Genomic DNA, 72,089 nt, shown 5'->3' on the forward strand with positions numbered 1-72,089 from the left:
AAAATGCTGAGATAAAAAGAAGAAGGGGCGCACCAGCCATGTGCATTATCTTTTGTAAAAATATTTATTGTATAAAATGATAAAAGAAGTTACTCACAAGCGATTCTGGAACAAGGTGCAATGTGAAAGAAACACCGACTAGCAGCAACGGTTCTATGATGAGCGAAAACCTTCCAAAATACTTGGAGGAACATACAAGCATCACTACCAGCTTATGCGTTACGAAGGGTGTTTCTTTCACATTGCACCTTTTTCCAGAGTCGCTTGTGAGTAACTTCTTTTATCATATTATACAATAAATATTTTTACAAAAGATAATGCACATGGCTGGTGCACCCTTTCTTCTCATTGTTTACTAGGATTCCCCATCCTTGAGGGCAGCAAGTCCTGTGTCGTTGTATTTTCTGTCTAGTCATCCACTTGTGCGCAGGAGCCATTTCTTCTTCTGTTGAGTACAAAATGCTCCCCTAAAGCAATACTCTTCCTCACTTTACCCTTTCAGCAAAAATCCTAACTCCTTTCCCTTAAAAAAATCCATCACTATTCTGCACTCTCACCCCTCCCAGCACAAATCCTTTCTCCCTCAATTCCCCCTCTTAACACAATCCCCCCACAACCACTCCAAATCCCCCTTGTTCTGCCGACATTGTTTGACCTTGCTGCCATCTAGTGGTCAGAGTTAGTTATTATTTTACCAGAGCTTGACAGGAAGTAATATTCTCCTCAGAGTTAAAGGCAGTAACCTTTAACCTGGAACTGTATTTCCTTCATTTCATGACTGCTCCTGGATCTAACAGACTGCATGCAGAAGAGCTCTTGATATTCCTGGACTAATGATGGAATTGTCTGTGAGTACTCTCACTGATAGAGTGAGGCTACTGTATAATGTTTAATGTACTGACACATATGTTTTGTTTATGCTTATGTTGTAGTTTTACAAAGTTATTCGGAAAAAAGAATACATACAGATCTGATGTCTCACGTTTCTTGACTTCTGAATTATTGTTAAGCTGTCTGACTAGTCTTATACAACAGTTCAATAATGCGAAGCAGAACGGTAAAAAGACAACCACGTGGCGGTCTGGAATAAACTGAGACGCCATTACTGCAGCATGAGTCTAAGATCAGGAACAAAGTACCAGGCTGATGACATGCTACCGCCGACACAGCAAGGCAGGGAGAACATTCCCAGTGCCCAGCAAGACGATGCACAATCGCATGTGTACAGATCTTCATGGGCTAGCAAGATGTCCTCAGCAGTTAAAGCTCGTGCCAAGGCAGAAGCTGCCCGCATCCAGCTACAGTACGCAGAAAAAGAAGCCATGATGATGCAGGAGTTAGCAGCAGAGAAAGCTGCCATAGCACAAGAAGAAGCAGAATTAGAATCAAAATTGCTCATCCTGCAGCAACAGACTGCTACTGCAGCTGCTGAAGCAGAGGCCGCTGCCTACATGGGAACAAGTCGGTCAGGAAGTGAAAAATCATATAAAGGCTCAGAGGTTCCAGGAAAACCTCTATTCTCTGCAGATCGTACAAGTGAGTACATCCAGAACCTTACTGATGCGCATGCAAAGGAACAGTCTCTTAAACCTGAAGCAAAGGAATTCAGGCCAAGATGAACAAGCCCCCTGATCAGGCCCAATCAACCACATGAGGTCAGCGGCTGCCAGCAAATCAAGAACGAAGCACCAGAAACCCCTAAGAACAAAAAACAAGTGTTCCCATCACCTCAACCTATAGATTACATATGCGAACAACAATGTGCAGTGGATGTCACCAAATATCTCATCCGCAAAGAAATGGTTAGCTCAGGCTTTCTCCAATTCGATGACTGTCCTGAAAACTATTGGGCATGGAAATCTTCCTTTCTGAATGCCACTGAAGGTCTGAACTTTTCACCAGCAGAAATGCTTAATTTAATGATAAAATGGCTTGGTACCGAGTCAGCAGAGCATGCTAAGAGGATGAGAAGAGCAAACCTGTTCAACCCTGCAGCAGGACTCAACATGACCTGGAAAAGACTAGAAGAAACATATGGATCCCCAGAGGTAATAGAAGGGGCACTGTTGAAAAAACTTGAAGTCTTTCCCAAGGTGGGCTACAGAGACAACGTGCGGCTACAAGAACTAAGTGATCTTCTACTAGAGATAGAATATGCCAAAGAGTATGGCTACTTGCCAGGACTTTTATACCTAGATACAGCTAGAGGCACTAATCCCATAGTAGAGAAACTACCCTCAAATCTGCAAGACAAGTGGATGTCTGTGGGAGATAAATTCAAAGAAGATTATGGAGTCGCTTTTCCCCTTTTCTCTGTGTTTTCTAGGTTTGTCCGACAGCAAGCGAAAATCCAAAGTTATCCCAGTTTCGCCTTCACCACCAGCGGCAATCAATCACACAGACCTGAGAAACCTCACAGACCTCACGGTAGGACCTCTGTATCCACACACAAAACAGCTGTACCTTCAGAGTCACAGACTATCAAAGCACCCACAAGGTACACACCATGGAAAACCCTGATAGACATTGCCCAATACACAAAAAATCACATCCACTAAAGAAATGCAAAGGCTTTAAAAGCAAACCTATCGCAGAGCGGATGTCCTTCCTTAAACAAAACGGGCATCTGTTTCAAGTGTTGCGGATCTACTTATCACGTTGCTAAAGACTGCAAAATACCAGTAGAATGTACAGAATGTGGCAGTTAGAGACATATTGCAGCTTTGCACCCAGGCCCTGCTCCTGCCCCACTAGAGACTGTAGAACCCAGGAAAGATCAGGGCAGGGAGCAACAAGAGATCCCACTCCCCTCAATAATGTCTAATTGCACTGAAGTATGTGGACAAGGCAAGAGTGCACGTTCATGCACCAAAATCTGTTTAGTGACTGTGTATCCCACTGGCAAGAGAGAAAGGGCAGTGAAAATGTATGCAGTGCTAGATGAACAGAGCAACAGATCCCTTGCAAAATCAGACTTCTTTGATATCTTTAATCTTAAGGCAGTTCCATACACTCTAAGGACATTTGCGGGGACAATTGAATCCACAGGGAGAAGAGCTTCTGACTTTACCATTGAATCATTCAATAAGAAAGTGCAGTTCCCACTTCCTACCCTAATAGAGTGTGGCATGATACCTGACAACAAAACTGAGATTCCCTCTCCAGAAGTAGCCCATCACCACCCTCACCTCACCTCTGCTCAATTACTCACCTTATCCCAGCTGTTGAGCCAGATGTTTCTATCCTTCTACTTCTTGGGAGAGACATCCTTCAGGTACACAAGGTACTCCAGCAAATCAATGGACCTTATAATGCTCCCTATGCACAGAGACTGGACCTGGGGTGGGTCATTGTAGGAGAAGTTTGCCTGGGGACAGTGCACCAGCCTGACAATATTAGCACTTTGAAGACGTCTGTGTTAACAAATGGATGGACATCCCTTCTCAGTCCCTGTAAAAACAGCTTCAAGGAAAGCTTTGGCAGGTCAACACAACACTGTGACACCTCTACTCTATATGGTAAAGAACAAGTAAATTCCAACATTGAGACAGACAATCTAGGGATTACAGTGTTCCAGAAAACTGAAGATGATGATAAACAGTGCCTCTCTATAGAGGATCAGACCTTCTTGCAGATTATGGATAAAGAGGCTTACCAAGATGACAATCACAGTTGGGTGCCCCCCCCCCCCTTTCGCACACCCAGACGTGTTTTGCCTAGGAACAGGGAACAAGCCATGAAGCGTTTGCATTCACTCAGCAAAACTCTGCAGAGAAAGTCCAAATTTAGCCCTAAACCGGCCCACACGACTCCTCGTTTAGAGTTGTGTGCTGCTGTACTTGCAGTCGAAATGTCTGAGCTAATCACAGATGAACTAGACACTGACTTTGATGCTGTGAAATTCTTCACTGATAGCAAGACTGTCCTAGCGTACATTTGCAGCACTACTAGGAGGTTCTATCTTTATGTCTCCAACAGAGTGAATAGAATCAGGCAATCTTCACACCCAGATCAGTGGTTCTATGTATCTACAGAGCAAAATCCTGCAGATTATGCCACTAGACCTACTCAAGCAGCATGCCTTCAGAACTCTATATGGTTCTCAGGCCCATCCTTCCTGTACCAACCACACTGTGAGCAGATAGACACTGCTAATGTTTATCCACTCATAGAGCCCGAAGCTGACCCTGAAATCAGATCGGAAATTACGAGTGTCAATACCTAAGCTTCTGAAGCCACACTTCACTCACATTGCTTTGATAGATTTTCTTGCTAGAAGATATTAGTTAAGACCCTAGCCAGACTCATCCATGTTGCTAAAACCTTCTGGAGAGAAACCAGTAGCGATCAGGTCAGTAGGTGGGGAAGTTTTCATGAACAGGTCAATCTAGTAGAACTTGCTCAGGTAAAGTCTTTTATAATTTCTTCTGTTCAAAACAAACATTTCCAGAAGGAAATTGACTGCATCAAAAAACAAAAGACATTCCCAAAACAAAGCCATCTTAGGAGGCTTAGCCCCTTTTTAGACAAGAATGGTTTGTTAAGAGTAGGTGGACATTTGTCTCTTGCCGAACTTTCAGAAGAAGAGAAACAGCCTGTCATTATACCTTATGATCACCACGTTGCGACACTGCTTGTTAGGTACTATCATGAACAAGTAGTTCACTAAGGGCAACACATCACAGAAGGTGCAATTAGATCCGCAGGTCTCTGGATTCTTGGTGGCAAACGCTTGGTATCAGCTGTTATACACAAATGTGTCATCTGTCGCAAACTGCGAGGAAGATTACAAAGTCAAAAGATGGCAGAGCTACCAGAGGACAGAGTAATTGCTCAACCACCTTTCACCAATGTGGGCGTAGATGTATTTGGTCCGTGGTCTGTTTTAACCCGTCACTCTAGAGGAGGCAGCGAGGACAGTAAACAATGGGCAGTCCTTTTCACTTGTTTGTCCACCCAAGCTGTACACATAGAGCTACTTGAAGCCATGTCAGCGTCAAGCTTTATTAATGAGGAGATTCTTCTCAATTCGTGGCCCAGCAAAACTGCTCCGTTCTGACAGAGGAACAAACTTTGTGGGAGCCTGCAAAGAACTTAACATTTTTGACAGTGAATCACAGTTGCAAGACTTTCTCCAAGACAGAGGATGTACATGGGTCTTTAATCCTCCATGAGACCCATGAGACTTTAAGCACTTTTATTGCAGAGGTTACGGCTATTATGAATGCCAGGCCTATAGTTCCTGTGTCCTCAGACCCAGATACACCTATGGTCCTTACCCCAGCAATGTTGTTGACTCAAAAGGTGAACTCTTTGTCTGCTCCATCTGGGACCATAAGTACAACACAAGTTCATGCGAAACAATGGAAACAAGTACAATGCTTGGCAGACACCTTTTGGAAAAGATGGAAGAGAGAGTATCTGTCAAATCTGCAATGCCGTAGGAAATGGACTGAGGATCGCCCAAACGTAAAAGTGGGTGATGTTGTTCTGTTGAAGGACAGCCAAGAGGGCAGGAACGAGTGGCCGTAGGACTTATTGTCAATGCTCTACCAAGCAGGGATGGCAAGGTTAGAAAGGTGGAAGTCAAAACCAGGATTTATCTCAGACCTGTAACTAACGTTATAGTTTTGATCTCAGACTAGCTAGGATTCCATTTTACTGTTTATATGTTTTTTCTGCATAGCAGTAGTTATTTAGGTAATGACATAATAAATTATGTCAGACAGGGAGTGTTCTGCCCACATTGTTTGACGTTGCTGCCATCTAGTGGTCAGAGTTAGTTATTATTTTACCAGCGCTTGACAGGAAGTAATATTCTCCTCAGAGTTAAAGGCAGTGACCTTTAACCTGGAGCTGTATTTGCTTAATTTCATGACTGCTCCTGGATTTTACAGACTGCATGCAGAAGAGCTCTTGATATTCCTGGACTAATGATGGAATTGTCTGTGAGTACTCTCACTGATATGCCCCGTACACACGGTCGGATTTTCCGATGGAAAATGTCCGATTGGAGCGTGTTGTCGGAAATTCCGACCGTGTGTGGGCTCCATCGGACATCTTCCCTCGGATTTTCCGACACACAAAGTTGGAGAGCAGGAGATAAAATTTTCCGACAACAAAATCCGATTGCGTCAATTCCGACTGTGTGTGGCCTGTTCCGACGCACAAAGTGCCACGCATGCTCAGAAGAATTCCGGCACGGAACAGCTCGTTCTGGTAAACTTAGCGCTCACAATGGATACAGCACTTTCGTCACGCTGCAATGTCAAAAATGGTTTAATACAGAGCACTCTCTTCTTCTTTATAATGTGCAAAGAATTAAGTAGTTTTGCTGCTCATATTCACACACACTTCTCACAAAGTTTATTTTTTGTTTTTTTATTGGGATTCCCTGAATATATTGTTAGTTGTCACATCTGACAGAATTTTTTTTTTTTTTTTTTTTTGGGGGGGATTTTAAGCCTTTTTTTTTTTTTTGATTTAATGTTTGTATTTTTTCCAAGGCTGATCTTTGTTCAATGTTATTTTTATTTTTACTCCAGACTATTTTTGTGTGTGTTTTGTGTGTCAAGTTACCCCAACACCATTAGAGAAATTAGCGAAGCCTGGGACCCCCACGGCAGACATCAATTCTTGAACATCAAAATTGGTGGCCTGAGGAGTCCATATGTAAGGGAGGGCAGTCTGGTCCAGAATTTGCAGAGACCTGGAAAGCAGCAGATGACATGTGTGTCCCCAGGCTGTGGTACCACAAGAGGCTGCATTTTTTGGCTGACCAGACTGAACCCAGGGTCCTTACTTTCTGGTCTTCCTTCCACACTTCATTCCGGGCTGTGGCTGTGCAGTTGGAGATGTGGCAGGAGGAGGAGTAGGACCTGGAGGAGGAGGAGGACTGGGAGGACCTGGAGGAGAAGGAGGAGGAGGAGGAGGACCTGCAGGAGGAGGAGGAGGACCATCGCAAAGGTGTGTCTGAGCTGTAATTTGGCCCCTCATACCTTTCTTAAGAGCCTCCAATATGAGCGACTCACACATGGCTTGTTGTCCCTCCTCCATCCTCTGCATTTTATAGGCAATGGTGGCAGCAATGTCCTCCTCCACGGTGTGTGGTGCTCCCAGGACCTCTGTAGCCCTCCAAAAGAGTCCTCTGCCAGCCTCCTCTAGGGCACTCCTCCTCCTGCCACTTTCTCTTTCCAGGGGGAGTGAAGGGACCTGCAGATCAGCCAGCCGGCTCGGCCACCTCCTGGCTGAGACTTCCCTGTGTATGAAAAAGGGACATGGTTTTAGTTTTTGCTTCATCAATCACAATCAGAAATAAGTACTCCAAACTAACATCTAGTTAACATCATTGATTGGACAAGCAGAAATATTTAGAGGAATGCTATACCTGGCTCAATCTGGGCTCCTCCACATGTTGCCTGGAAGGCCCAGGTTGGGCGTCAGAAGCCTCAGCCGGGGGGGAAGGAAGCGTGGAAGGAAGACTGGAGAGGGATGGCCTGGGTTCAGTCTGGCCTGCCAGAAAATGCAGCCTGTCGTAGTACCACATCCTGGGGACATAGATGTCATCTGCTGCTCCGGATCTCTGTGAATCCAGGACTTTCTTGCGCTCCCTTACATATGTGCTCCTCAGGCCACCAATTAAGATCTTCAAATAGGTGATGTCTGCCATGGGGATCACCTGCTTCACAATTTCACACAATTGCTCCAGTGCTGCCTTCCTCTTTGCTTGGTTCTTGTAATGTGGGTGGTTAATCTCCCACAGACATGGCAGCTCCCTTAACATATCAATCAATAGTGACATGAAGTCATTGTCTTTCACTAGCATATCCATGTTCACTGCAAGACACAACACAAGACAAAGCCTAATGTCAGACAAAACTCTCCTAATCTTGTTACAATATAGGCCTCAATGTAGAAGCAGTATAGGCACAAGTTTGTCTCTTACCTTCGTTCTTACGATCGGCGCGTCCAATGCTCCTTCCTCCGCTCACAGATCGTACGTAATACGCACGTGTGTTACGCTTTATATACACTGCGCATGCGTGTAACTCCGCCCGCTCCTGGCGTTCTTTCTAGTCTATTCCCCGCCCCTTTTCGTTCGGCGCAGTGGGGGAAGAGCACATGGCGGAGTCACAGCAGGTGCGTGATAATTACAGGAACGAGGAGGAGGAGGAGGAAAGCCCGGATCCGGACACGTCCCGATCCAGAAGGAGACGATTTAAGGCCACAAATATGTCCTTTGGGGAGATGTTGGAGATGGTCGACATCCTGAAGAAGGCCGACTATGACGGAAAGTATGGGCCTTACCCCAACCCCAATATCCGAAAGGCCAAGATCATGGCGAAAGTGGTCAAAAGTCTTCACAGGAATTTCGGGGTACGACGATCGAAAGATCAGCTCAGGAAGCTGTGGTCAGACCTGAAATTAAGAGAGCCAGAGCAGTACAGAAAGATCCGGAGAGTGCTGCAAAAAAGTAAGTAGTTGTGCTGTGTTCCTATTCTTTTTGTCTTTATTCCGTTCGTGCTGCTCCATATGCTTTTCTTAATTGTACAGTTTAAAAGGGCAACTTTAATGTTCATGGGCCCATTTTTCGTTCGTATCAAACATTTTTCTTTCGGCCTCTAAAACACAATGTTTAGGCCATATGCATTTTCCCACATTTTTTAGGGCCTACTTGGATGCCAAATATTTGTTTGTGTAGATGGGTTTGTTACTAGAATGAAATGCAAACTAGATTCTGTGTAAGGAGAGGACACTGAGCAGCTGTTTTCACATCTGGACACTGGAGCACTAGTGTAGGACACAAGAACACCATTTTTATTAGGGGGGCCACACAGGTGCTCCAGTGTATACTATAGGGGGGGCGTCTCCATCTGTGAAGCTTGTACTAAACAGGTAAAGTATTGAAGCTTGACAAAGGCCAATAAAAAAATACATGTTTCCTATTTCTAGTTCTGCCATCAAATAACTGTGTGCTAATTATACCATTTTTGTTTTACATAGGGGAGAAAAGACTCGGAGGACACCCCTCATCCGAGGAGACCACAGACCCCCCACCTATGGAAGAAGGTGAAATACCCCCGACCCAAGAAGAGCAGGAGGAAGAAGAAGATGGGGTGGAAATTGGCACCACAACAGGTGAGTGTCTGCGACCACAGACTCGGGTAAGAGATGGATGGTGGCAGATTTTTGATAACTGTTTTTGTTTGGTTTCTCTCTTTTTAGGTGATCGTGATGTTAGGGATCGAGATCCTTTCACATCTGAAAGTGCCCAGATCCTGATCGGTGAGATCATGGGGTGTAATATAGAATTGCAAAACATCCAGAAAAAAATTAATGATGTGATTCAAAAAAATAATAACATCATTGATGTTTTGGGGCGAATTTAAAACCCCACAAAATCACTTTTTTGATTGTGGTCCAATGTTTTAAATCTTTTTGCAATGTTTTGAAAAGCCGAATTTGGAGGATGCACACAGTGTGCCAACATGTGCTATCTGCCATCACGGGAGATCAATGGGCGCGTTTTGGGGGTGCAACCCCTTCCTCAATTATAAAGTAGCGGTGAGGAAGGGCTTGCTCCCCCAAAACACGTCCCTTGATCCCCCGTGATGGCAGATAGCACATGTTGACATTCGTAAATTGGTGTGCATCTTCCAAATTTGGCTTTTCCAGGGGTGATTTCCCCCCATCTGAACGCAATATCAAACACAGTTCCTAAATACTGATGTCTGATATTGCCTTCAGGTTTTACCTAATGTGAACTTTGTAAGTTCAAGTTTTTTGTCTTTCTTGTTGGTTTTACACAGGCCTGTTTTATCATAAATGGACATTTCTATTTTTGATAATGCCACCCCAAAAATTGTTATACAACAAACATGTTGGTTTGTTTTAAAAACCTTTGGTAAATGCCCATGTGATTGTGCAGGTATAAAAAAGTTGGTTAATCAACAATGTGTGGATTATTGTCTCAACACTACAACACTTTTGGGGTGATGTAATTGCTGTTTTCAGCGAAAATGGGGGTTATTTACTAAGGGCAAATCCTCTTTCAACTACAAGTGCAGGTTCAGTGCAGTTGCAAGTGCACTTGTAGTGAAATGTGTTTTTTCATTTAGTAAATAACAGCCAACAGTGCTTTGTATAAGGTTACACAATCACGCCATGTTCTGCACTCAACACATTTCTGTCAGGGTCAGCTAAAACAAACACAAGCAGTAAATGTCCACAAAGAATTTCTTTTTTTTTTTAATTATAAAAAGGCTTCACATATTTGCTGGCATATTGATGGCCCCCCTACCCGCAAAGAACTCCAGGTAGCGTAACCGGACATCACGGGCACTCAGGGAGGGCAAGCCAGGATGGCTGCTTTCAAGCGCCGTCAGTGTGGTTTGATGTATCATTCCGGCCTCAGGCCCAACTGAGCCATCATAGTTGGCAGAATGTTTCCTTAAAAAGTTATAGAGAATACAGCACGCCAGTATAATATGGTTCAGTTTATACTCCGCCATATGGATGGGTGTCATAAATAGGCGGAACCAGCTGGCCAGGATTCCAAATGTGTTCTCCACCACTCTTCGGGCTCTGGCCAGCCGGTAATTAAAAACCCTATGTTCCGGGGTGAGGGTTCTCATCGGGAATGGCCGCATCAGGTGGTCCCCCAGCGCAAACGCTTCATCAGCAACGAACACGAATGGGAGTCCTTCCACATTGTCCTCTGGAGCTGGCAAATCCAAGCTGCCATTCTGGAGACGCCTGTAGAACTCCGTCTGGGCGATGACTCCACCATTGGACATCCGGCCATTCTTCCCCACGTCCACATACAGGAAGTCATAATTAGCCGACACCACCGCCAACATCACTATACTATTGAACCCCTTATAGTTGAAATAGTATGACCCCGAGTTGGGTGGTGGGACAATGTGGACGTGTTTCCCATCAATTGCCCCTCCGCAGTTAGAAAAGTCCCACCGCTGGGCAAAGTGGGAGGCCCCAGTTTGCCATTCCTGTGGCGTGGAAGGAAACTGTTGAGGAAAAAAAAATAAACATTACTATTTTTGATCAGAAACATGGCAAGCAGATTAGACACAAACATTATGGGTCAACCTCCAGATAGCATTTATTAAGGGGAATTTAACAACGCCAAAGTATAAGGTACACCTATCATATTCCCCCCCCCCTTCTCATGGGCCATTTCTAACATTAGGGGGTGTGTGGAAATCTTGGACAGGTAACCCTCTTCCCTTCATTGAGAGATGAATGCCTAAATACAGGGTATTACTTGGAACAGCCCCTCCTTAGTTACACTATTGGCAGCCCACTGGACAGGTAAGAAGTGTCATAATACAAAGATATAAATACACACTGTACACATTTGAGCACATTTGGACATTCTGCTATTACCTAGCAAGATAATAATAGGATACAAAAACTTTAAACAGTACCATTTGAAAGTATACAGGCAGGCCCTTGCACTACATGCTTTGGGGAATGCATCCATAAATCTGAGCACTAAAGAGATGGGTATAGTGTGTATGGGTTTGGCAAAGTCAGCAGATAGATGATTGAGGATAGAGAATTGGGATCAGCTGACTTAGCAGTTGGGGGGAGGGAGGGTTACTAAAAATTATTCGGGGACACCACCAAAAAAAAGCTTCTGGCACTCTGCCAGAATTTAAAGCAAAAATAACATTTCAAAACATTTTAGGGGGTGTTTGGGGTAAAGCACTACTATGGAGCAGAAAAAAAATACATTGTTAAGTGACTACATGAGGTGAATATAGGCCAGGAGACACCATGCTTGGGAGGTTATTGAAGGGCAAATATGTATGAAGGGCCTAAAATAATAATTACATAAAAATCCAGAATGCATGAGAACAAAGGGGACATTCACAGCATATTCCAATCATGGTAATTAGGGAATGAGGAAAGAAATACAATATATTAGCAAACATTCAATACAATAAAATGTGATAGTAAAGGATAAAAATCTTACCTTCATATACTCCTTCTGCAGGACCTGGATGATGGCAGAACAGGTCTCTGGGATAATGATCCCCAGAGCCTGGGGGGGAGATGCCTGTCGAGAACTTCAAGTCCTGCAGGCTTCTCCCTGTCGCCAAATACCGCAGGGTAGCGACTAACCTGTGCTCCGGAGTGATGGCTTGCCTCATGCAGGTATCCTGCCTGCTAATATAAGGGGTCAGCGAAGACAACAGACGGTGAAACACAGGGTCCGTCATCCTGAGAAAGTTCCTGAAATCATCAGGATTATTCTCACGGATCTCACGGAGCAAAGGCATATGAGAGAACTGGTCACGCTGAAGCAACCAATTGTTGGTCCATGAACTCCTCCCCACCCTGTTCATGGACAGGACTTGTGTCAAGGTCAGGACCCCAACACCAAGCCCCCCGCACAGCACGAACTCTACGAGGAGTACGCATACGCAACATGGCTAGAAAACGGTCGGCTGCTCAGAACGAAGTAACAGAACGCACTGAAGAACAGCAAGGCCTGTGAAGAGCGACCTGAAAAACAGTAACGAACGAACAAGAATACAATGACTAATTAAAGTCACACGGAACTTGCTGCACGCACTGAAGAGCAGATACAAACCCACAAGCACAAACTGAACGGCAGAAAACGATCTGAAAGCCATGAGTCTGAAAAAGCGCGAATCGTCTCTCACCAAACTTTTACTAACACAAGATTAGCAAAAGGAGCCCAAAGGGTGCCGCGCTTGGTTCTGAACTGGCCTTTTCTAGTCTCGTCGTACGTGGTGTACGTGACCGCGTGGTTGGCGATTGGAAATTCCGACAACTTTGTGCGACCGTGTGTAGACAAAACAAGTTTGAGCCAACATTCGTCGGAAAAAATTCTAGGATTTTGTTGTCGGAATTTCCGAACAAAGTCCGACCGTGTGTACGGGGCAATAGAGTGAGGCTGCTGTATAATGTTTAATGTACTGACACATATGTTTTGTTTATGCTTATGTTGTAGTTTTACAAAGTTATTCAGAAAAAAGAATACATACAGATCTGATGTCTCACGTTTCTTGACTTCTGAATTATTGTTAAGCTGTCTGACTAGTGTTATACAACAGTTCAATAATGCGAAGCAGAACACCCCTTCTAGTATTAACTCTATTCCACTCCAAATATCCCCCAACATAAATCCTTCTTCCACCCAATCCCCCACAGAACAAATCCTCTTCCCCCCAACCCCCCCAGTACAAATACCCCCACCACAAATCCTTTTCCACTCCCCACATCCCCCCTCCCAGCAATGTAAATCCCCTAGTGTAAATCCCCCTCCCATGGAAATCCCTCCAGTGCAATCCCCTGCAGTGGGAGGTAAATTAGCGGAGCCAAGTGCCTTCAGCCTGGTTCTGCGGAATGCTGCAATCAGAATCAGTCTGTGGGTGTACTCATTGTTTTTTTCACTCGTTTTGCCCTGCTTGAGCCTCTGCACAGATTCTGCACCATGCCCAGGTCCTCAGGCTTGACAGCATGGGGCAGCTCCTGGTCCTTCCCCACCCTCAATACTACACCCTGGGGGAGGATGAACCTCAGCACTGGAAAAGAAGGGCAGATCCTGGCAGAGCTCCATCACATCTCCAGCATTCTTCCCTGGAGAGGAGGAGGAGGATGACGGGGAGATAGGGACACTGGGTCAGATGTGCTGCTGGGAGGAGAGCACACCTCCAGCCGGGAGAAGCCAGGATCACCTAGGGTCAATCACCATCCTCAGAAGCCGATCTGAGCCGGGAGGGCGGGGCCCAGCCCAGGGGGGGGTGAAGAGGGTGCTATTATATTTGGTCAGCTGAGTTCATCACCTGTCATAAAAAGTAAAAAGACAGACGGCCCCAGTTGCCTTCCTTCCCCCCATCACTTCAGTTGAGCCTTTTGATGATAAAAACAACCCCTACACATGACTCCAGGGCTAGTTAAAGTGTCTGTACTTCAGTCTCTGGAATTTCTTTAAAACTGACCCCAATCAAAAGTCCACAATAATGTTCATTTCAGGTAAAAATATCAATATTTCTATTACACCACCTACCTAAACATTGTCGCTTAGCAAGTACACCCCTTTATGGTGACAGGAGAGACAAATTAGTAAATCAGATTAAACTGTAGCAGGGACACTGAGGTCACAGTGGTGACAGATGGATTGTAGAAACAAGACCCCTTTGTGACTATGCCATCCCCAAGTCCCCCTAACATGACCCTGATAGGTCCAAGTCTGCCTGCAGGTCTGTGCAATTAAATTGATAACAGATTCTCTGTGTAAGGAGACCAAGATTTAATAGTGTCCTCAAATGGAATAAGTAAAAGAAAAACTATTGTGACAGAGGACAACAATTATGCTGCCTTGGTTGGGGCCCTTTTGGTGGTGCATGTCTGATGGAGTTTTCTGGTTTTCTCCTGGTCAAAATTAGTAGGCCATTAAATAAATTAAACTGTCTTGTGATTTTGCGGATTACTGAAGTCAGTTTCAGTACATTAGCAAGTTCAGTGTAAAAAAAAAAGAACAGGTGGGAGGAGAAAGGGAGATTATCCGTGTAGTTATGTGAAGGTTCTAGTGGTAAACTAACAAAGAAAATGCAAGTGCTGCGGACTTCATACTCTGCTTTCCCCTAGGTCTCTGTCCTCAATCTGGCGCAAAGTGCCCCCAGTTTTCCTGGGTGACTTTTTAAATGTCTCCCTCTCTCATCTGCCTGCCTCCCTCATCTTTGGTGGAAGCTGTAGTCACTTTCCCAACAAAGAGCAGTCCCACGAGATCTGATGGAACTACATATCCCACAATGTTTTTCTTCAATGCTCTCCTCCCCTTGGCATCTGGTCTAAGCCAATCAGGAGGGGGCAATGGATGTCAATGAGAAAGTAATGCACGTACATACTGGGACTTGCTGCCCACAGTAGTTGATGCAAACAGTTAGGCATTACTCAATTAACTTTATGCCAGCACTTGGCTACACAGGTGTACTTGGGTACACTTTATGCCACTGATAGGTGGTACTGTCGGGCACTGATGGGTGGCACTGATAGACAGCACTGATAGGCAGCACTGATGAGGAGGCACTGATGGGCACTAGTGGGCATCGCCGGGAGCGCGCACGAGTGGCATGTTCTGAAGGAACACTTTCGTTATAGTCCTCATCATTTAATTCCATAAAGTATTTTTTAATGTCTTCAGGACACCTCTTGCCTGTTTTTTCATCCTTGTAGCATTTGGGAAATAATATTTCTTCTCACAATATTTTCAAATTGCAGCTCTGCTTTCAGCAGAAATGTCACCGAGTTTCCAAACTCTAGATGTTGGTTGCACCATTTTACAGAGAAGAGGAAAAGATAAAAAACAATTTACTGATAAAATTTTTGATAAACATCATGCTGTGATGGTGGAGACCATTAATAGGAATAATTTAAAGGTTAAAAAGGTAAACTAATTTGTCAGACAAATGTACCCTCTTACCTTTCAATTAAGGCCTGAGAGGATAGAAACTATAATCTACTGTATCCCTGTATACTGAATCACCCAACTGTAGTAGGTGCTAGATGGAGCCCACAAGCAAACTAAACTGGAGCCTTTCCCCTACAGTGCCCGCTAGTGGCAGAATTGCATATGTCTCTTGTTTGTGAACTGTATTGAGAAGTATAGTGTTACTTGAACTGGATTTCCAGGATTTGCTTGTCTTCAGCTGAGAGAACTTGCAATAATTTAAGACATTACATAAAGTCTCAGAAATCTTTCATTAAGGTCTTAATTTTATATAGTTTGAATATCATGTCATAGATATATTATTTATTATTGTAAAAAAACATATTCCACACTTCTTTTTTTTCCTCAGTTTTTTCAGAAAAAAAAAACAAAAAAATGACTTTGAAAAAAATGGAAATAAACCCTGTTTTTTTGTTTGTTTTTTTCCCCAGGCCATCCCATCTCTAGTCTTATATCTGTAGTCTTATGAACACTTAGGGGGTCATTTACTATAGGCGATGCATGCTAATTAGCACTCAAGTTACCGTGATCGTGGTAATCAGCGCTCAAAATACCACAATTGCGGTAATTAGCTTTCAAACAGAATTCACAATAGCGCTGGGGCAAAAATACTCCCAAAACCGAATTTACTACAGCGCCTAGACAACAGATAGTGCCCAAACCCTTACTCTTGCTACGACCTGGAGAATTGCACATGGAAATAATGTTTAGAGCAAGATATAAATGGTACTGAAATATGTGGTATGTTGTTTAAAGATAATCTGCTTTTAAACATGCAAACTACTCTCATTTTAACTCCCATGCCTTTTTTACCAAGAGTTATAGTAAATATCAAAATTAGCACTGGGTTAAAAAGCGTTTTTTGAGGGTGAAAATTAGAGTTATGTAGCCCAATGCAAGTTTCAGCAATTGATTCTACAGGTACAATTATATCTTCCCCAAATAAATACCGGTACTTTTCATGTTGAGATGAAATGTATCTTTCTCTCAAAAAAATTGTCCTTGCAACAATGTTGCTTCTGCTTCATCTATTTTGTTTTTAAGAATGCTAGAATGTGTAATGGTATCACATTTTGGTAAAAACTGAAAATTTCCTATCAAATACTTACCGTTATTTTCCTTTCCTGATGGACTCCATGGAAGTCTACGTGTGGGTTAACCTAGCCTCCACTCCAATGCTAGAGGACCCCACTCCCATAAATTTGAGCTCATCACCAAAGACTGCTTTCCATAACTACCCAGCTCTTGACCAATGGGTGGGAACCCTATCTGCCATGGAGTCCATCAGGAAAGGAAAATTACGGTAAGTATTTGATAGGAAATTTTCAGTTTTCCTGACAGTCTCCTTCTTAAACCAAAGTTCACAGATGATAGAGAAGCAGGTTCTATGCAATAATGTCAAAAAAGGTATTAGTGGAGGCCCACGAGGCCACTTTGCAGATGACATCTGAAGCCACATGCCGGGCCGCTGCTGCCCAGGAAGCCGCCATACCCCTGGTGGAATGTGCAGTCACCGCCTCTGGAGGAGCCACACCTTAGCTCTATAAGCCTGCTGGATGGACTGGATGATCCAGGCTGCAATCGTTCTGGTCGAAGCTCGCTTCCCTTTGTTATTTCCAGAGTGTAGGATAAACAGGTAGTCAGAACGTCTAAAGGCGGAAGTAACTTGCAGGTATTCCTTCAGTATTTCCCCTACATCCAGAGGGTGGACCCCGGGGCCCTGAATGTAGGTAGGACAATTTCTTGGTTCTCATGGAACACTGAAGTAATTTTGGGTTTGAGCTGAGCATAGGGATAAGGACCACCTGGTCAGGGAAGAAGGTCAGGAATGGTTCCTTATGACCTAAGGACCCGATCTCAGAGACCTATTTGGCCAAAGCGATGGCTGCTAGGAAAGCAACTTTTGCAGAAAGGTCTTTGATAGAAACCGGAGCTGATCCCCGGTACTGAGTCCAGTCAGTGAGTCGAGAACAAGGGGAAGATCCCACTTGGGGAATCTTGGCCTTCTTTGGGGCCTGAGTCTTGCCGCCCCCTTGCCGGATTAGAGGGTGAACAGCCCATGAAGTTCTGAAGAAGGCTGACAGGGCTGAGACTTGAACCCCAAGGGAGCTGATGGACAGAGACAGATCTAGGCCAGATTGTAGGAACTCCAGGATGTCTTGGAATCCCAGATTTCTGAATGATCTTAACGTAGAGGATGAGAATTCAACGAACTTGGCCCATATTCTCCCATAGATTTTATTTGTGCTTGCCTTTCTCAAACTCATGAGGGTAGAAATTACTCTTGATGCACATCTGAGGATTTCCAGCCTGTCCCTCTCAAGAACCAGACCATCTGTCTCAGTAGCGCTGGGCAAGGGTGCAGAACTGCCCCCTGAGAAAGAAAGTCCGGCCTGAGGAGAAGAGGAACCGGGTCCCGGAAGCTGAGCTGGGTCAAGAGGGGAAACCATGGCCTGTTCTGCCAGTAAGGTGCTATCACCACCATTTCAACCGCTTCTGCTTGGAGTCTCTGCAAAAACTTGAGAATGATCAGAAACGGGGGAAAGTTATATGCCCTGCTGAAGCTCCACCGATCTGTCAGGGCATCTATTCTGAAGGCCTGGCTTCAACAGCCCCATGTGTAATACAGTACTTTCTGATCTTGAAGTTGTAGGGGGATGGTCCACTTCGAGATTGACTCCCAAGGACAGGATCCACTCGAATGTCTCTGCATGAAGGGACCATTCATTGTTGTCTAACTGAACACGGGACAGGAAGTCCGCCTGGATGTTCTGGACACCAGGGACGAAAACCTAAGATATTGTCCAGGTTCCTCTGGGCCCATGACATGATGGGCTCGACTTCTTGGAGCAAGGTAGAGTTCCGAGTGCCCACTTGTCTCTTCACATAGGAGACTGCTGTGGTGTTTGTCCATTCTCAATAAAACTGATTCCCCTTTCAGGAGATGACTGAAAGTTTGAAGGGCACACCAGGCTGCCCGTAGTTCCAAGACATATAAGCCTGGGTTGTGGAGACGGGCATCCCACCTGCCTTGTGCAAGCTCTGACGTACAAAGGGCTCCCCATCCAGCACCGCTGGCATCGGTCATGACCCATGAGCGCTCATTACTGAAGTTATGTGAATGAATTGGTTGCTGTCTCCTGAGTTCCATTGCTGGAGAAACACTATCTGGAAAGGGCGTAGCGTCCACAGAGACCATTTGACCATGGGGGTCATAGAGACCATTGTGCCAATAATTTTTTGGCACTGTGAGGCCCTCAGGCATGGGGAGAAAAGAGCCTGTGATATTCTCTCTCGTATGATTGGGATCTTCTCCACTGGCAGAGAGATGGTACTTTCCACAGCGCCGAACTGGGCCCCTAAGTATACCAGGTGCTGAACTGGTTCCAGATGGCTTTTCTCTAAGTTTAGGAGCGAACCAAACTTGAGCAGTGTGGTGATAACCTGCTCTCTGTGGATCAACAGCTGCTCCTTGTCTTGGGATAGTAGCAGGAGGTCGTCAAGATAGTGGTACAAGCATATTCCTTTTGTTCTGATGAGGGCCACCACGGCCAGAAGAATTTTCGAAAAGACTCGGGTGAGGTTGTCAGCCTGAAAGGGAGGCAGGTGAACTGTAGATCTTCTAGCCCGACCATGAACCGGAGGTATTTGCAGAATTCTTCTGCTACAGGCATGTGGAAAGAGGCATCCTTTAAGTCGATTGAAATTAGCCAATCACCTAGCTGCATGGCTTGTTGGATGGTAGACAGAGTCTCCATTTTGAATCTTTCGTGTTTTATAAACTTGTTTAGGTAGGTTAGGTCTATCACAGGATGCCATAAACCATTTTTCTTTAGCACTAGGAACAGAGGGGAGTACACCCCTTGGAATTGTTCGCCCTTTGGGACAGGCACCATGGCTCCCTGTACTGTCAGTGAATCTACATAGGACAGTAACACCGGGCCCAATCTCAAAGCAACTTAGCAGGCTCACTTCCGATGGACGCCTGGCTCTTAGCGGGCTTTCGGAAGAATGTCTGACTTCTGCTCCAATTTCTTCTGAAGTCCGGCCGGGCCTGTAAGAATATGCTTCTCATTATTGCTCAGTACTGCGTCTTCTCTGCAGACACCTATCTTGGGGCAAGAAGCCTGACTTCCCACATGTGGCTTAGGCTATAGCGCTATCCAGCCTGTTGCCAAACAACAAGGGCCCTTCAAAGGGGATCCTACACCAGGTTTGTTTAAATTATGGATCAGGCCCGCTTAGCCGTGACCGAGGATAGCTGTCAGGAAAGGTTTCACCTGCTGGTGGCACTGTCAGATCTTTGGGCCGCAGTACTGGTATCCACCAGCGGGTGTTTCCCGGAAGTATGGAGCCGACATAATCTCCTGCAATCAGGAGTCACCTGAGACCGATTGCAGGAGGTGTGTATTTATACCCGGCAGATGCTCACACAATTGCCTTGGCTTTTTTTGGAGCCCTAACCTGTATTCCTGAATGTGTACCTTGTGACCTTTAATCTTGTACCTGTACCTTGTGTCCTGTGTTCCTGAACCCTGCATCCGTCCCTGGACCCCTGTCTTGCAGACTTTTCTCTTCCTCCTGTTGTCCTCTCCCTGTCCGTCCTGCTCACTGTTCGACCTGATTGATCTCTCGCGTATGACCCTGGCTTGGATTACATTTATGATTATATCTCAATCCTGTATTCACGTTTGGTTGAGAGAGTTATTGTCAGACTTGTACGTAGCAGACAGGTGAGCCCGATGTAGCAGGGGGAGGCCTCCCTTACGTATCTGGTTACCGGCCCCTGGTAGTATGGACAGGAGGCACGGGAGCACAGAGTGGTATGAGAGCCTGGCGGGTAGCTGCAGGAAGATCCCGGTTAAGATGGTTATGGAGAACACCAGTCAACTGGAGCACAGGCAGTGGGTGCAGAGCAGGAGTGGAGCGGGTTGGTCGGGTCACATTCAGAGGTCGGCAGCAGGCGGGCAACGCAGTACAGAGGAGCAGGCAGATTCGTAGTCAGGACGGTCCGGGATCAGTGGCAGGCAGCAAACAAGGAGGAACAGAGACAGGCCGGTGGTCAGATCGGAAACAACAGGAAACAGGAAGCAGGAAGCAGGAAGCAGGAACACAGGAAGCTGAAGATCGGACAGCTCCGAGCCCCCTGTGCAGATGGCCTAAATAGGCAGGTTGGCGCCAAACACCGGGCGCGCGCGCCCGCTGACGCGCCGCAATGCCCACCAACAGCGCATCTGCCCAAGGGAACTCTCTGACAGTGCCCCCCCCTCAAGGGCAGCCTCCGGGTGTCCAACTGTGCCAAGTTGGAAGCGTGGGTACTCCTAAAAGACCTCAGAAGCTCTTCGGCATGTAAGTTGCCCTCTGGCTCCCAGGAGTTATCCTCTGGTCCGTACCCCCTCCATTTGATCAAATACTGCAACTGGTTGCGTCTTTTCCTGCAATCCAAAATAGCCTCAACCTCGAATTCTTCCTTGCTATCGACAATCATGGGTTCTGGTGGGTCAGTACTTCGACCAGCAAAAGTGTTGGGTACAACAATGAAATGTGAAAGACCGGATGAATCTTCAGAGTACTAGGTAGATTGAGTTCGTAGGCCACATTGTTAATCCTCTTCTTGACTGCGAACGGACCCAAGAATTTGGGGCCCAATTTCCTTGAAGGGCAGGCCATTCTTATATTGGTCGTGGATAACCAAACCTGGTTGCCAGGTTCCAGGATGAGCTCTCCCCACCTCTTCCTGTCAAACATCTTTTTATTATACTCTTGGGTCTTAGCCATGGTGTCCTGCAAGAGTTTGTTGTTACAAAGAAAGAAGTCCATGGTCTCAGAGACCGCAGGGATCGCACATTCAGGTAAAGACCTGGGCAGAAAGGACGGGTGGAATCCGTAATTGGCAAAAAACGGTATTTGCTTAATGGCCGAATGTAGAGAGTTGTTATAGGAGAACTCAGCGATTGGCAGCAGAGAGACCCAGTTGTCCTGAGAGAAAGATGAAAAACAACGGAGGTATTGCTCCAAAGTTTGATTAGTTCTCTCCGTCTGCCCATTAGTCTGGGGATGATAAGCGGAGGAGAGTGCCAGCTCGATTTCCAGGGAGTTACAGAGAGCCTTCCAGAACCGTGAGGTGAACTGAACACCACGATCAGATATGATGTTCGATGGGACTCCGTGCAACCTGACAATCTCTTTAATGAAGACCCTTGCTGTCTCCATGGCCGAAGGTGTGCTCTTCATCGGCAGGAAGTGAGCCATCTTGGTTAACCTGTCTACGACGACAAAGATGGTAGAGAAGCCCTCTGACTGGGGAAGCTCTACAATGAAATCCATTGATATCATCTTCCACGGTCTTTCCGGGACAGGTAATGGCTTTAACAGACCCCAGGCTCTAGTCCGGCTATTCTTGTTCCGGGCACAGGTGGTACAAGATTCTACATAGCTCTTGCAGTCGTTCACTAACAAAGGCCACCAAAATGTGCGCTGCACTAACTCCGTTGTCTTCAGCACACCGAAATGTCCAGCCATCTTATGATCATGGCAGAGCTCCAGCACTGCCACCCTCAAATCTTCAGGGACTACGATTTTACCCTTGTGCCAAAAAAGACCATCCTGGGCCCTCACCACCTCTCCGGAACTTGGGGTCCAATTTAAAGAAGCTTGTTTTATGCGGGATAACAGATCCACTTGAAGCAAAAGAAAATTTCCGGATGAAAGAATGGTGTCCGGATGCTCAGGTTTGCCAGAATCAGGGAACATACGAGAAAGAGCATCCGGCTTGGTATTCTTGGAACCAGATCTGTACGTTATATGAAACTGAAATCTGGAGAAGAATAGAGCCCATCTTGCTTGTCGAGGTTTCAGTCTTTTGGCGGTTCGGAGATACTCCAGATTTTTGTGGTCCGTATAGACCAGGATAGGGTGTGCTGCACCCTCCAGTAGATAACGCCACTCCTCCAAAGCGGATTTAATGGCCAGAAGCTCCCGATCGCCAACATCATAATTTCTCTCCGCTGAAGAGAGTTTGCGGGAGAAAAAGGCCACTGGGTAGAGAAGGGCCTTTGGGCCTTGCCGTTGGGACAGAACAGCTCCGACTGCGACCTCCGAAGCGTCCACTTCAAGGACGAATGGTAGAGCAGGATCCGGGTGTTTTAAGATTGAGGCTGAGGTGAACAGCTCCTTGAGTTTTTCGAAGGCAGATTGTGCCTCAGGGGACCACTGGAATCGATTCCCTTGTCTGGTTATTTCGGTGATGGGGGCAATTATTGTAGAGAAGCCCATAATGAACTTCCTGTAAAAGTTCGAAAAGCCGATGAACCTTTGAACCCCTTTTTTATCGGAGGGAGCGAGCCACTCCAGAATGGCAGATACTTTCTGCGGATCCATTTTTATACCATCAACAGAAATGATTAGGCCTAAAAACTGGATGCTTTGAAGTTCGAATTGGCATTTTTCTGGTTTAGCATAAAGTCCATGCTGCCTGAGACGAGCTAACACATTTCTGACATGCCTGCGATGATCTGAGACTGAGGAGGAAAAGATCAGGATATCATCTAGGTAGACAATAACATAAAGATCCAGGAAGTCACGGAAGATGTCGTTGACAAAATGTTGGAACGTAGCAGGTGCGTTGCACAGACCGAAGGGCATGACAAGGTATTCATAATGTCCAAATCTGGTGCGAAAAGCTGTCTTCCACTCATCTCCTTCTCGAATGCGGATCAGGTTGTAGGCACCACGGAGATCTAGCTTGGTAAAGATTACTGCGGATCCTAATCTCTGGAAGAGTTCGGGCACTAAGGGTAGAGGGTAACGGCCGACGCGCGCCGACGCGCCGCGATGCCCACCAACAGCGCATCTGCCCAAGGGAACTCTCTGACAGTTATTTTTGTGTGTCTTGTGTGTTTTGTGGGTTGTTTGCTTTATTGTTTGACTTACCTTTTTAATAAATCTTACTATATTTACTTTACATGCGTTTTGGTCTACCCTATTGCAGTCCACACATTTCTGGTCGCACCGGTTTATGGCATAATACCAAGGCCAGTCCTGACCAGAAGCGGCTGCTTAGGGAAGTCATTGTGGTTCTGTTTTTGCTAACATGCATCCAGAGTAAGTTACTTATTCTCTTATTATGCTGGTGACTAGGGATGAGCTTCGTGTTCGAGTCGAACCCATGTTCGACTCGAACATCGGCTGTTCGATCGTTCGTCGAATTGCGAACGATATGGGCCGTTCGCGCCAAATTCGTGTGGCGCGTCACGGCCCATAATTCACTGCGGCATCGCAGTGCATTGCTTGCTGATGATTGGCCAAGCATGCACTATGACCCGCATGCTTGGCCAATCACAGCGCCGCCTTAACAGAGAGCCATAATTGGCCAAAGCCAAGGAGGCTTTGGCCAATTATGGCTCAGGGGATTTAGTACACGCCCCACACTATATAAGGCCGCCTGCACGGCGGCCCTGTGCAGTGTGTTCCGGTGTGCTTAGAGAGAGAGAGAGACAGTGTCATTTCATTTGAGTTAGCTAGATTAGGCAGGACAGTCAGTCAGTTAGCTGCACTTAAAGTGTATTGTGTATATATATGCATCCCAGGTGTTGCATATATATATATATATATATATATACACTGTATTCAGTTTAGCTAGATCCGTTCCTGTTATCTTCTAGACTATTTACATTTAGTGCAGTGCGTCCTGCTCACAGTGTTCAGCTAGATCCGTTCCTGTTATATTCCTACTGACAGACAGGCTTGTCTTGTTACAGTATTTTGAAGAAAATTACTGGTGTTCTTTTGATCCTATTAGTGCCACAGTCAGGCAGCTAGACTATTTACATTTAGTGCAGTGCGTCCTGCTCACAGTGTTCAGCTAGATCCGTTCCTGTTATCTTCTTACTGACAGGCAGGCTTGTCTTGTTACAGTATTTTAAAGAAAATTACTGGTGTTCTTTTGATCCTATTAGTACCACAGTCAGGCAGCTAGACTATTTACAGTTAGTGCAGTGCGTCCTGCCCACAGTGTTCTGCTAAACCTACAAGTAAGTGGGGTGCGTCCTGCTCACAGTGTTCAGCTAAACCTACAAGTTAGTGGGGTGCGTCCACCTCACAGTGTTCAGCTAAACCTACAAGCTAGTGGGGTGCGTCCTGCTCACAGTGTTCAGCTAGATCCATTTCTGTTATCTTCTTACTGACAGGCAGGCTTGTCTTGTTACAGTAAATACAGCTACCTGAAGAAAATTGCTGGTGTTCTTTTGATCCTATTAGTACCACAGTCAGGCAGCTAGACTATTTACAGTTAGTGCAGTGCGTCCTGCTCACAGTGTTCTGCTAAACCTACAAGTTAGTGGGGTGCGTCCTGCTCACAGTGTTCAGCTAAACCTACAAGTTAGTGGGGTGCGTCCACCTCACAGTGTTCAGCTAAACCTACAAGCTAGTGTGGTGCGTCCTGCTCACAGTGTTCAGCTAGATCCGTTTCTGTTATCTTCTTACTGACAGGCAGGCTTGTCTTGTTACAGTAAATACAGCTACCTGAAGAAAATTGCTGGTGTTCTTTTGATCCTATTAGTACCACAGTCAGGCAGCTAGACTATTTACAGTTAGTGCAGTGCGTCCTGCTCACAGTGTTCTGCTAAACCTACAAGTTAGTGGGGTGCGTGCTGCTCACAGTGTTCAGCAAAACCTACAAGTTAGTGGGGTGCGTCCACCTCACAGTGTTCAGCTAAACCTACAAGCTAGTGGGGTGCGTCCTGCTCACAGTGTTCAGCTAGATCCGTTCCTGTTATCTTCTTACTGACAGGCAGGCTTGTCTTGTTACAGTATTTTAAAGAAAATTGCTGGTGTTCTTTTGATCCTATTAGTACCACAGTCAGGCAGCTAGACTATTTACAGTTAGTGCAGTGCGTCCTGCTCACAGTGTTCTGCTAAACCTACAAGTTAGTGGGGTGCGTCCTGCTCACAGTGTTCAGCTAAACCTACAAGTTAGTGGGGTGCGTCCACCTCACAGTGTTCAGCTAAACCTACAAGCTAGTGGGGTGCGTCCTGCTCACAGTGTTCAGCTAGATCCGTTCCTGTTATCTTCTTACTGACAGGCAGGCTTGTCTTGTTACAGTATTTTAAAGAAAATTACTGATGTTCTTTTGATCCTATTAGTACCACAGTCAGGCAGCTAGACTATTTACAGTTAGTGCAGTGCGTCCTGCTCACAGTGTTCTGCTAAACCTACAAGTTAGTGGGGTGCGTCCTGCTCACAGTGTTCAGCTAAACCTACAAGTTAGTGGGGTGCGTCCACCTCACAGTGTTCAGCTAAACCTACAAGCTAGTGGGGTGCGTCCTGCTCACAGTGTTCAGCTAGATCCGTTCCTGTTATCTTCTTACTGACAGGCAGGCTTGTCTTGTTACAGTATTTTAAAGAAAATTGCTGGTGTTCTTTTGATCCTATTAGTACCACAGTCAGGCAGCTAGACTATTTACAGTTAGTGCAGTGCGTCCTGCTCACAGTGTTCTGCTAAACCTACAAGTTAGTGGGGTGCGTCCTGCTCACAGTGTTCAGCTAAACCTACAAGTTAGTGGGGTGCGTCCACCTCACAGTGTTCAGCTAAACCTACAAGCTAGTGGGGTGCGTCCTGCTCACAGTGTTCAGCTAGATCCGTTTCTGTTATCTTCTTACTGACAGGCAGGCTTGTCTTGTTACAGTAAATACAGCTACCTGAAGAAAATTGCTGGTGTTCTATTGATCCTATTAGTACCACAGTCAGGCAGCTAGACTATTTACAGTTAGTGCAGTGCGTCCTGTTCACAGTGTTCTGCTAAACCTACAAGTTAGTGGGGTGCGTCCTGCTCACAGTGTTCAGCTAAACCTACAAGTTAGTGGGGTGCGTCCACCTCACAGTGTTCAGCTAAACCTACAAGCTAGTGGGGTGCGTCCTGCTCACAGTGTTCAGCTAGATCCGTTCCTGTTATCTTCTTACTGACAGGCAGGCTTGTCTTGTTACAGTATTTTAAAGAAAATTGCTGGTGTTCTTTTGATCCTATTAGTACCACAGTCAGGCAGCTAGACTATTTACAGTTAGTGCAGTGCGTCTTGCTCACAGTGTTCTGCTAAACCTACAAGTTAGTGGGGTGCGTCCACCTCACAGTGTTCAGCTAAAGCTACCTGTAGAAGGTTGGTGGTGTTCTCATACTACAGGCAGGCAGTTGATTTTGCTAGCTGCAGTATCAGTACATATATATATATATATATATATATATATATATATATATATCCCAGCTTAGTGCAGCTACAGGCCATTAGTATGTCTGGAAGGCCAAGAAGGAGAGGCAGACAGTCACAAGCCAATAAGAGAGGGCAAGCAGGCTCTGTGTCTAGTGCTGGTCGTGGAGACGGTGCATCCTCATCAGCACGTGGCCATGGGACACGCTTGGCCTTTTTTTCGGCAGCTGGCCATGTTGAGCCGCAACATGCGGAAGACTTGGTCGAGTGGATGACCAAGCCGTCCTCATCCTCCTCATCCTCTCTCACCCATGCCCAGGGTACTTTGTCTGGCAAAGCAGCGGCCTCTTCCCTCGGCTCAATGTCATCAGTGACTCCTTCCTTAGCCCCACCATGTCCTCCTGAGGAGTCCCTCGAACTGTTTGACCACAGTGTTGGGTACATGCTCCAGGAGGATGCCCAGCGTTTGGAAGGCTCTGATGATGATACTGAGCTCGATGAAGGCAGTAACACGAGCACGGACAGAGGGGGTGCCCAAGAAGGACAGCAATCTGGCAGTCATGCTCCCCCTGCTGCAGCATACTGCCAGGTTTGTCCAGTGATGAGGAGGGAGGGGATGATGAGGTCACTGACTCAACGTGGGTGCCTGATAGGAGAGAGGAGGAGGAGGAGGAGGAGGAGGCGGCACATCACCAACGAGGCAGGATGCCCTCCAGGGGCCAGCCTAAGGCCAGCACATTGACTGCATCACACCCCAAAGCTCCACATGTGCAGGGCGCTGCAGTCTCTGCGCGTTATTCAAAAAGTTCTTTGGTGTGGGCCTTTTTTGAGACGAGTGCATCAGATCGCACCGCTGCTATTTGCAACATATGTCTCAAGCGTATCTCGCGTGGCCAAAACATCTCCCGCTTGGGTACCACATGCTTGACCAGACATATGTTGACCTGCCATGCAGTTCGTTGGCAAGCGTATCTAAAAGACCCACACCAAAGAACAAAGAGGACCTCTGCTTGCTCCTCATCAGCTGAGGTTTCCAACCCCACTAGACCTTCAGTCCTCTCTGAGACCTGCACTGAGAGGAATGAAGGTGTAGAATTAGGTGTGTCACAGCCACGTACTTGTGGGCAATCTGATTTTGGTACACTGACGTCAGATTGTACCAGGCAAATTTCCCTGCCCCAGCTGCTGCACCGCCGAAAGAAGTTTGCTCCCAGCCATCCACATGCCCAGCGGTTGAATGCTAGCTTGGCAAAATTGCTAGCACTTCAACTGCTGCCTTTTCAGTTGGTAGACTCTGCCCCCTTCCGTGAGTTTGTGGAATGTGCAGTTCCTCAGTGGCAGGTACCCAAACACCACTTTTTCTCACGGAAGGCGATTCCGGCTCTCTACCAGCATGTGGAAGGCAATGTCCATGCCTCGCTGGACAGGGCGGTCAGCGGTAAGGTGCATATTACCGCTGACTCATGGTCCAGCAGGCATGGACAGGGACGTTACCTAAGTTTCATGGCGCATTGGGTGACTCTGCTGGCAGCTGGGAAGGATGCAGGACAAGGTGCAGTAGTGTTGGAGGTTGTTCCGCCACCACGCCTCCAAAATGCTAATGATTGTGACACACCTCTCTCCTCCACCCCCTCCTCTTCTTCTTCCTCCATGGCCTCTTCCTCGGAACCAGCGGTGCTCCGTAGTCGTTCAAGGGGCTACGCAAGTACGCAGGCCAAAAGATGCCATGCGGTGCTTGAGCTGGTGTGCTTGGGGGACAGGAGCCACACTGGGGCAGAGGTTCTGTCAGCTCTGCAGGGGCAGGTTCAGAGGTGGTTGACGCCACGCCAACTTAAGGCAGGAATGGTGGTTTGCGACAATGGCACCAACCTCCTCTCTGCCCTCCGACAGGGACAAATGACCCATGTGCCCTGTTTGGCTCACGTCCTTAACTTGGTGGTGCAGCGGTTCTTGGGCAGGTACCCGGGCTTACAGGATGTCCTGAGGCAGGCCAGGAAAGTCTGTGTGCATTTCTGCCGGTCATATAATGCCAGTGCTCGGCTGACGGACCTCCAAAAGGAGTTTAACCTGCCCAAGAACCGCCTAATCTGTGACATGCCCACCAGGTGGAACTCAACGTTGGCCATGCTGCAGCGGCTGCACACGCAGCAGAGGGCCATCAATGAGTACCTGTGCGACTATGGCACCAGGACAGGGTCAGGGGAGCTTGGTTTTTTTTCCCCACGCCAGTGGGCCATGATCAGGGATGCATGCACTGTCCTGTCACCATTTGAGGAGGCCACGAGGATGGTGAGCAGTGACAGTGCATGCATCAGTGACACTGTCCCCCTTGTCCACCTGTTGGAGCACACGCTGTGTGGAATAATGGACAGGGCACTTGAGGCAGAACAGAGGCAGGAAGAGGAGGACTTCCTTAGCTCTCAAGGCCCCCTTTATCCAGACAGTGTTCCTGCGTGCCCGCCAATCACACAGGAAGAGGACGAGGAGGAAGAGGAGGAGGAGGAGGAGGAAGATTGTGTCAGTATGGAGGTGGAGCCTGGCACTCAGCATCAGCAGCAGTCTTTAAGGGATCAGTCCCAAGAAACACATGGACTTGTACGTGGCTGGGAGGAGGTGGCTGCGGACCATGTCGTCCTTAGTGACCCAGAGGACTCCGGACCGAATGCCTCAGCAAACCTACGCTGCATGGCCTCCCTGATCCTGCAAAGCCTGCGTAAGGATCCTCGTATTCGTGGTATCAAGGAGAAGGACCAATACTGGCTGGCAACCCTCCTTGATCCACGTTACAAGGGTAAGGTTGCGGACCTTATCTTGCCATCGCAGAGGGAGCAGAGGATGAAACATCTTCGGGAGGCCTTGCAGAAAGGTCTGTGCACCGCGTTCCCAGAGACTGGGAGGTTACAAACTCCTGTTTCTGGACAACGTGTTGCTGAGGCTTCGGTCAGTCAAAGAAGGAGCGGTGGAGAAGGTGGCCGTCTGACCGATGCGTTCAGACAATTTTTTGGTCCGCAGCCCCAAGGTATGATCGGTTCCAGCAACCATCGCCAGCGTCTGTTTTACATGGTGCAGGAATACCTAGGGGCAAGATCAGACTTGGACACCTTTCCCACCGAAAATCCTCTGGGTTACTGGGTCTTGAGGATGGATCACTGGCCAGAGCTTGCACAGTATGCAATTGAGCTACTGGCCTGTCCTGCATCCAGCGTTCTTTCGGAACGCACATTCAGTGCTGCTGGAGGCGTGGTAACCGATCACAGGGTGCGTCTGTCCACTGACTCGGTCGATCGACTGACCTTCATAAAAATGAATGAGTCTTGGATCACCACCAGCTACCAAGCACCTGATGCTGATGTAACTGAATAATTTTTTTTGAAATCTCAGATCCCTTCAAAGACTGCCTATGCTGATGCTGAGTGACTATTCCTGAGTAATTATCCTCTTCCTCCTCAATCATCACGCTGATAGCTTGTAAGAGCATTTTTGGTTCTGGGCACCACCACCAGTGCCTAAGGCACAATTTTTCGGCCCCTGTTTAACAGGGGCGTGTAATTACGATTTTTGATGTAATACTTTGCAGCAGGGCTCGTTCCTGCATTCCAACTAGAGTGTCTGTGAGGGGTTGCAGTGTTGTGGCACCAGCACCAGTGCCTAAGGCCTAATTTTTCAGCTCCTGTTCAACAGGGGCATGTAATTACAATTCTTGATCTAATATTTCACAGCAGAGCCCTGTGAGGGCTTACAGTGTTGTGGCCACAGCAACACCTAAGGCCCAAATTTCTGCTGAGTATATAGGGCAGGACCCTACTTTCAAACAACTAACTTACAAACGACTCCTACTTGCAAACGGAAGGAGACAACAGGAAGTGAGAATAAATCTACCCCTAGGGAGGGAAATTCTCTCCTGTAAGAGTTAATATGGGAAAAACATTTCTCCTTTCCACTGATGCTTTCCAATCCATTGGGACAAAAAGTGAGGTGAAATCTTCTGAAGAGGAGGAAAGACAGCAAAACAAATGTCACAGGGGTGATAACCCTTCCCTATGTTTTCCAAAAAGCTTAAAAAAGATTTTTTGGCTGGAGCTAAACACGTTAAAAATGTACCCGTTCAAAATTACAAAGAGATTCTACTTAACAACAAACCTACAGCCTGTATACTGCTGTTCAGAGTATATAGGGCTTGGTGGCCCCACACCTTTCCTTATTTTAATTTGGGTGCGGGGTTCCCCTTAATATCCATACAAGACCCAAAGGGCCTGGTAATGGACTGGGGGGTACCCATGCCGTTTGTCTCACTGATTTTCATCCATATTGCCAGGACCCGACATTACATTAAACCCGCAAGCAGTTTTAAATGAGATTTTTTCCTTTAAAAATGACATTTGGTGCAGGGACTGTTCTAAACACGGGAAACACGCGTCACTTTACAGGCATACTATAGACACCCCTCAGGTACGATATTTAAAGGAATATTTCACTTTTTTTTTTTTTTTACTTTAAGCATCATTAAAATCACTGCTCCCGAAAAAACGGCCGTTTTTAAAAGTTTTTTTTGCATTGATACATGTCCCCTGGGGTAGGACCCGGGTCCCCAAACCCTTTTTAGGACAATACCATGCAAATTAGCCTTTAAAATGAGCACTTTTGATTTCGAACGTTCGAGTCCCATAGACGTCAATGGGGTTCTAACGTTCGTGCGAACTTTCGGTCCGTTCGCAGGTTCTGGTGCGAACAGAACCGGGGGGTGTTCGGCTCATCCCTACTGGTGACAGAGGATGGGGAATAATGCCACCAGGTATTGAAAGAGTGGGCCAGTGACCAACTACTAGAGTGTATCCGACTGGCTCATTCCCTAGCTGATAAGGGCCATATGCTGTTTGGGGATGTTCAGTCTCTGATGCAGAGCTAGCCTTGTCCAGTACTCCAAGAGGCAGTGATGATTTTTTTCCCCACTTCAGTTTTGATCAGGTTGAGTCTCTGGTGTGGTTATTAGAGGATGACCCTATTTCTTTCTTTGAGTATGTTAACGCAGTGCAGTCTCTTGTCAGACAGGCAGCATGTAAACTGAATTTTGCTCAGCCATTACTACAAGCATGGTCAGATATATTGCACTCAGTCTCAGTCAGCTTGCAACAACCTATTCCTGCTGCCAGACACCTACCAGCTCAAGTGTCTCTCTCTTCATCACCCACAGCAACCCCAGTCTCAGCCCAATATACCCTGCTTCCAACTAAGTATCAGTACCATGTTTCCACTTGCTGCACCTATCCTGCCTTTAACCCATCTGCCCCTTCTCTGCTGCCTGCAACAATCCTACAAAAATCCCCCCTAGACACTGCTCCCTCTTCCTTACCGTATTTCAGCCCTTCTCTTCAATCAGCATCCATTACTTACAGCCCTGCAGTCACGTACAGAACTTCAGTGACTAAACCAGAGAAGAAACTGAAGTTTTTTCTAACCCATACACTCCTGACATTATCCCAGCCTGCCTCCACACCAGCCAATCTGCTCCAGCGTGCTTCCACACCAACCAATTTGCTCCAGCCTGCTTCCACACCAAACAATCTGTTCCAGCCTGCTTCCAAACCAGCCGATCTGCTCCAGCCTGCTTCCACACCAACTGATCTGCTCCAGCCTGCTTCCGCACCATCTGATCTGCTCCAGCCTGCTTCCGCGCCAACCGATCTGCTCCAGCCTGCTTCCGCGCCAGCCGAACCGCTCCAGCCTGCTTCCGCGCCAGCCGATCCACTCCAGCCTGCTTCCATGCCAGCCGGACCGCTCCAGCCTGCTCTCATGCCAGCCGATCTGCTCCAGCCTGCTTCCACGCCAGCCGATGTGCTCCAGCCTGCTTCCACGCCAGCCGATGTGCTCCAGCCTGCTTCCATGCCAGCCGATCTGCTCCAGACTGATTCCACATTAGCCGATCCACTCCAGCCTGCTTCCATGGCAGCCGATCCGCTCCAGCCTGCTTCCATGGCAGCCGATCTGCTCCAGCCTGCTTCCATGGCAGCCGATCTGCTCCAGCCTGCCTCCAAGGCAGCCGATCCGCTCCAGCCGGCTTCCACATCAGCCAATCCGCTCCAGCCCACTTCCACGCTAGTCAATCCACTCTAGTCTGCCTCCATGCCAGCCGATCTGCTCCAGTCTGCCACCATGCCAGGTGATCTGCTCCAGTCTGCTTTCATACCTGCCAATCTGATTCAGTCTGCCTCCAGTCAGATGATCTGATGCCTGATGTTCAGCTTGATGTGCCTCTGCCCGCTGCCCAGCTTGATGTGCCTCTGCCTGCTGGCCTGCTTGATGTGCCTCTGCCCGCTGCCCAGCTTGATGTGCCGCTGTCCAGCTTGATGTACCTCTGCCCGCTGCCCAGCTTGATGTGCCTGTGCCCCCTGCCCAGGTTGATGTGCCTCTGCCCGCTGCCCAGGTTGATGTGCCTCTGCCCTCTGCGTAGCTTGATGTGCCTCTGCGCACTGCATAGCTTGATGTGCCTCTGCCCGCTGTGCAGCTAGATGTGCCGCTGCCTGGCTTGATGCCATGGACTTTTTACAGCTGCGACTAGTTGGATCATCCAGAGGTCGCTCCTTCGAGGTGGAATACTGTCAGGAAAGGTTTCACCTGCTGGTGGCACTGTCAGATCTTTGGGCCGCAGTACTGGTGTCCACCAGCCGGCATCTCCCAGCAGTCTGGAGCCAACATCATCTCCTGCAATCAGACGTCACCTGAGACTGATTGCAGGAGGTGTGTATTTATACCCGGCAGGTGCTCACACATTTGCCTTGGTGTTTTCCTTGAGCCCTGACCTGTATTCCTGAATCTGTAGCTTGTGACCTGCAATTCTGTACCTGTACCTTGTGTCCTGTGTTCCTGAACCCTGCATCCGTCCCTGGACCCCTGTCTTGCAGACTTATCCCTTCCTCCTGTTGTCCTCTCCCTGTCCCGTCATGCTCCCTGTTCAATCTGATTGATCTCTCATGTATGACCCTGGCTTGGATTACGTTTATGTCAGAAACCATGAACCAGACCGAAACAGAAGTACAGTAAAATCACACTTGTTTATTAATAAAAATAAGAAGGTAAATAGAGTAAGCGTAGTCAAAGCATAGCCAGAGTCCAGTAACCGGATTGGGTAGTCAGCCAAGCCAGAGTTCAGTAATCAGATCCGGTAATCAGCCAAGCCAGAGTTCAGCAACCAGATTGGGTAATCAGCCAGGCCAGAAGTCGGGGATCCAAGTAGAGGAACAGCAAGCAGGATAAGGAGCCAGAAGAGATGTCAGCAAAGCCAGTCTTTAAACAGGAATGCAGGAGATGGTTTCTTGTGATGTGACCAGAGCGAAGGCAGGAATGAAGTGAGCTGGAGATCTGTAAGTAGGCGCGACTGATGAGCAGATCCACAACAGCTGGTTAAGTGTGGAGAGAGATGAATGCTGGCAATTAGCCAACAGCTGAGCGGCCAGCTCAGAGAAGGAAGGGCTGAGCCAGCCCTGACAGTACTCCCCTCCTCAACAACCCCTCCCCCTCGAAGGACCACCGGGATTGAGGGGAAAATGTCTATAGAAATCACGGAGGAGGGCAGGAGCATGTACATCCAAGGATGAGACCCAGGAGCGTTCCTCCGGACTGTACCCCTTCCAATGCACCAGGTACTGTATGCGTCCACGGAACCTATGGGAGTCAACAATGGATTGTACTTCTCATGGTTCTCAACCTGTATAGGGTGAGGACGTGGCACCGAGGTGGTAAAGTGGTTGCAGACCAACGGTTTCAATAAGGAGACATGAAACACATTTGAGATGCACATACTAGGAGGAAGGTCCAACGCGTAAGCCACTGGGTTAATCCTGCAAAGGATACGGAAAGGCCCAATAAACCGAGGTGCGAACTTTAGTAAGGGAACACAAAGTCGGAGGTTGCGAGATGACAGCCAGACCTGGTAGGAAGGTGCAGGCAGGCATCTGCGGTCAGCGTAGAGTCTGTACCTATCATTAGCATGACGCAAAGCCTCCCGGACTTGTGCCCAAGTGGAACGAAGACCACGGGGATGCTCCTCTAGTGCAGGAATACTCTGCAGATCAAACGAGTCAGGCAACATGGAAGGTTGGAAACCATAAAACGCCATAAATGGAGACAATCGGGAAGCAGAATTCAAGGCACTGTTGTGAGCAAACTCTGCCCATGGTAATAGATCTGACCAGTTGTTGTGATGGTCAGAAATATAGCAATGTAGGAATTGCTCCAAGGACTGATTGGATCATTCTGCAGGACCATTAGACTGCGGGTGATACGCAGAGGAGAAAGCTAGCTGAATTCCCAGCTGTGCACAAAAGGCTCGCCAGAACTGGCACACAAACTGACTACCCCTGTCCGAGAAAATCACCTTGGGTAGCCCATGTAAGCAAAAATGGAAGCCAGTTCATTAGAAGTGGGCAACTTCTTAAGTGGAATACAATGACACATCTTTATAAACCGGTCAACCACCATAAGGATAACTGTGTTGCCTTGGGAGTTGGGCAACTCCACAATGAAATCAATAGACAGGTGGGTCCAGGGCCTCTCTCCATTGGGGTATGGGTTGTAGGAGGCCCACTGGAAGGTGTTGTGGAGTCTTACTCTGAGCACACACGGAACAGGCAGCTACAAAGGCAGTTGCATCAGCATGTAGACTAGGCCACCAGAATTGTTGGGAAATGGGCCAAACTAGTTGATTCTTACCAGGGTAGCCAGCTGCCTTGCGAGAATGGTAAGTCCGGAGCACGGCAGTATGGTGACACTCAGCAAGGTTTCTCAGGAGGAGCATCAACCTGAGCAGCAAGAATTTTGTCACCCAAAGGAGAAGTAAGACTGGTGCAGCAACAGGGACGGCCTGCAACTCAGGTTTTACCGGAGCAGCCACAGTGGGGGATTCCAGGTGAGTCATGCGACTTAGGAGCATTTGTAACGCCATGGCAAACTGATCCGTGCGTGATCTTGCTCATCCAATCTGGAAAAAATATTACTAACAAGTGGATTGACTATATCTTCTGAATTCATGGCCTTCGCCTACTGTCAGAAACCATGAACCAGACTGAGACAGAAGTACAGTAAAATCACACTTGTTTATTAATAAAAATAAAAAGGTAAATAGAGTAAGCGTAGTCAAAGCATAGCCAGAGTTCAGTAACCAGATTGGGTAGTCAGCCAAGCCAGAGTTCAGTAACCAGATCGGGTAATCAGCCAAGCCAGAGTTCAGTAACCAGATCGGGTAATCAGCCAGGCCAGAAGTCAGTGATCCAAGTAGAGGAACAGCAAGCAGGATAAGGAGCCAGAAGGGATGTCAGCAAAGCCAGTCTTTTAACAGGAGCGCAGGAGATGGTTTCTTGTGATGTGACCAGAGCGAAGCCAGGAATGAAGTGAGTTGGAGATCTTTAAGTAGGCGCAGCTGATGAGCAGATCCACAACAGCTGGTTAAATGTGGAAAGAGATGAGAGCTGACAATTAGCCGACAGCTGAGCGGCCAGCTCAGAGAAGGAAGGGCTGAGCCAGCCCTGACAGTTTATGATTATATCTCAATCCTGCATTCACGTTTGGTTTAGAGAGTTATTTTTGTGTGTCACCCTGGTTGTTTGCTGGTTTGCTTTATTGTTTATGACTTATCCTTTTAATAAATCATACTACATTTACTCGCACCGGTTTATGACAATAGCATAGTGCGGGCCAGCAGGCGGACCAATTTGATGGATGCTTCCCCCCGGGAAGGCTGTTGCCCGCTTTAATTCTTGGACTGCTGAGCCCCTGGCCAGTTCCTCTGAAATGCCCTTGAGCATGGAGTCGACATTTTCTGTCCAGGCTTCCATAGCCTTGGACATGGCCGCGAGGGCCAAGGTGGGTTTGCAAGCCATACTGGCTAGCCCATATATTCTCTTGCGGTCTTGGTCTATTCTCCTTTGGAGCCCGTCCTTAAAGGATACAGCGTCCTCCAGAGGAAGAGTAACATGTTTGGCCAGTCACATCAATGCTGCGTCTACCAGGGAAGTGTTTTCCATGTTTCACTTCTTCTACCTTGAAGGGGTATAATCTGGTGGTTTTGCTTGACATAGAGGTTTTCTTATCTACCTTGCTCCATTTCTCATCAATGATATCTTTCAATTCTGAAAGGAGTGGGAAACTGGAGCGTTCCTTCCCCAGGTGCTCAAAGAACTTCCTTTGCTTAGCCGGGGGAGTGGAAGGATCTTCCCACTTAGGCTCCATTCACACTAGCGCGTTTTTTGATGCATTTTGCATTTTGCAGAAATGCACGGGAATTTTTTAACATGGGTTCCTATGGAACATGTTCACATCAATGCCCTTTTGTTTCTCTGCATTTTTGGAAAGGGTCAGGGACTTTTTTTCATGCAAAATGCAGCGTTTTGCATGTAATAGAATTCAATGGACAAGCATCAAAAACGCAAGTGCACCGTTTTTGCAACGTTTTTGCAGCGTTTTTGATGCGTTTTTGATGCGTTTTTGCAGTTTTTTTTTTAATTTTTTTTTTTATTTTTTTTTTAGACTGTAAAAAAAAACTGTAAAAAAAAAAAAAAAAAAAAACGCAAAACGCAAATCGCGGCAAAAACGCAGCAAAAACGCCGCAAAAACGCTGCTCAAAAACGTGGCAAGCATGAAAAAAAAACCTCCAAAAACGCCCAAAAGCAACATGCATAGGTGTGAATGGAGCCTTAAGGGCCTCTTTAACTGCTTTAATTAGTGGTGAAACAAGGGCAAAATCAAAGCCTCTGACAAATTTGTCTCCCTCTATCTCGCTGTCTGAAGACCTGGGAGATGCGTCATAAGACTGGGATGGGCACCAAGGCCTCGTGCACGTTTGTCGCAGCCGCAACGTTCCAGGTGCCATTAGAGGCCGAAGAACTAGAGCCAGGGAATAAAAAAAAAGAGGGGAAGACAAACAGCGACACAAAGATCACATAAGTAGCTGCCATGGGTGTGCCTTGCTAAATGTCCCATCCTGGGCATACTCAGGCAGCCTCCCCTCTACCACTGGGGTATCCTGTGCCTGAAGCCACTCGCCTGCCCGTGGCTGGGCCCTGGGCTTGCACCGCATGATCAGTATGCCCAACTCCAGGAATCATCCGGACTGGACGCCGTACCAGCAAACGTAAGTGCACACGATGTAGGTCCATAGAGGAGGACAAAAAAGGAACGCAGTCTCTGGTGATGTGCTCAAATTTATGGGAGTGGGGTCCTATAGCATTGGAGAGGAGGCGGGGTTAATCCACAGGCAGGCTGCCACGGAGTCTGTCAGGAAATATATTTTTCTCTGTCTCTCTCACTTGTTGCTCTCCATCTCACTTAAATCTTTACCCAAACTCACACAGGTGTCTTTACAAACTGAAAGGAATTATGCACGTTGACGACCACCCTGGTTATGCAGGCCGACCACCGGGACCATCAGATGCGTGAGACACCAAATGACATGAAAAACAAGCTTGAGTGTGTTCATAAGATTTTAATGATGAAGACAATGGCTTATATGCAAGTAAAACAAAGAAGGGAGGGGCTGAATATAAGGCATACGTGTCTTAAGGGTTATACAAGCTTACTCAGTACTTCCTTATCATCATGAGTTAGGCTGCTGAAAAGAGAAACAGAAATAGCCTATGTCTTCACAGAAAACAGGAAGCTGTTCTGGGAATCGGCCTAATCACAATAACTGAAAGGAAGTGGTTCTATGCAAACTGAAGTTAGGCTGCTTATGGCAAAACATACAGAAGTTCATTTCTAAAAAAAAGAAAATGGAGGGGAATCTAAAATGGAGTCACAATTGTTTATACATTCTCTTACACAAACCACAAACAATACCATTGCTGATGCAAATTTAAAATGAGTCACAATTTTATGTGTTTTTTATTATTTCCAAATGATCATAATTTGAGCCCAAAACATGTGATATGTGTACCAACATCAGAAATCAAAATGTCATTCCCAAAAATCAGAGGGTAACAGCACTATTCTACACTTACACACCATGAACCACCAAATATCACAGAATAAATCAAGAAGAATAACTCCTGACTAATGTAATTCCACCCCTATATGTACAAAGAAATGCAGTATTTATGTGTAGGAGGGTTTCGCATGGGGCAGCACAGTGGCTAACAGGTTAGCACTTCTGCATAGAGAAATATGCAATGAGGAGGGTAGGATGGAGGGTTGGCAGAGGCTGCTAGTGAGATATTTAAAAAGTACAGTTAGTATTTGGAAGCTTAGTCCATTTCCTTCTGGATCCAGACCTGTGTTAAAGGCTCTGGTGGTTGCTGAAAGTGGCAGCCAGCTCAGGAGAGCAGAAGAGACTCTATGGTAATGAGAAGAAGGAAGAGAGAGCAGCCCTGCTCTAAGCGTAATATGTTAGTTAAAAAACTTTAATTTGCTTTAAAAGTAAATTCACATTTGAGCAGTGGTATACAGGCATTGGTTTTAGTGGTTCTGTAAGATGTCCTGGATGTTTCCTCGATTCCAACTGGGCAACAGTGATGGGTCAGTCCCCAGCAGCTCTGGTGGCATCCGTAGCCACGAGGCTGGAGGATATCACAGCAGGCATGTCAGCATCAGCAGGGCACGTCAGCAGAAACATCAGATGCTTGAGAACAGGGAGCGTGGCTTGAGCGCTCGCGTTCGGAGCATTTGTGCTCCTTCATCAGGGGTATAATTCGGCCATCATCGGTAGGGTTTATGTAGATAGAGAGGAGAGGAAGGGGCGGCGCCAGGAACTGCAGCATGCAGCAGGCCAGCGCTAGTTCCAAACTGCAGACCCTGCACAAATCGATTTGGCCATACAGTAATAGGGTGCTTGCGTTTTGGAAAGACATGTTGAAAAAGTCCATACATATATGTACACAACACAGGACTAAGGCTGGGTAAATAAATTGAGATACAAAAAAATTAAATGAGATTAGAAATAAAAATAATAATGAAAGTAGATATAAAAATAGAAATAAAATAAAAATAAATATAAATGTAAGAAAAGGAGAAAAGGGAGGAAAAAAGAAAGTAAGGTAAAGATAAAAAAAAATAAATAAAAGTAAAAAAAATAAAATTAGAATAAAGATAAAAATAAATAGATTGAATAGAATAAGGTAAATTCAAATGAAGTAGAGCAAAATAAAATAAATAGCATTGCAATTGTTTTTTACGGGTTTAAAGCAAAAGCATAAATATGAGATTAATTTGTTCATCAGGTATACTTACAAGTTGACGTTGTGACAATCTCATTTACCACAAATTTCCTGTTGAGAGATTACTTTTTTTTAATTATTTTTAATTTTAATCAGTATATGGGGGTTATTTATTATTTTACGGGAATTTTAGTTTACAACTAATTATGAGCAGGACAATCGTACTGATTTGGAGGTGTCCAAAAACACATCTACACACATGCATAGCTATGTGTGCACATGCACACACCTCCACCCATAAGGGAATTGAAACAAACAATGAAATACAGGCTACAGTAAAGGAGAGGAAATTGGGACTTTAAATGAGGCCCACCATAATAAATATCAAGAACAAAATAGGTACATGTATGTATATAAGTAAATTGTTTATTGTTGCAATCTAAAACTCATACTAGACTCTTGAAAAAACATTGAATAAATTGGTAGTCACATGACTTACACTTGAAATATAACGCTCGTGGCATGCAATACAATTATTGAGTTGACATGATAGACATAATTAAAAAATACAATACATAAAAATTATATACCTAATGGAACCAGATGTATCTTGGCATCTAATAGCACTCGACACGTTCATGGCATTACAGCCACTCATCAGGAGTGTAATACGACAATATACTGTAAATATTGATAAATATCAATTATTAATAGTGCCCTCTAAAAAAGGGAAGAAGAGTTATTTTCCCAAAAAGTGGCGACAGGTCAGTAAATTACAACTCTGTCCCAATTTATTTGATACAATGTTTTTTCAAGAGTCTGGTATGAATTTTAGATTGCAACAATAAACTATTTACTTATATGCATACATGTACATATTCTGTTATTGATATTCGTTATGGCGGGCCTCATTTAAAGTCCCAATTTCCTTTCCTGTAAGCTACAATAGGGATGGAGGTCTGCCATTTTGCTGTGCCAGGTCACACCTACTTCAATAATCAAATACAGGCATGCACTTAAATGCACATACACACACAGGCACATGTTATTACTATACATACTTATCTCCAAAGCAGTGTGGGCTAGAGTATGGTTTCTGTTGTAGACATGACTGTGAGTGGCCCTTGGGCTCGTATGGGTAATGAAGAAGATGGGGGGGGAGAGAAAAGTAAGGGGAAAAGAAATCATGGGTTTATCTAGAGGTAGGGTGAGTGCTGGTGATGGGTTATAGGGAATGGCTATGATTAGGATGGATGGATGGATCTGTGGGTACCGGAATATGTTAATAGATGGAGTGAATTTTGATGTCCTCATTTAGACCACCAGTTTCGCACAAACGCTTAATGCGTTTGGCTCGAGTGAATCTACCCAGAATGGTCTCTATGACCCAGACCTGTAGGTCATTGGTGGAGCCCTGATGTAATTCGATGAAAAGGATGGTGAGGTTGCTATTGTCTTCGATGGAGCGTCTGTGTTCTTCAAACCTTTTTCATTCTACATAGAGCAGGCCGCAGGGGCAAGAGAGGAAATATACCACAAATTCTGTTGAACAGTTAAAATATTTGCCAAGGGGATATGTTTGGCCTTTTGTGGTAAATTGTTTTTGTCTATGTTGGACAAATAGGGATGGAGATCTGCCATTTTGCTGTGCCAGGTCACACCTACTTCAATAATTAAATACAGACATGCACATAAATGCACATACACACAAAGGCACATGCGCATGCCCACATGCACATGTTATTACTATACATACTCATCTCCAAAGCAGTGTGGGCTAGAGTATGGTTTCTGTTGTAGACATGACTGTGAGTGGCCCTTGGGCTCGTATGGGTAATGAAGAAGATGGGGGGGAGAAAGGGAACGGGAAAGGAAATCATGGGTTTATCTAGCGGTAGGGTGAGTGCTGGTGATGGGTTATAGGGAATGGCTATGATTAGGATGGATGGATCTGTGGGTACCGGAATATGTTAATAGATGGAGTGAATTTCGATGTCCTCGTTTAGACCACCAGTTTCGTACAAACGCTTAATGCGTTTGGCTCGAGTGAATCTACCCAGAATGGTCTCTATGACCCGGACCTGTAGGCCATTGGTGGAGCCCTGATGGAATTTGGTGAAGTGTCTTAGGATGGTGAGGTTGCTATTGTCTGCGATGGAGCGTCTGTGTTCTCCAAACCTTTTTCGTTCTACATAGAGCAGGCCACAGGGGCAAGAGAGGCAATATACCACAAATTCTGTTGAACAGTTAAAATATTTGCCAAGGGGATATGTTTTGCCTTTTGTGGTAAATTGTTTTTGCCTATGTTGGACAAATAGGGATGGAGGTCTGCCATTTTGCTGTGCCAGGTCACACCTACTTCAATAATCAAATACAGGCATGCACATAAAGGCACATACACACACAGGCACATGCGCATGCCCACATGCACGTTATTACTATACATACTCATCTCCAAAGCAGTGTGGGCTAGAGTAGGGTTACTGTTGTAGACATGACTGTGAGTGGCCCTTGGGCTCGTATGGGTAATGAAGAAGATGGGGGGGGGGGGGAAGGGGAAAGGAAATAATGGATTTATCTAGCGGTAGGGTGAGTGCTGGTGATGGGTTATAGGGAATGGCTATGATTAGGATGGATGGATCTGTAGGTATCAGGATATGTTAATAGATGGAGTGAATTTCGATGTCCTCGTTTAGACCACCAGTCTTGCACAAACTCTTAATGCGTTCGGCTCGAGTGAATCTACCCAGAATGGTCTCTATGACCCAGACCTGTAGGCCATTGGTGGAGCCCTGATGGAATTCGGTGAAATGTCTTGGTATGGTGAGGTCGCTATTGTCTTCGATAGAGCGTCTGTGTTCTCCGAACCTTTTTCGTTCTACATAGAGCAGGCCGCAGGAGCAAGAGAGGCAAATTCTGTTGAACAGTTAAAATATTTGCCAAGGGATATGTTTTGCCTTTTGTGGTAAATTGTTTTTGTCTATGTTGGACAAATTTGCAAGTTAAGCAGCTAAACTTGCGGCACTGGTACATTCCCTTTATGTCTAGGAAAGTGAGGGTGGATGTTGACTTGGATTTGCGAGATTTTAGTTTGCTGGGTGCTATTTTTCCTTTTATGTTTTGGGCCTTTCTATATGTGAGTTTTGGTAGATTGCTGAGGCTATTTTGAAGGTGGGGATCTTCTCGTAGTATGCCCCAGTGTTTTTGAAAGATGTTTTCCATCTTTTTATGCTGTGTGTGGAACTGGGTAATTAATCTGTGTGTCTGGGAGGATGAGATGGACTGGTGATGGTTGGGTCTGGGTGCTTCACTCAGAAAATGGTTATAAGCACCCTGAATTAGGGGGGCAGGATAGCCCTTTTCGAGAAACTTCTTTTTGAAGAGATCACTCTTTTCGATATAGTCCTCTAAGCGGGTACAGTTGTGTTTTAAGTGACAAAATTGGCTTTTTGACATGTTGGAAATCCATCTCAGATGGTGGCAACTATGAAAATGGAGGTATGAGTTGCCTGTGATCGGTTTCGTGTAATTCTTTGCGTGAATGGTGTTGTCCGTATGGCTCAGTTCTAGATCTAAAAAGCTAGGGTGTCGGGATCCCAGACTGAGGTAAAGGATAGGCCTAGATTGTTAGCATTACAATAGTCCACAAAATCGTCAGCCAGGGGCCGAGACCCATCCCAGATGACGACAATGTATTGTCCGAAATACATGATATGTTCAGAATAAGGGTTATTGCTCCAAATTGCACGTTCTTCCCAGAGGTCCATTGTCAGGTTGGCATAGTTGGGGGCAAAATTTGCCGCCATAGCTGTGCCTTGAGTATGTAGATGGTATTGGTTCTCGAAAAGGAAATAATTATGAGTTAGACAGGATTCTAGGATAAATTCTGCCTGTCTGCAATTGATTAAGGGGTCTTGGGAGAGGAAATATTGTACTGCTTCTATTCCAATGTCATGGGGGATTGATATGTACAATGAGCAAACATATGGGATAACCACAGGTAGGTTATCACCCTGTACCCTGTAACACCCTGTAGTTTTGCAGGGTGTTCAATAGATGCATACTGTCATGAATATATGCTGAGCCAGTGGTTGCAGAAAATGATCAATGTACATGGAAAAGGGATTGGTAACGCTGTCCATGGCAACCACTATTGGGGCATCCAGGTGGATCAGTCAAGCTTTTGTGAATTTTAGGGAGATGGTAGAAATATGGTGTGTGGTAGTTTTTAAATTCAGCTTCGGCTTTTTCAATAATTCCGTCTTTGGTGGCTTTATCAACCAACACGTGTGCTTCAGAAGTGAATTGAGACAATGAATCATGGGGGAGTCTGATGTAGGTGTTGCTGTCGGATAGAAGTCTATGGGCTTCTTTGATATATGCGTCCCTATTTTGGATAACAATTCCCCCTCCCTTGTTGGCTGTTTTGATAACGATGTCAGTATTTTGGGTTAGGGCCTTAAGGCATATCCTTTCTGGTGCTGAGAGGTTATGTTTATGTGAGGGGGTCGGGGTTTGGTTACACATATGTTTGATTATGGAAAAGGAGACTTGGTAGAAGCTCTGTATATATGGGCCTTTAACATGGGTGGGGCTATAGATGCATTTTGGTTGGAATGAAGTATGTTGAACAGGTGAAAAAGTGGGAAGATGTTGTGCTAGATATGATGAATGAATGTCATCATCACCCTCTCCAGAGCTAGACAGGGAGCATCCAGCCCGGGGTTCATCTGGTTTAAGGTCCCTAGTGGAATTTTTTGCAGATTTAATGTTAGAAAATCTTTTTACTGTTAAGTTCCGAACAAATTTATTGAGGTCTACGAATAGGGTAAAGGGATTTGGACGGACTGAGGGGGCAAAACTGAGGCTTTTACTCAGTAATGAAGTGTCCTCCGAGCTTAGTGGTAGTGTGGATAATTTAAATATTTTTATCGTTTGGGGAGTTTCCCTTTTCTCTTTTTGTCTTGTTCTCCCCCCGTGTCTGCCTCTTCTAGCTTTCTTTTTTGTGCAGTTTGGGGGGTTTTTACTAAAGAAGGAGATCTGAAGTGGATATAAGGTCTAGCATTTCTATGCTATATGGATTCACCTGCGTTGTTGTGAGGGATTGGTCTATAGCACAGGGTACCGGTCTAGACATCTGGGTGTCTGCTATTTCCGGGGAAAGGGGGTCTGGATGAGTGTGGCATGAGGTAATGGGGATGGCTGGAACATGGGTGGTGGGCTTGGTTTCAAAGGGAGGTACTTTACTAATGGTAGTGCTGGCACGTTTGAGTTCTGGGTCTTCTCGGCTTAGGACTGGCGATCAGGTGGTAAGGTTCTATCTGTTAGGGTGGGGTGGGGTGTTCCTCCGTACATTGGTATGAGGCAAGGGGATGGGATGTTGTTGTGGTGGTCTGTTTAGTGGATAAGTCGAGCTGAGTCCACAGTGGCTTTGAGGCCTGGGTGGTCATTTATATGCAAGTGGGGCTTGCCAACCAGAGGGATAATTGGGGGGGAGTAAGGGTGGTATGCTGGATGATGTTTTTGGCTTCCAATTAAATACTTTAGATGATGTGTAATTGTCAACATCACGCCTCATTTTGTTTAATTTTACTTTGATTAAGAGATCCTCATCTTTTTTGTTTTTTTTTCTTCACAATGTGGAGTCAAGTGATAGGGAGATGGTTAATCTGGGCTCTAAGTGTGTGGATGTACGCTTTAACCTTGTCCATCAACATTTCTATTTTGTCCTCTCTTTGCTGTTTAATAATGCGTTGTTGATTAAACCATCAGAGAACTATCAGTTACCTTTCCTCTGGAAATGGGAAACAGATTTGGGGAGGACCTTTTCGGAGGAACAAAAAACTAATATGATACATTCAATATTTAAGACAGCAATATGTACCATAATACAGGAAACTAATTATAAAATCATTTCACAATGGTACAGAACCCCAGATAAACTTCAAAAATGTTTCCCAAATGCATCAGATAGATGCTGGCGATGCCAGATAGAACAGGGGACTTTGTTACATGTTTTTTGGTCTTGTCCCAGAGTGAGGACATTTTGAAGGGAGGTCCAGGAGATAATTCAAAAATTTAGCGATGTGGAAATACAGGAAGACCCAGATTTGTTCCTTTTGCATCTGTCAGAGATTCCGGGGAAAATATATAGGAACTCTGTTTTGTGTCATTTGGTGAATGCAGCTAAAGCATGCATCCCGCTTAAGTGGAAACAGGCACAACCCCCTACAGTGAGCATGTGGCTTAGGAAAGTAGAGGAAGCAAACAGGATGGAAGATCTAGTCTGGACAACTAAAAAAAAAGGGAAATTTTTTTAAAAACGTGGTCGCCATGGAACTGTTTTATTTCTTCAGAGGAAGGGAAAAAACGAATTGATACAAATTAAAGAGGAGGAGGGGTAGTGGGGAGGGGGGAAAGAGGAAAGTAAATTTTTTTTTTTTTTTTTTTGTTTTGTTTTGGGAGGGGGGTAAGCAAAGGAGGGGGAAATGGACTATAAATAGGAACTGCAGTTGGAATACTGAGAGGTAGTTGGAGTATTATGGTCGGGTCTGGGGGAAGCGCCCTCCTCCTGACGCGGCAAGGAGTCCACAACATGGAGGGCGGAAATGAGAGAGGAAGATTACTCTTCTTGTTTCTTTGTCTTCTTTGCCTCTTTTGTGACTTCTTTACGTTTATTTGGGTTCATTATTTTATCCATCTTTATTGGATAATATATTAGAAACAGACAGGAGTAGATGGAATGGAATATAACGAGTTATTATCATGTTTTTTGTTGTTTTTGTTTTTGTTTTTTTTTTATTTCTTGTCTGGCTGTATGTGCAGAAATGGAATGTAATATACAGAAGGATTGATCATTTTTCTCCTGTTATATAAAAGAAAAATAAATAAATTATAAAAACAAAAATAATAATGTCTATCCACTTTTGTGAGCAAAAATCAGACACATATTCCCATTATTTTTGTCGCTCTGGTGTGAAAAAAGGAATATCTATGTTTGATTCTAAGGCCTCCGGGGGTAATTTTAGAGAGCCGATATCTAAGCAAATTTTAGAGAGCCGATATCTAAAAGTATCCTCTATTCTCCTAAAAAGGGCAGAGAATTTGCAATATGATGCTTGGTTAACAGTGGCATGGTTATTGAAAAAATCTGTTGGGAAGAGAGAGTAAAGGTTTTCTAGATAATTCATGTCTAACCACCTCCAGGGCCAGTATTAGTTCCATTAGGACAACAGGGGTGGTATTAGCATAGAGAAATGTAAATAAAAAATAAAAATATATAGTGAAAGATAAATAAAAATAATAATAATAAAGATAAACAATAAACAAAAAAAACCAAAAAAATAAATATAGAAAGATGGATGAAAAATAATAAAAAGTAAATTATAAATCAGATAAACTTGTTGTAACAGGACAATTTTGGTTAATACAATAACATGCTGCAGAGAAGATGGCACTGGATTGGTGTTAGTGGGGGAGTAGGAGTAATGATCTCCTTTGATGGGGGGAGAAAAAGTTCAGTATATTAAAAAGTCTGTTAAAATAATGATAAAAGTTTCTCACTGTGCTCCATTGCAGCGGCTCTACATGAGTTTCAGAGAAATATTCAGTAAGGAGGGTAGGATGGAGCTCTGGCAGGGGCTGCTAGTGAGCTAGATAAACAACAATAATAGAAGTCCAGTTAGTGTTTGGAAGCTCAGTCCATTTCCTTCTGGATCCAGACCTGTGTTAAAGGTTCTGGTGGGTGTTGAAAGCGGCAGGCAGCTCAGAAGGGCAGAGAGACTCTATGGTAATGAGAAGAAGAAAGAGAAAGCAGCGGCGCTCTAAGCGTAATATATTAGTTAAAAAGCTTTAATTTTCTTTAAAAGTAAACTCACATTTGGGGGAAAAATATCACCGCTCTGAAGGAGGTCTGTGAGGAACAAACATTTTCTCCATGCTGGAAGTAACAGGTGCAGGCAATGCTGGTAATTGAGAGGTAAACAAGAAATCCTGGACTGCCGCAGCTGATTAAGCACTGACTACAGTGTGAAACGCGTCAGTTTCCTGCTTTGTGATGCTGTGGCATGTATTTTTATGATTATACTTTAATAAAGATCGAAGATTACTTTTGAGTGCGGCTGTCCAGGATTTCTTGTTTGCCTCTAAACTCACATTTGAGCAGTGGTATACAGGCATTGGTTTTTGTGGTTCTGTAAGATGTCCTGGATGTGCCTAGCAGCACTGAGGTTCTTGGTTTGAATCCCAAACATGCCACTTCATGTAGAGAAGTTGTCTGTTCTCCCAATGTTGTTAAACATACAGTATCTCACAAAAGTGAGTACACTCCTCACATTTTTGTAAATATTTTATTATATCTTTTCATGTGACAACACAAAGAAATTACACTTTGCTACAATGTAAATTAGTGAGTGTACAGCTTGTATAACAGTATAAATTTGCTGTCCCCTCCAAATAACTCAACACACAGCCATCAATGTCTAAATCGCTGGCAACAAAAGTGAGTACACCCCTAAGTGAAAATGTCCAAATTGAGCCCAAAGTGTCAATATTTTGTGTGGCCGCCATTATTTTTCAGCACTACCTTAACCCTCTTGGGCATGGAGTTCACCAGAGCTTCACAGGTTGCCACTGGAGTCCGCTTCCACTCCTCCATGACAACATCATGGAGCTGGTGGATTTTAGAGACCTTGCCCTCATCCACCTTCCCTTTGAGGATGTCCCACAGATGTTCAATAGGGTTTAGGTCTGGAGGCATGCTTGGCCAGTCCATTACCTTTACCCTAAGCTTCTTTAGCAAGGCAGTGATCATCTTGGAGGTGTGTTTGGGGTCGTTGTCATGTTGGAATACTGCCTTGCGGCCCAGTCTCTGAAGGGAGGGGATCATGCTCTGCTCAGTATGTCACAGTACATGTTGGCATTCATGGTTCCCTCAATGAACTGTAGCTCCCCAGTGCTGGAAGAACTCGTGCAGCCCCAGACCATGACGCTTCCACCACCATGCTTGACTGTAGGCAAGACACACTTGTCTTTGTACTCCTCACCTGGTTGCCACCACACACGCTTGACACCATCTGAACCAAATAAGTTTATTTTGGTCTCATCAGACCACAGGACATGGTTACAGTAATCCATGCCCTTAGTCAACTTGTCTTCAGCAAACTGTTTGTGGGCTTTATTGTGCATCATCTTTAGAAGATGATCTGAGCACTGACAGACTGACCCCCCACCTCTACAACCTCTGTAGCAATGCTGGCAGCACTCATACGTCTATCTCTCAGAGACAACCTCTGGATATGATGCTGAGCACGTGCACTCAACTTCTTTGGTCGACCATGGCAAGGCCTGTTCTGAGTGGAACCTGTCCTGTTAAACCGATGTATCGCCTTGGCCACCGTGCTGCAGCTCAGTTTCAGGGTCTTGCCAATCTTCTTATAGCCTAGGCCATCTTTATGTAGAGCAACAATTCTTTTTTTTCAGATCCGCACAGATTAGGTGCCATGTTAAACTTCCAGTGACCAGTATGAGAGAGTGAGAGCAATAATACCAAATTTAACACACCTGCTCCCCATTCACAGCTGGGACCTTGTAACACTAATGAGTCACATGACACCAGGGAGGGAAAATGGCTAATTGAGCCCAATTTGGACATTTTTACTTAGGGGTGTACTCACTTTTTTTGCCTGTGGTTTAGACATTAATGGCTATGTGTTGAGTTGTTTTGAGGGGACAGAAAATTTACACTGGTATACAAGCTGTACACTCACTACTTTACATTGTAGCAAAGTGTCATTTCCTCAGTGTTGTCACATGAAAAGATATAATAAAATATTTACAAAAATGTGAGGGGTGTACTCACTTTTGTAAGATACTGTAACTCCTGACTCAGGTCCTTACATCAATTATGTCTAAATGTAGTATTTATGTGTAGGATGGTTCCACCACCATTGCAAATCATGTCATATGTAGGGATGAGCCGAACACCCCCCTGTTCGGTTGGCAATAGAACATGCGAACAGGTAAAAAGTTCGTTCGAACACGCGAACAGCGTTAAAGTCTATGGGACACGAACATGAATAATCAAAAGTGTTAATTTTAAAGGCTTATATGCAAGTTATTGTCATAAAAAGTGTTTGGGGACCTGGGTCCTGCCCCAGGGGTCTATCTCTGAAAGACAACCTCTAGATATGATGCTGAGCATGTGCACTCAACTTCTTTGGTCGACCATGGCAAGGCCTGTTCTGAGTGGAACATGTCCTGTTAAACCGATGTATCGGCTAAGGTGCCCAAGGTGCCACCTCATTAATGCGCACCAGTTCAGCCTATCAGTACCCATCAGTGCCGCCTCATCAGCGCACATCAGTGAAGGCGAAAAATTACTTAGTTACAAAATTTACTGACAGAAAAAAAGTGAAAAACATTTTTTTTTCAAAATTTTTTTTTGTAAAAATAAAAAAAAACAGCAGTGATTAAATACCACCAAAAGAAAGCTCTATTCGTGTGAATAAAATTATAAAAAATGTGTTTGTCATTCAAAGTGTGACAGTGCTGAAATTTTTAGTGTCCTACCCATGTAGATTTTAAACTCTTTTGAGCAGGGCCCTTCTAACTATATTGTCAAATCATTTCCATACCTTTTTTTTGGCCCAAGTATATTAATGTAACAAATGTTTATACTAATGTTGAAATAAAAAGTTGATTGTTTTTGCTTTATGTTTGACTTTTGCAGACTCAAATACATACTTTATAAATGCAAACTATTCATACCCCTTCAAATCTGTATTAAATCTACCACAAAAACAATAGTTTAAACAAAATTTGGTGTGCCCCCCCAATCCATACCAGGCCCTTTGGGTCTGGTACGGATTTTAAGGGGAACTCAATGCCAATTTTTTTTTTTTTTAATTGGCATGGGATCCCCCCCAAAATCCATACCAGGCCCTTTGGGTCTGGCATAGATTTTAATGGGAACTCAATGCCTAGATGTAAAAAAAAGTTGGCGTGGGGTCCCCCCAAAATGCATACCAGACCCTTATCTCAGCAAGCAGCCTGGAGGTCAAAATAGGGGGACGATGAGGGAGCACCCCCCTTCTAAACTGTACTAGGCCACATGCCCCCAACATGGGGAGGTGTTTTGGGGTCTATGGAGACAAGGGTCTCTTCCCGACAACCCTGGCCAGTGGTTGATGGGGTCTTTGGGTGGGGGGCTTATCAGAATCTGGAAGCCCCCTTTAACAAGGGGGCCCCAAGATCCCGCCTCTGCCTATGTGAATGGGTATTGGGTACATCGTAACCCTACCCATTCACCCCAAAAAGCAATGAAATGTAAGAGCCAGTTTTTGACAAGTCCTTTATCCTGATTACTCATTGGTTGTGACATGATGCGGCTGCCGGCTTTCCCGCCCCTTGCTTAGCAACCGGCTATGTACTGTGAAAATAAAAACCGCAAAGCTTACATCTATGGGACACGAACATGAAAAATCAAAAGTGCTAATTTTAAAGGTTAATATGCAAGTTATCTTCATAAAAAGTGTTTGGTGACATGGGACCTGCCCCAGGGGACATGTATCAATGCAAAAAAAGTTTTAAAAATGGCCGTTTTTTCGGAAGCAGTGATTTTAATAATGCTTAAAGTGAAACAATAAAAGTAAAATATTCCTTTAAATTTCATACCTAGGGGGGTGTCTATAGTATGCCTGTAAAGTAGCACATGTTTCCCGTGTTTATAACAGTCCAAGAGCAAAATGACATTTCTAAAGGAAAAAAGTCATTTAAAAGTGCTAGCGCTAGTTCCGGCTATTAATGAATTGTTGGTCCCGACAATACACATAAAAGTAATTGAAAGTCATTGAAAATTTTTTTTTTTAAAATGCATGGGGGCCCCCAAAATTCCATTACCATGCCCTTCAGGTCTGGTATGAATTTTAAGGGGAACTCTGCACCAAAATAAAAAATAAATGGCGTGGGGTTCCCCCCCAAAAATCTATACCAGACCCTTATCCGAGCATGCAACCTGGCAGGCCGCAGGAAAAGAGGGGGAGACGAGAGAGCACCCCCCTCCTGAACCGTACCAGGCCACATGCCCTCAACATGGGGAGGATGTCCCCATGTTGATGGGGACAATGGCCTCATCCCCACAACCCTTGCCCGGTGGTTGTGGGGGTCTGCAGGTGGGGGCTTATCGGAATGTGGAAGCCCCCTTTAACAAAGGGGGCACCCAGATCCCACCCCCCCATGTGAATTGGTAAGGGGTACATTGTACCCCTACCATTTCACAAAAAGAAATCGTCAAAATGTTAAAAAAGCACAGGAGACGGCTTGGGACAAGTCCTTTATTAAAAATAAAAAATAAAAAAGAGATTCCAGCGATGTAATCCAATAAATCCAATTCTCGATCTCCAGCAATGGATGATCTCCAGTGAGAAACATGCACAGGATCCTGCCTCCACCGGAGGCACCCAGCCAATGACACGGCGCTAGCTTGACAGCTCTTATGTAGCTGAGGGCAGGGCCAACAGTCACGTGACCCCGCCCCCCTCTGACAAGGGGAATCACCGGGGTTTCCCAGTGACGTGTACGGGTGATCCATTTAGATAACACAAGCGGGGCATGGGGAAATCATTCCTCTACTACATTGTATAAAAATTGAGCAATAATACAAACAAACCTTAGGCAGAAGGTTCTTGAGGAAGGGTGTTTCTAGTTGGGTTCTTCTGCCTTTTCTCATTTTTCACCAGGGTCTGGCTCTGAGTTCTTTCTCTATCTATTTTGGGTACTAAATTCCTGTATGTACTGTTTTTCAAAATATTAGCTGCTATGTGACTTACTGGTGCTCACTTTACCTATGTACATGCATGTATTCTTTTTGGATGTATAAAATGTAAATAACAGTGGAGTAAATACCTTTGCTGTATAATTTTTGATGTGATATGGCATACTTAGATATTTGTACCTACTGTATAATTGTGCTTATATGCTGAAATCGGCTATATTGCAAAAGCATTCATGTTATGTGGTGTCCTTACTCTGCATATTTAAAATGATTGAATTAACAGGTTGATATACTGTGGAGGGTTTTAAGCCCCCTAAAGATATTTAATTGTTGGTTGCAAAATAGTATAGGTCATAGTGGTGTGCAGACTTTTATTGCTAATTACACAAATATACCTTAGCCAGGAAGGCCTCCTTAAAATGTCTATGGTTATATACTAAATTTGGTTCACTGGTCAGAACTAAAAGCTACGCCCTTTACTAAATCACCCCTTAAGCATGTTGTCCAGTCAATTCAGAAATCAGCACATTATTTCTCAAGCTGTGACCTGTTTTCATTTTTGGTGACAGCTACTTTAAAGTTTACTTGTGCATAAGGGATGATTGGGTTGTATGTATTGTGCTTGTCCGATATGGATAATAATTTGAGATAATGCGCTCAAAAAAGAGAATGGAATGGAGCTCTGATTGTCATCTTGAATGTTTGCAGAAGGATCTGCTCTTTCTATCTATCTATGAGATGCTAAAGTAAATAAATCGGTTATTGAAGCCTCCCTGCAGGCTTTATGCAAGCAATTGCAGGTGGAACAGGCAGGTAACATCACCAAAGGGAATTGATGTCAAATCCACAACTTATATTTCCAAATTATGTCAGCAATCTGTTGGCAAAATAAAGAGATTTCATGTGTATATTTAGTAAACCAACATGACAATGTCATATACAGTTGGAGCTAATTAAGCAAGCAATACCTCCCTATATACAAGCCTTAAGGCTGCAATACTCCATGATATCTCAGTAGCCAGGGTGGATTTGCAAATTTGAATGATGCCCTCTCTTTCCCCACTTTTAAGAGAAATTTACGTCAAAACGTCATGTCAATGTAGCATTGTGTTTTCCTAGTTAGTGTTTGATTGTTCTCTGCTTCTCTTGACAGGATGGGAGACAAGCAAATTCCCTTTCTAGAGCACTTTCACCAATAGCATCACAATGATAACTGTAAATATCTAAAAAGCAATAATGTTAGATGTTAATAATTTGATTCTGCATTGCCAACTGCTATATATGGATGAAAAAGTCGCTTAATGAAGAAATTGAGGGGGGAAGGGTGCTGACTGGGGATGTGTTGGTTTGAATATAGCAATTGTTAATTTAATGAGAAAGTTTAACAGAAAAATTTAACTGACTGTCACAATAGACATAAAATTGGTTGGGAGAACTTGCTTACAGTTTAATATTATGTTGATTATATTTCCAGTAAAAGTATTTGTTTTTTTCTTCAGTATTCCCTCTTTTTGCAGACACTCTATACTTTACTGTAACTTACTTTACTTGTGATTTGTAAGGGACTATGTAAAAAACAGGTTAGCTTTTGACCAGCATGTGCTTTGAATACAATGCCCCTTTTTTGAGGGACCCCTCTTAATATACCAGTCTAATGCTGACAGGTACATAGCCACACACTTGCTAGCCTTTCAATTATGGGATACCAGCTTGCCTGCATTTTTTGAAGTGAAAATAAAATAAAAAAAAAAACAAATAAAAGATAATCTTTCAGGTGTCACTGCAATTAAAAAAAAGAATCAGCCTTGTGGATATGAAATGTGTAACATACAAATTGCCAAATTACAGTGCTCGATTTACAATTGTATGAGGAGGATTTGGATTTTGTGGGAATTTCAGAGGCCTGGCAAACATTCTCTCATGATTGGCTGGCAAACATTCAAGGGTATACCCTATACCACAAGGATAGAGAGGGTAAAAAAGGGGGAGGGGTATGCCTATATATCAAGAATAATGTACAAGTGAATGTGAGAGATGACATCACTGAGGGAGCTAGAGAAGAGGTGGAATGCTTATGGGTAGAGCTCCAAAGGGATGAAGCTAAGGGGAAAATAATACTGGGAGTATGCTATAGGCCCCCTAACCTGAGGGAGGAAGTGTAGACAGATCTCCTATCACAATTTGGATTAGCAGCAAGGATGGGAAGTGTTATCATAATGGGGGATTTTAATTATTCAGACATAGACTGGGCGGAGGGAACTGCGCATTCATTTAAGGCTCGCCAGTTCCTTAATGTCTTGCAGGACAATTTTATGGGTCAGATGGTAGACGTACCAACTAGAAATAAAACATTACTGGATCTACTGATTACCAACAATACAGACCTGATCACGGATGTGGAAATACGGGGCAATTTAGGTAACAGCGATCACGGGTCAATTCGTTTCAGTATAAATCACACGAATAAGAAACATAAAGGGAATACAAAGACACTGAATTTCAAAAGAGCCAACTTCCCTAAACTACAAACCTTGCTAAAAGGCATACATTGGGATAAAATATTAGGAACAAAGAATACGGAGGAGAGATGGGTTTGCTTTAAGAGCATATTAAATAAGGGCAATAGCCAATGTATCCCATTGGGTAATAAATTTAAAAGAGCGAACAAAAGTCCTGGGTGGCTAAACTCCAATGTAAAAATGCATATAAAAGCAAAGGAGAAATCCTTCAAAAAATACAAGGTTGAGGGATCATCCTCAGCATTCAGACTTTATAAAGAATGCAACAAGAAATGTAAGGGTGCAATTAGGACAGCTAAGATAGAACATGAAAGACACATAGCGGAGGAGAGCAAAAAAAATCCCAAGAAATTCTTTAAGTATGTAAACAGTAAAAAAGGGAGGACAGACCATATTGGCCCCATAAAGAATGAGGAAGGACATCTGGTTACAAAGCATGGGGAGATGGCAAAGGTATTGAATTTATTCTTCTCCTCAGTCTTCACGAGTGAATCGGGGGGCTTCAGTAACCAAAACTGCAGTGTTTATCCTCATGACACAACACAGGAAGCACCTCCATGGTTAACAGAGGACAGAATTAAAATTAGACTTGAGAAACTTAACATTAATAAATCACCGGGGCCAGATGGCTTGCATTCGAGGGTACTTAAGGAACTCAGTCAAGTGATTGCCAGACCGTTGTTCCTAATTTTTACAGATAGTCTACTGACTGGAATGGTACCAGCTGATTGGAGAAAAGCCAATGTAGCACCAATATTTAAAAAGGGCACCAATATTTAAAAAGGGCATGCCATTGCTGAGCCTATCATCTACTAGGACCCCCAGGTCCTTTTCCATCCTAGATTCCCCCAGAGGTTCTCCCCCCAGTGTATAGATTGCATTCATATGTTTGCCACCCATATGCATTATTTTACATTTTTCTACATTGAACCTCATTTGCCATGTAGTCGCCTACCCCATTAATTTGTTCAGGTCTTTTTGCAAGATTTCCACATCCTGCGGAGAAGTTATTGCCCTGCTTAGCTTAGTATCTTCTGCAAATACAGAGATTGAACTGTTTATCCCATCCTCCAGATCATTTATGAACAAATTAAATAGGATTGGTCCCAGCACAGAACCCTGGGGAACCCCACTACCCACCCCTGACCATTCTGAGTACTCCCCATTTATCACCACCCTCTGAACTTGCCCTTGTAGCCAGTTTTCAATCCATGTACTCACCCTATGGTCCATACCAACAGACCTTATTTTGTACAGTAAACGTTTATGGGGAACTGTGTCAAATGCTTTTGCAAAATCCAGATACACCACGTCTACGGGCCTTCCTTTATCTAGATGGCAACTCACCTCCTCATAGAAGGTTAATAGATTAGTTTGGCAAGAACGATTCTTCATGAATCCATGCTGATTACTGCTAATGATACCGTTCTTATTGCTAAAATCTTGTATATAGTCCCTTATCATCCCCGCCAAGAGTTTACATACTATTGATGTTAGGCTAACTGGTCTTTAATTCCCAGGGAATTATAGCAGATGCAATGTAGCTATCTATAAAAAATGTATAAGAAAATTTCAGGGGCTGACCACAGGACAGGCAAGAAAAGATTATAATTAGATCTTAAAGTAACAATGGTAGCTTAGGACCATAATAGATTACTTACAAGGAATCTGTGTAGATGGGTGGAGGGCACCAAAGGTGTGAACCTGCCAGGGATGTGAGTCAACATAAATGTGGTCTATTCACCAGACATTATTAATACTATGGTGCAGTTACATGCAATAAATAGTCTGATGATTTTTTTTATTATGGTACCATTATGACTACAATATGCTGCTATGCCATCATGCTGTTTTATGACGTTTTATTACTATGTATTTTACTATGAAATAAAGTTTCCCTGATTTACTACACTTTACTGTTCACAACTTGTTACTATGCAATACGATGTGGTCGCATACATGGTGCATTCACTAGATATTCTCACTAGTATTATGTTGTGTTACCTTCCCAGCTGCATGCCTCACACAAAGTCCCAAACCCCTTTTTTCCTTTTTTTGTATACATTTTGGGGATGGAGGTACATTTCTTTAAATGTCCTCATATAAAGTCCCATTTAGTTAGTTTTCTCTTTTTCAAACTATATAGATCAGACCAAAATGATAGACAAATGAGGAGGAATGAGGGACAGTCCCTCGAAATCAGGGACAGTCCCTCGAAATCAGGGACAGTTGGGAGCTACTGTACGTATACCAACATACACATAGTATGGAAACTGATAAAGCCAGTTCTGAGAAAGAGGCACTCTGATTGCTTAGAGCAGGTAGCTTAGTGGAGTAGTCTAGAAAGGTGGATTTTTCCCACACATGGAAGGAGCCTGCACTCAATCAGAGCTCACCCTGTAGAATCTGTTGCTTCTAGGGAAACATGTGTGAGGACATGCCGTTGCATGACTCTTCTAAACTTAGAACATGGAGCAGATGGTGCTCTTAATGTAAACCCCTTGTTAATTAGGAGTGATCATTTTTCCCCTCTGAGTGTAAGGGGGTGGTATGACAATCCTGTTTGGCCACTAGTTGGCACTTTATCCTTAATATATAGTGAGTGGATCACCGGGTGGTTGGAGTTCAGGCAGAAAATTTGAGAGGTGCTAAGCTCCATAGCTAGCCTCATAGGACTTGGTGGAGCCCTATTTGCCCGCATGTAGTACGCCAAGTGATTGGAATAGTAGGGAGTCAGGGACAGGACATAGATAGCCCGACCTAGGAAGGTGCTGACAACTACAACCATAATGGTGAGAAATTGTATGTTGAAAAGATTAATGCTCTAAAGATGTATCCCCTTAAGTTGAATGCTGTGAACTGAACTGTCTATCTTGAAGTTGTGCAGGTAAAGCCTTGAAAAGTTTATTGGACTTGCATCTATTTACTACCCATAGCCTACCTTAAAGTGGTTGTAAAGGCAGAAAGTTTTTTATCTTAATGTGTTCTATGCCCTAGGATAAAAAAAAAAACAAAAAACTTCTGTGTACAGGAGCCTCCCTCAGCCCCCCTAATACTTACCTGAGCCCCACCTCAATCCAGCGATGTTGCATGAGAGGCTTGGCTGTCCAGACTCCCTCCTCATTGGCTGAGACAGCAGTGTGACGCCATTGGCTCCCGCTGCTGTCAATCAAAGCCAGTGAGCCAATGAGGAGAGAAAGTGGGCGAGGCTGGGCCAGGGCTCCATGTCTAAATGGACACAGGGAGCTGCAGCTCGGGTGCCCCCATAGCAATCTGCTTGCTGTTGGGGCACTTAACATGAGGGGGGAGCCAGGAGCGCCGGAGAGGGACCCGAGAAGAGGAAGATCAGGCCTGCTCTGTGCAAAACCACTGCACAGAGCGGGTAAGTGTAACATGTTTGTTTTTTTTTATTGAAAAAAAAAAGCAGGACTTTATTATCACTGTAAGAACCTGTACCTGGTTCTGTTGGGAAGAATACTGGGTGATGTGTCAGGTATGGCAATGTACATGCGCTGTTAAATGTACAGTATGTGGAGAGGGGACTCACACTAAATTTAAGTTAGGCAAGAAAACAGTTTGTGCTATTCAGAATTAAGCATCATGCTCAGGTTCTAATGGCCCTGCCTACTTTGACAGGCACAGGACACAAAGAGCAGAGAGCTGGAACTGCAGGTTCTGATCTCTCTCCCTATTCCTGCCCCCTAGCCCAGCTGGGAGCAAAGGGAGGAGAAGGGTGTTAATCCTGTGCAGTCTCTGCTCATACTGTGGAATAGGGATGAGCCGAACAACCCCCCGGTTTGGTTCGCATCCAGAACACACGAACGGACCGAAAGTTTGCGCGAACTTTCGAACACCGTTAAAGTCTATGGGACTCGAACGTGAGAAATCAAAAGTGTGAATTTTAAAGGCTAATATGCAAGTTATTGTCCTAAAAAGTGTTTGGGGACCCGGGTACTGCCGCAGGGGACATAATTTAAAGGAAAAAAAAGTTTTTAAAACAGCCGTTTTTTCGGGAGCAGTGATATTAAAGTGAAAAAAAAGTGAAATATTCCTTTAAATATCGTACCTGGGGGGTGTCTATAGTATGCTTGTAAAGTGGCGCGTGTTTCCCGTGTTTAGAACAGTCCCTGCAAAAAAAATGACATTTCTAAAGGAATTAAAGTCATTTAAAACTGCTTGCGGCTGTAATGTAATGTTGGGTCCCGGCAATATGAATGAAAATTATTGAGAAAAACGGCATGGGTAACCCCCCAGCCCATTACCAGGCCCTTTGGGTCTTGTATGGATATTAAGGGGAACCCCGCACCCAAATTAAAAAAAGAAAAGGCTTGGGGCCCCCAGGCCCTATGTACTCTGAACACCAGTATACAAGCGGTCCCAAGAAAACAGGGACTGTAGGTTTGTTCTTAAAGGGGTTGTAAAGGTAAAAGTTTTTTCACCTTAATGCATTCTATGCATTAAGGTAAAAAAAATCTGACAATACCGGCCCCCCCCCAGCCCCCCTGTTTTACTTACCTGACCCCTCGAAAGTCCAGCGCTCACTCCTGACCTCCTCTTCGCCGCTCAGCCTGACCGTTGATTGGTCACAGTGGATGGATTGAAAGCAGCGCAGCCATTGGCTCGCACTGCTGTCCATCACATCCAATGATGCGGCGTGCCGGGGGCGGGGCCAAGTGATGCAGTGAGCGGCTATGGCCACCAGCTGTATCACGGGAGCGCGCCCGCAAGCACTCAACACCATGCAAGGGAGCTCGCATTAAAGTGTTGAGTCCTTGCGGGGGGAGCCAAGACAGCCACGAGAGACCCCAGAACAGCAGGCTCGGGGCCACTCTGTGCAAAACGAGCTGCACAGTGGAGGTAAGTATAACATGTTTGTTATTTAAAAAAAAAAATAACTTTAGTGTTCCTTTAAGTTGAATCTGTTTGTAATTTGGAACAGGTACATTTTGTAAGTGTAGCTCCAAAAATCTATTTTTAAGCTTTTTGGAAAACATAGGGAAGGGTTATCACCCCTTTAACATTTGTTTTGCTGTCTGTGCCCCTATTCAGAAGACTTCACCTCACTTTCTGTCCCAATGACAATTGGATTTTGAAAATTTGGGGTTTTTAGAGAAACAAGGATTGGTGATAAAGCATCAGTGGAGGAGACACCTTTTTCTCATATTAACTCTTACAGGAGAGAATTTCTGTTCCTAGGGGTAGATTTCCTCTCACTTCTTGTTGTCTCCCTCCGTTTATATGTAGGAGTCGTTTGTAAGTCGGATATTTGAAAGTAGGGGCCTGCCCTATATACTCTGCAGAAATTTGGGCCTTAGTTGTTGGTGGTACCAGAACACTGGAAGCCCTCACAGTTACTCTTAGTGGGTGCTGGAACGGGCCCTGCTGTGAAATATTATATCAAGAATTGTAATTACATTCCCCTGTTGAAGAGGGTCAGAAAAATTGGGCCTTTGGTGGTGTGGTACTGTTGCCACAACAATGTAAGCCCTCACAGTTACTCTTGGTGGGTGCAGGAACGGGCCCTGCTGTGAAATATTAGATCAAAAATTGTAATTACACGCCCCTGTTGAACAGGGCCAGAAAAATTTGGCTTTAGGCACTGGTGCTAGTGCCACAACACTGCAACCACTCACAGATATTCTAGTTGAGTGCAGGAGCAAGCCCTGCTGCAAAATATTACAGCAAAAATTGTAATTACAAGCCCCTGTTAAACAGGGGCAGAAAAATTGGGCCTTAGCCACTGGTGATGGTGCCCAGAACCAAAAATATTCTTACAAGCTATCAACATGAACATTGAAGAGGAATAGGATAGTCACTCAGCATAACAGGATAGTCACTCAGCATCAGCATAGGCAGTCTTCAAGGGATCTCACATTCATAAAAAAGTTAGTCGGTTACATCAGCATCAGGTGCTTGGTAGCTGGTGATCCAAGACTGATTCATTTTTTTGAAGGTGAGCCGATCAACCGAGTTGGTGGACAGGCGCACTCTGTGAACAGTTACAAAGCCTCCAGCAGCACTGAATGAAACGCCGAAAGAATGCTGGATGCAGGACAGGCCAGTAGCTCAGTTACATACTGTGCAACCTCTGGCCAGTGACCCATCCTCAAGACCCAGTAACCCAGAAGATTTTCGGTGGGAAAGGACTCCAAGTCTGATCTTGCCTCTGGGTATTCCTGCACCATGTAAATCAGATGCTGGCGATGGTTGCTGGAACCGATCAAACCTTGGGGCTGCAGACTAAAAAATTGTCTGAACGCATCTGTCAGATGGCCACCTTCTCCACCGCTCCTTCTGTGACTGACCGAAGCTTCAGCAACACGTTGTCCAGGACGAGGAATTTGTAACCTCCCAGGCTCTGGAAATGCGTTGCACAAACCTTTCTGCATGGCCTCCCAAAGATGTTTCATCCTCCGCTCCCTCTGCGATGGCTGGATAAGTTCCACAACCTTACCCTTGTAACATGGATCAAGGAGGGTTGCCAGCCAGTACTGATCCCTCTCCTTGATACCAAGAATCCGAGGGTTCTTTCGTAGGCTTTGCAGGATCAGGGAGGCCATGCAGCATAGGTTTGCTGAGGCATTTGGTCTGGAATCCTCGGGGTCACTAAGGACGACCTTATCCGCAGCCACCTCCTCCCAGCCACGTACAAGTCCATGGGTTTCTGGGGACTGTAAACGATCCCTTGAAGACTGCTGCTGATGCTGAGTGCTAAGCTCCACCTCCATGCTGACACAATCCTCCTCCCGCTCTTCCTGTGTGATCGGCGGGCCCACAGGAACACTGTCTGGATAAGGAAGGAAGTCCTCCTCTTCCTCCCTCTGTTCTGCCTCAAGTGCCCTGTCCATTATTCCACGCAGCGTGTGCTCCAACAGGTAGACAAGAAGGACAGTATCACTGATGCATGCACTGTCACTGCTCGCCATCCTTGTGGCCTCCTCAAATGGTGACAGGACAGTGCATGCATTGTTGATCATAAGCCACTGGTGTGTCGAAAAAAGCCAAGCTCCCCTGACCCTGTCCTGGTGCCATAGTCGCACAGGTACTCATTGATGGCCCTCTGCTGTGTGTGCAGCCGCTGAAGCATGGCCAACGTTGTGTTCCATCTGGTGGGCATGTCACAGATTAGGCGGTTCTTGGGCTGGTTGTATTCCTTTTGGAGGTCAGCCAGCCAAGCACTGGCATTATATGACTGGCAGAAATGCATACAGACTTTCCTGGCCTGCCTCAGGAGATCCTGTAAGCCCGGGTACCTGCACAAGAACCGCTGCACCACCAAATTAAGGACGTGAGCCAAACAGGGAACATGGGTGAAGTGTCCCTGTCGGAGGGCGGAGAGGAGGTTGGTACCATTGTCACAAATCACCATTCCTGCCTGAAGCTGCATGCACCTCTGAGCCTGCCCCTTCAGAGCTGACAGAATCTCTGCCCCAGTGTTGCTCCTGTCCCCTAAGCACACCAGCTCAAGCACCGCATGGCATCTTTTTACCTGAGTGCTTGCGTAGCCCTTTGAACGCCTATGGAGCACAGCTGGTTCTGAGGACAAATCTATAGAGGAAGAGGCCATGGAGGAAGAAGAAGAGGAGAGGGTGGAGGAGAGAGGTGTGTCAGAATCACCACTAGTAGCATTTTGGAGGCGTGGTGGAGGAACAAGCTCCAACAATACTGCACCCTGTCCTGCATCCTTCCCAGCTGCCAGCAGGGTCACCCAGTGTGCCGTGAAAGATAGGTAACGTCTCTGTCCATGCCTGATGGACCATGAGTCAGTGGTAATATGCACCTTACCGCTGACCGCCCTGTCCAGTGAGGCCAAGACATTGCTTTCCACATGCCGGTAGAGAGCCGGAATCGCCTTCCGTGAAATAAAAGTGGTGTTTGGGAACCTGCCACTGAGGTACCACACATTCCACAAATTCACGAAAGGGGTCAGAGTCTACCAGATGAAAAGACAGCAGTTGGAGTGCTAGCAATTTAGCCAAGCTAGCATTCAGCCGCTGGGCATGTGGATGTCTGGGACCAAATTTCTTTTGCCAGTTTATCAACTGGGGTAGGGAAATTTGCCTGCTACAATCGGACGTTGGTGTAGTGATAGCAGATTGCCCGCAAGTACTTGGCACACCTAATTCTACACCTTCATTCCTCTCAGTGCAGGTTTCTGAGAGAACTGAAGGTCCGCCTTGTTCTTTGGTGTGGGTCTTTTAAGTATGCTTGCCAACGGACTGCATGAGAGTTCGACATATGTCTGGTCAAGCATGTGGTGCCCAAGCGGCTGCTGTTTTGGCCATGCTTGATATGCTTCAGACATATGTTGCAAACAGCAACGGTGCAATCTGCTCCACATGTCTCAAAAAAAGGCCCACACCAAAGAACTTTTGGAAAAACATGCGGAGTCAGCAGCACCCTGCATATGCGGAGATCTGCGGTGTAATGCAGTTGGTTGGCTGCCCTTAAGCTGGCCCCTGGAGGGCATCCTGCCTTGTTAGAGATGTGCCTCCTCCTCCTCTCTGCTATCAGGCACCCACGTAGAGTCAGTGACCTCATCATCCCCTCCCTCTCCGTCACTGGAGCAAACCTGGCAGTATGCTGCAGCTGGGGGAACATGACTGCCACTTTGTTGTCCTTCTTGGGCACCCCCTCTCTCTGGGCTCACGTTACTGCCTTCCTCAATCTGGGTACCATCATCAGAGCCTTCAAAACGCTGCAACGCTGTGCATCCTTCTGCAGCATGTACCCAACACTGTGGTCAAACATTTCGGGGGACTCCTCAGGGCATGATGGGGGGGCTAGGGAAGGAGTGACTGATGACATTGAACCGATGGAAGAGGCCGCTTTGGCAGCTGCATTGGCAGCCAAAGTACTCTGAGCCTGGGTGACAGGATGAGGAGGATGAGGATGGCTTGGTCATCCACTCTACCAACTCTTCTGCATATTGTGGTTCAACATGGCCAGCTGCCGAAAAAAAGGACAAGCGTGCCCCACGGCCACGTGCTGAGGATGCACCGTATCCACGACCAGCAATGTTGGCTGTAGACAGAGCCTGCTTGCCCTCTTTTAGCGGCCTGTGAGCGTCTGCCTCTCCTTGTTGGCCTTCCAGACATACTGGATTTGATGTAATTGTAATGTATTTGAATAGGTACACCAGGAATGGCCTGCAGTGAGATGTAGCTGCACAAAGCTGGGATGTATATATATACTTAATATACTGCAGCTAACTGAATCAACTGCTTGCCTGTAGTATATTAGGAAGAGAACAACATGAACGGTCTGCAGTGAGATCTAGCTGCACAGGATACAGTACTGAATATACTGCAGTTAACTAAATGAACTGCCTGCTTGTAGTATATTAGGAAGAGAACAACAGGAACGGTCAGCAGCGAGATCTAGCTGCACAGGATACAGTACTGAATATACTGCAGCTAACTAAATGAACTGCCTGCCTGTAGTATATTAGAAACAGAACAACAGGAATGGACACAGTAATATTTCAATAGTGTAATGAGGTTTATTGGATTAACAGAAAATGAGCAATATGCATCAAAACGAAATTAGACAGGTGCATTAATTTGGGCACCCTTGTCATTTTGTTGATTTGAATACCTGTAACTACTTAGCACTGATTAATTGGAACACACAATTGGTTTGGTGAGCTCATTAAGCCTTGAACGTCATAACCAGATGTATCCAATCATGAGAAAAGGTATTTAAGGTGGCCAGTTGTTGTTCTCTTTGACTCTCCTCTGAAAAGCGGCAACATGTGGGCGTTAAAACAACTCTCAAATGACCTGAAAACAAAGATTGTTCTACATTATGGTTTAGGGGAAGGCTACAAAAAGTTGTGGCCGAGATATAAGCTGTCAGTGTCCACTGTGAGGAACATAGTGAGGAAATGGAAGACCACAGGCACAGTTCTTGTTAAGACCAGAAGTGGCAGGCCACATAAAATATTGGAGAGGCAAAGGCGGAGGATGGTGGAAATGGTCAAAAACAGCCCACGGACCACCTCCAAAGACCTACAACATCAACTTGCTGCAGATGGTGTCACTGTACATCCTTCAACAATTCAGCGCACTTTGCACAGGGAGAAGCTGTATGGGAGAGTGATGGTAAAGAAGCCTTTTCTGCACACACGCCACAAACTGAGTCACTTAACCACTTGCCGACCGCCGCACGACTATATACGTCGGCAGAATGGCACGGGCAGGCAAAAGGACTTACAGGTACGTCCTTGCCTGCCCGCGGGTGGGGGGTCCGATCGGACCCCCCCCGGTGCCAGCGGCGGTCGGATCGAGGTCAGGGTCGATCGGAGGTGAGGGGGAGGCCACTCATTCATGGCTCCCCCCTTGCGATCGCTCCTGGCCAATGATGTGCTTCCTCGGCTTCTGTGAATGTAAACAGAAGCCGAGGAAGTGATGTCATCTCTCCTCAAGACGGTCTTTTCGTCCGGCGCCGAGGAGAGAAGACATCCAAGTAAGTGCACCAACACTACACATTCAGTAGAACACGCAGGCACACTTGTCACCCCCCTGTCACCCCCCAGTCACCCCCCGATCACCCCCCTGTACCCCCACACATACTGACACCAATAGCAGGTTTTTTTTTTTTTCTGATTATTGCATTGGTGTCAGTTTGTGTCAGTTATAAGTGTTAGGGCAGATAGGTTAGCCCCCTTTAGGTCTAGGGTACCCCCCTTAGGTCCAGGGTACCCCCCTAACCCCCCCTAATAAAGTTTTAACCCCGTGATCACCCCCCGTCGCCAGTGTCACTAAGCGATCGTTTTTCTGATCGCTGTATTAGTGACACAGGTGACGCTAGTTAGGGAGGTAAGTATATAGGTTCGCTGTCAGTGTTTTATAGCGACAGGGACCCCCATATACTACCTTCTAAAGGTTTTAACCCCTTGATTGCCCCCTAGTTAACCCTTTCACCAGTGATCACCATATAATTGTTACGGGTGACGCTGGTTAGTTGGTTTGTTTTTTGTAGTTTATTATAGTTTATTACAGTTTATTATAGTTTTAGGGCACCCGCCGTTTATTACCTTATAAAGGTTTAACCCCCTAATTGCCCGGCGGTGATATAACTTAAGTTTTTAGGGTCAGCTTAGGTCTGCGTCGCCCCAGGCAGCGTCAGGTTAGCGCCAGTACCGCTAACACCCACGCACGCAGCATACACCTCCCTTAGTGCTATAGTATCTGAGCGGATCGATATCTGATCCGATCAGATCTATACTCCCCAGCAGTTTAGGGTCCCCCAAAAAAACGCAGTGTTAGCGGGATCAGCCCAGATACCTGCTAGCACCTGCGTTTTGCTCCTCGGCCCAGCCCAGCCCACCCCACCCAAGTGCAGTATCAATCGATAACTGTCACAAAACACTAAGCACACATAACTGCAGCGTTCGCAGAGTCAGGCCTGATCCCTGCGATCGCTAACAGTTTTTTGGTAGCTTTTTGAATCAGTCACTGACAGTCAGGAGCTTTTTTGCCTGTGAGTCTCACTAGTGTACCCCTAAATTTAGAGGCCAAAATGGCAAATCGAAGGTACACTAGTGAAGAGGCCTACACGTTTCTGAGTATGACAGATAGTGAAGAGGAAGTCACTCATCTGTCAAGTTCAGGCTCAGAATACGAACCTGTAGAGGACAGCGGCTCCATGACAGATAGCTCTGACGACGGAGTTGTGGTCCCTGCTAGGGTCAGGCGTACCAGACCCCGAACTTCTTCTTCTGTCCTTGAAGTGCAAGAACCGCAGGTCCCTCGTATGGAGCAGAGCAGTACTAGTGCCGCTACTCCTTCTGGTGAACTGGCAAGCACCAGCGGCCTAGTACACCCTGGTCGTACATCCAGCACTGCAGTATCACGTGGTGACGTGGCGAGTCCCATAAGTGCAGTTCAAGCTGGTGAGGTGGCAAGCACAAGTAATGTCCCGCTGCCACCAAGAAGACAAAGACAGGCCCGTCGTGCCCATAGTGCCCTTCCTGCTGCATTGGCCAATCCGAATTGGGTACCCACCACTTCTGCAGCACCCGTATTGCCCCCATTCACTGGCCAACCCGGAATTCAGGTGGAAACAGTTGATTTTATGCCACTGGATTTTTATTCACTGTTTTTCACCGAAGATCTCTATAGATCTATTGTGGACCAAAGCAATTTGTACGCTGGTCAACACATCGCCACTATTCCCCAGTCCTCCCTTGCCAGAGATTGGAGACCAATTACGGTCTCCGAATTTAAGGTCTTTCTGGGCCTTTCCCTCAACATGGGCATAACCAAAAAGAGTGAGTTGCGGTCATATTGGTCCACTGACCCAATTCACCATATGCCCGTGTTCTCTGCCTCCATGGCCAGGGCACGATACGAGCAGATTTTGCGGTTCATGCACTTCAACGACAATGAACTCTGTCGTCCTCGTGGAGACCCTGGATACGATCGGCTCTACAAAATTCGGCCCCTCGTAAACCACTTCAACCAACGTTTTGCAGACTTGTTTACCCCCCATCAAGTTGTCTGCGTTGATGAGTCCCTGATTAAATTTTCTGGCCGCTTGTCATTCAAACAGTACCTTCCCAGCAAGCGTGCCAGATACGGGGTCAAGATGTATAAGCTCTGTGACAGGGCCACAGGCTATACATGTAGATTTATGGTTTACGAGGGCAAAGATAGTCACGTAGAGCCGATCAACTGCCCTGACTACATAGGAAGCGCTGGCAAGATAGTGTGGGACTTGGTGTCACCCTTATTCGGAAAGGGGTACCACTTGTACGTGGACAATTATTACACGAGTGTGCCACTTTTTAGTCACCTTTTTGATCATCAAATTGGAGCATGTGGCACCGTGCGACCTAATCGCCGGGGCTTTCCTCAGCGGCTTGTAGATTCCCGTCTTAGGCTGGGGGAGAGAGCCTGCTTGCAGTGTAATAATTTGCTCGCTATGAAGTGGAGGGACAATAAGAATGTTTTCGTTCTTACCTCCCTTCATGCAGACACGACGACCCAAATTACTACGGCGACTGGTGTTGTGGAGAAACCCCTCTGTGTCCACGAATATAACCAAAATATGGGAGGGGTGGACCTCAACGACCAGTTGTTGGCGCCGTACCTAATTGCCCGTAAGGCCAGACGCTGGTACAAAAAAGTGTCTGTATACTTATTTCAATTGGCTTTGCTGAACGCTCATGTGCTATACAGAGCTTCAGGACGGACTGGATCCTTCCTTAAATTCCAGGAAGAGATCGTCAGAGCCCTTCTGTTTCCAGACGGTGCTCCACCTCACCTTCCCCAACCAAATGCAGTAGGCCGGCTGCATGAGAGGCATTTTCCTTATGTCCTCGAGAGTACCCCTACCCAACGAGCCCCCCAAAGAAAATGTCGTGTCTGCAGCAAGCGCGGATTTAGGCGTGACACCCGGTATTATTGTCCCTCCTGTCCTGGCAATCCTGGTCTTTGCATTGGTGAATGTTTTGAACGCTACCATACACTAGTTGAGTTTTAGCGTAGGGTACAGCACTGCACAGACTAGGACACACTTTCACAGGGTCTCCCAAGATGCCATCGCATTTTGAGAGACCCAAACCTGGAACCGTTACAGTTTTAAAAGTTACAGTTATAAAAAAAAAAAATGTAAAAAAAAAAAAAAAAAAAGTAAAAAAAAAAAAAAATACACAAAAAAATATAAAATAAAAAAACCAAAAATAGTTGTCGTTTTTATTGTTCTCTCTCTCTCTATTTTCTCTCTATTGTTCTTCTCTTTTTTACTGTATTCTATTCTGCAATGTTTTATTGTTATGTTTTATCATGTTTGCTTTTCAGGTATGTAATTTTTTTATAGTTTAATGTGTTTTAACCATTTTTTTGTTTTCAGGTACGCCATTCAGCTGCAGTGCGGATTTATTTATCTTGACAGCAACAGCGTTTGCTCCCACGATACATAAAGCCGTGACTCCAGCGCTGTCGGAGGTGATTTCACCACCACAGTTACATACTTCAGCATATATGCCGAAGCGTGGGGGCAGCAGTGGGTGGAGGAGCGATTTGCTCCTGCCTTTTGTGGGAGGATGCCCCCATGCTTCGGCATATATATATTTTAGGTAGGCACAGGTTGCGTTAAATGTTTTATTTTTTACTATGTTTTTTTTTTTTTTGTATTTGCTTTGCAGGTATGGTAAGTATTACTGTTATACTGTAATGTTACTTTGTTTTTTGTTAACCATCATTTGCTTAGCAGGTACGCCATTCAGTTGCAGCGCGGATTTATTTATCTTGACAGCAACAGCGTTTGCTCCCACGATACATAAAGCCGTGACTCCAGCGCTGTCGGAGGTGATTTCACCACCACAGTTACATACTTCAGCATATATGCCGAAGCGTGGGGGCAGCAGTGGGTGGAGGAGCGATTTGCTCCTGCCTTTTGTGGGAGGATGCCCCCATGCTTCGGCATATATATATTTTAGGTAGGCACAGGTTGCGTTAAATGTTTTATTTTTTACTATGTTTTTTTTTTTGTATTTGCTTTGCAGGTATGGTAAGTATTACTGTTATACTGTAATGTTACTTTGTTTTTTGTTAACCATCATTTGCTTAGCAGGTACGCCATTCAGTTGCAGCGCGGATTTATTTATCTTGACAGCAACAGCGTTTGCTCCCACGATACATAAAGCCGTGACTCCAGCGCTGTCGGAGGTGATTTCACCACCACAGTTACATACTTCAGCATATATGCCGAAGCGTGGGGGCAGCAGTGGGTGGAGGAGCGATTTGCTCCTGCCTTTTGCGGGAGGATGCCCCCATGCTTCGGCATATATAAAACGGTGCATGTATGCCCATCATTAGAAGTGGGTGGATGAAGGGAGGTATTCTAATGGTGGGCATACCCACCGATCAAGATCTTTTTTTCGTTCAACCCACAGGCTGCATGAAAAAAAAGTTTACAATGTATGCCCAACAAGGACCAGCAATGTACTGGTATGTTGCTGGACTTTGAGTGGTTATACCAGAATGATGCCTGCAGGTTTAGGTATCATCTTGGTATCATTCTTTTCAGCCAGCAGTCGGCTTTCATGTAAAAGCAATCCTAGCGGCTAATTAGCCTCTAGACTGCTTTTACAAGCAGTGGGAGGGAATGCCCCCCCCACCGTCTTCCATGTTTTTCTCTGGCTCTCCTGTCCCAACAGGGAACCTGAGAATGCAGCCGGTGATTCAGCCAGCTGACCATAGAGCTGATCAGAGACCAGAATGGCTCCAAACATCTCTATGGCCTAAGAAACCGGAAGCTACGAGCATTTCATGACTTAGATTTCGCCGGATGTAAACAGCGCCATTGGGAAATTGGGAAAGCATTTTATCACACCGATCTTGGTGTGGTCAGATGCTTTGAGGGCAGAGGAGAGATCTAGGGTCTAATAGACCCCAATTTTTTCAAATAAGAGTACCTGTCACTACCTATTGCTATCATAGGGGATATTTACATTCCCTGAGATAACAATAAAAATGATTAAAAAAAAAAAAATGAAAGGAACAGTTTAAAAATAAGATAAAAAAATAATAAGGAAAAAAAAAAAAGCACCCCTGTCCCCCCCTGCTCTCGCACAAAGGCGAACGCAAGCGTCGGTCTGGCGTCAAATGTAAACAGCAATTGCACCATGCATGTGAGGTATCACCGCGAAGGTCAGATCGAGGGCAGTAATTTTAGCAGTAGACCTCCTCTGTAAATCTAAAGTGGTAACCTGTAAAGGCTTTTAAAGACTTTTAAAAATGTATTTAGTTTGTCGCCACTGCACGTTTGTGCGCAATTTTAAAGCATGTCATGTTTGGTATCCATGTACTCGGCCTAAGATCATCTTTTTTATTTCATCAAACATTTGGGCAATATAGTGTGTTTTAGTGCATTAAAATGTTAAAAAGTGTGTTTTTTCCCCAAAAAATGCGTTTGAAAAATCGCTGCGCAAATACTGTGTGAAAAAAAAAAATGAAACACCCACCATTTTAATCTGTAGGGCATTTGCTTTAAAAAAATATATAATGTTTGGGGGTTCAAAGTAATTTTCTTGCAAAAAAAATAATTTTTTCATGTAAACAAAAAGTGTCAGAAAGGGCTTTGTCTTCAAGTGGTTAGAAGAGTGGGTGATGTGTGACATAAGCTTCTAAATGTTGTGCATAAAATGCCAGGACAGTTCAAAACCCCCCCAAATGACCCCATTTTGGAAAGTAGACACCCCAAGCTATTTGCTGAGAGGCATGTCGAGTCCATGGAATATTTTATATTGTGACACAAGTTGCGGGAAAAAGACAAATTTTTTTTTTTTTTTGCACAAAGTTGTCACTAAATGATATATTGCTCAAACGTGCCATGGGAATATGTGAAATTACACCCCAAAATACATTCTGTTGCTTCTCCTGAATACGGGGATACCCCATGTGTGAGACTTTTTGGGAGCCTAGCCGCGTAAGGGACCCCGAAAACCAAGCACCGCCTTCAGGCTTTCTAAGGGCGTAAATTTTTGATTTCACTCTTCACTGCCTATCACAGTTTCGGAGGCCATGGAATGCCCAGATGGCATAAACCCCCCCCAAATGACCCCATTTTGGAAAATAGACACCCAAAGCTATTTGCTGAGAGGTATAGTGAGTATTTTGCAGACCTCACTTTTTGTCACAAACTTTTGAAAATTGAAAAAAGAAAAAAAAAAATATGTTTTTCTTGTCTTTCTTCATTTTCAAAAACAAACGAGAGCTGCAAAATACTCGCCATGCCTCTCAGCAAATAGCTTGGGGTGTCTACTTTCCAAAATGGGGTCATTTTGGGGGGTTTTGTGCTATCTTGGCATTTTATGGCCTTCGAAACTGTGATGGGTAGTGAGGAGTGAAATCAAAAATTAACGCCCTTAGAAATCCTGAAGGCGGTGATTGGATTTCGGGGCCCCGTATGAAGCTAGGCTCCCAAAAAGTGCCACTCATGTGGT

This window comes from Aquarana catesbeiana, linkage group LG09, assembly GCF_042186555.1.
Source record: "Aquarana catesbeiana isolate 2022-GZ linkage group LG09, ASM4218655v1, whole genome shotgun sequence".
Lineage (NCBI taxonomy): Eukaryota > Metazoa > Chordata > Amphibia > Anura > Ranidae > Aquarana > Aquarana catesbeiana.